Raw genomic sequence first — 72,089 nt, 5'->3', positions numbered from 1 at the left:
GACTGCATTCCTATCAGGCATGAGAAAATAAAGAAATGCCATTCATGTACAGAGAAATGCATAGGAAAATATTACACAAATGAGATATCAGTCCTTTTTTTTTAATTATTATTATTTTATATTTTTTTATCCTGGCATCACTGTTGGGAAAAGTTTTGCATACATTCTGTGACAAAGCAATAAGATGCTCTGTAGTGAAACACCCCCTGCTTTAGAGCTATGTCTACAGCTGTTGCCTGGCAGCATATTCAGAGGGTAAGAGGTTACCACACTTATCCCCTGCTGTATCTAGCCTCCCCTTCCCCTTTGTTTCCTCAAACAACCCTGCAATCATTAAAAACTCCATCTCTGTGACAAGCTTGACAAGGGAATTTTGTCTTGTCTTCTGTCACATGGGGTCAAGGGACAACCTGTTGGCCTTGCTTGTTTCATTGGAAGAATTCATGTCTTTTTAGTGGAAACTCTATTAGGACCGTTCAGTGCTTTGTTAGTCTTTGTTGAATTAGATATTGTCTCGCCTCTTGAGCCTTTTGTTCCCAAGATGGCTGAAGAATTATTGTTTTGTCTAGCTTGTTGCCTGTCACATCCATCACCCATTAATAAAGTCTTTGGCAGGCGAATGTGATAAATAGCCAAGATTCCTTCATCATAGCTCAATGAGGAATGGATGTTGTAAGCAGCAGTTCTTCAAATTAGTTTATAGAAGGCAAACATTTAAATGACCCGTCTGTCTTGATCTTTAACTGGATCATCTGTTTCTCATTCCAATTAAATTCTAATACACGATTATTCTTCCTACAAAGGATGTTTATAGGAAGATTTATGAAAGGGGACAGTCTGGATCTTCTGATAAGTTACAGAGTTGCCAGACCATATCAGTCATTTCCAGGCAAGGCCCACTGACAATACGTACAGACTATTTTGCAGGCAGTCTTGGATCCCTACTTTCAATTTTTATCTTCTTACTGCTTTGCTAAACCCATAAAACACAGCAAAGGCTACTTTAAGTGGAGAAGCAAAGAAGGAGCAGTTTAGTTGGGATATCTGACAGAGAGACTCAGTACAACTGAGGTATCATATGAGCACTAGGGAGAATGGGAAGACAGAGAAGACCACTTCCCAGTAGTGTTTTCTTTAGCATGTTAACTTTTTTCTACTCAGATCACAATATCTCTGGGGAAAAATGTATCTGTATATAGCCTAAAGCACAGTGGTCCTGCCCTGTCCCGTCTCTGCCTCCTCTGCCACAACATAATTAATAAAAGGGGATTATTGTCTTTCCTACAAGTTTCATGAACATATCTCTAAGTACATCTCCTTCAGCACCCAGAAAAGTGAAGGAACTCCGGTCATGTTAAGGGAAACAAGGAGCCAGCCAGGACCCTTCTAGCATGTAGCAGCTACAGCTGTGATGGCACCCTACAAGAACTGAATCCTACAATACCATCACTACTATGAGTGTATCACCAGCTATCTGCTCCAACAACTGCTGCTATCACTCCATGCACTGTCAGAATCAAAAAGGTTTTACTGATAACAAGTAGCTCCCTGAAGAGAAGCAAACCAAAATAGTCAGGATGATTATTTATCCAATTTTGTAGGAGTAGTTTTTACCGCCTGTCTCTGAGTGGTCAGGAAAGAAGTGGGAGAAATCAGATTCCACGTTCTTGCTCATTTGCCAGTGTTAACAGAAAATACACTTGCTGGTAAATATGAATTCTTTCTCCTTGGACAGTTTGATCTTCTGCCTCTACTCACTTCCCACCTACCTACCCTTCCACTGCCCTTTGTAATGCAGCCCTGCCAGTCTGTATTCAGTAAGACACGTTAAAAGGACTGTGGAAAGATTGGGGCTATCACTATTGCCTATCACTTTCAAGCCAAACTTCAAAAAGCATTTCCCCTATACTCATTGTGAACAGTCAAATCCTACACACAGGTACAGGGGCAAAGAGAGTTCATTTAGATTCTCTGAAGAATTTTGAATCAGTTAACACCATCTTCCACAGTAGCTGACCTATGATGTGGGATCTAGATATGAGGGGAAAAATATCACTCTAAAGCAGTGGCTACACAGAAGCTGTAAAAAGACCTGCTGCCAGCCTGTTGGGCACAGACTTCTGGGATATCTAGGTTCAAAAAGCCTGCATGAAGCCCTTTGGCAACTTGTAAAAGTGGACAATTGAGGTAGAAATTGCTTACAGTGGGTTCACATTTGAGATGACTCACCAATAGTACTAAAGAAAGTAAGACAAAAAGAATTAAACCTTTGTCTACTCATGTTCTTAAAGCAACCTGAAGTCTTAGGTAGCTGGGTGAGATTTCAGTCAGATCAGAAAAACCACTGAGATACAGGCACAAGGGTATGTATGATGAAATGGGTTTGCAGCTTAGCAAGTTATTTTCAGTAATCTGCAAAACCAAATGATACCTTCCAGGCTAAGCTACTCTTTAAATTCAAAAACCCTTTGAGTTGTGCTCAAAGGAACATGGAGATTTATACCTGACCTGAAATGAGGCAGAACATGCTTTTGACCCAAGGTGGGCAAAATACAGAGGTGCTAACTATGTTTTTCTCTGAGACCTCCATGTCAGGCCAGAGGGAGCAAAACTAGGTTAACTGAAACAGAAGGAAATATTTATGTGAACTCTGGTTAACTGAAACAGCTGAGTCTTACATGCTTGTAATCTGAGCATCAGGGTAAACTGAACGGGGCTATCAAAATGGAAAGGGTTGAGGTAGCCAACATTCCTCTTGTGATTTTTTTTTTTCTGAAACCATTTTTCAGAAAAAGCATCTCCAGGAAACTCTGGTAGTTACAGAAATGCACAGGCCAAAATAGTAGATCAAATAGCAGCCAAAGCTGGCAGCAAGCAAAGGTCACTGCCTTTCTGAGCCAAAACACAGTTAGCAAGGACTTCATGGAAGACCTTTAACACAATCATTGGAGCTAAGCAGATACAACAGGAACATCCAGATGAATTTGCTGCAGTGGAAATGAACTGCAATCTATCATCCATAATTCTTCTTGCATAAAAAGAAATCAAATTGTCTGAAAACATGAGGCAGCAGACACTGAGTTTATATTTCAATTTAATTCACTTCAATTCACCTTATTGACTTCAACAGTATGCAGAACACTATCTTTTATCACTCAAGTGTCACTGTTCTTCATTTTTTGTGCAGTGAATATAGTTATGGTTATTGATGTGCTTGTGAAATACGCACTTAGATTCCTCCACATTGTGTCTGAATGTGTGCCTCTGGATAACAATAATTGTTCTATGGTGGCTGAAAGGGAGTTTTTTGAGGGGGTTGAGGTGTTGGGGGGGAAAAAGGTAGGTTAATTTTGCAAAAGTAACCTTCACAAGGTCACAGAACTCTTTCTTTACAGAGTTTACTGCTGTTGTGGAGCCTATAACATCATTATATTTTCCAAGAAGTGCTCTGTTCATTCTCTTTCATTGGTATATCCTTGCAGAAGTAATTATAAGCCATTCTAAACCATGTGAAAGAAAAAAGATTGTGAGGGGCTTGACAGGATGATCATAACCTGGAAAATGTTATTCTCCTCACTCTACATGACAGACATTTTTTTCCTGAAAAATGAAATCTGAAAATAAAGGTTACTCTGCAGAGACCAGGCTTTGTTTTATGCCATGCCTGAGGCTGTGTGTCAGGCTCACAGCTCATGCAGTACTCAGACTACTGCCAGAACATCTGCAGAATGTTCTGCCTGGCTTTAAGTAAGAGATAGCACCCACTCCTGAGAACTGTATTCCATTCTTGCCTAAATTAAACTTTTCGTCCCAAGCCTGGGAGATGTTGGGGGTTTCCCGGCTTTTTTTTCAGTCTTTCTCTTCTCCTCAGTCAGTTATGGTTTGGAGAAAGAAGGAGGATGCTAACAAGGATCTCAGACGTTATCATTCCCATGATCTACTCCTTTTGCACCTTCCAATTTTACCGCTAGATGGAAGCCTTGACCTCCAGAGTTACTGCTTTAGATTCCTGACCATACGATTGCACACATGAACTTCTTAGCGAGCTGGTTTTTTACCCACGCTAAGTCACATACTGAGATAACAATCCGCTGGGCTCAGGCATAGCTCATTGATTCGTACACGAAAGGTATAAAATTGTGTAAACCTCTCCGTTGTGGTGGTACACTAGATAAAACTGTAGAGATTGCTACAGTTGTATCTTTACTAGTCATATGAAACCAGATTGGATAAACAAAGTGAAGAGAATGAAGTCACTGCTTCCCAGCAGTCTAAGCGCAGGAGGTAGTCACCGGTGGTACATCGCTAGGCTTGCACTGAGCTCCCCAGTGCAGTACTGAGGTTCCAGGATATAAAATAAACGGGGGCTACGTACATTTCCCACAACGTTTCTGGTTGCGAGCACCACGTGAATGGAGAGTGAGTTTTCAATTTTTGCTATGAGAAATTACTCATCAAATGTTTCTTATGAATGAATATTTTCTATACCTTATTTCTGAACAGCTCAATGTGAATATTTATGTTCGGGATTCAAGGTGTTTAGGATGTATGGTTCTCATGGGATCATTCTCTGACCGAGGAAGTATCTCTCAGTAATGGGATATGAACTGCTGAATACTCACAATTGTGAATTTAGAATTTGCTTTTGAAGAAAACTCATGGCTAACAGCCAACATCAAAGAGATCAATGGGAAATATTTCTGCTTCCAAGTGCCAAGTCAGATGTTGATAACTCCACTGTTTTATAAGACAGCAAATTCATTTCAACACCGGGACAAAACAAACAGAAAACACAGTTTATAGAAATTTGTTTTAAGAGTCAGAAGACTGTTTGTGAAAAGGATTTTTGGTGGTCATGTATTGTTAGTCCTTACTTTTATAAGCCTATAGAAAGCTTCTTGTTTCTTGTTCTTCAATTTATTTTATTTTTTTTAATAAAAGTGCAAATATCTGATGTAATCTTGCTGTTTATCTCTGTAGTTGTTCTCACACACAGTACCACAACTGTTACTCCTGTAATGGTACTAAACTGCAGAACAGTTTAGATTAGGTGGTATGCACGGCCATCAGAGGCATGTGAGGCTAAATTTGTGCAGGTACATCAGATAGTGAAAGATCAGACCTCTGGCTCTGAGGGCAACTCATGGGTAGCACGGATTACATCTACCATAGAATATCTGGCTTTGCCTTAAATGCCAGCTGGAAAGACTGTGCTCTTACCCAACTTGTGATAGGCACTGTTTAGTGGAGCACTAGTTGATACAGGCTAAAACTGCTAAAAAGCACATAGCCAGTGTGGACAATTACAGGCTAGTCATGACTGCATGATGCCATAGACTTGTTCCACCTAACAGTACAGGCATAGCTCTTGGTCCTGAGCCAGTACAGATAAGGTGATTCAAGAAATTTACACACATTCACTGTAGTCGAGGATTTGGTACACACTGGCACAGGTCAGCACAGTTTAGGAAAAAACATCTATGGATTTGTTTCCATCATAAATTTGCACTGCCATTTACAAATAAATCGCATGTAACACAGACTTCAGAACCAACACTCTCATGGGCCTCACAATCAGCTCTTTTCTCTTGGGGTCTGCTTGGGATTAGAATTGTGCTGTCATTACTCTAGATGTTATTAATCCCTTCTGTTAGTTTGATTCAATCTCTATTATAGTCGTGTTTGATTTTATTGGTTGGGTTGAGGCAGAAAGGGGAAAAAGTACCATCTCTGTGAAGCAATTGCATTTTAATAAGCAATACTGTTGCTTATTACAAGAAGGAGAATGCCTAATGTGTATGAGCTAGACCATACCATGTATTTTTATCTCAGTGGGACAAACTACTGAAAGTTTAAAGGTAGTATGTCTAAATTTCAAAAAAAACCTGCAAAAAAAATTACTTTTTCTAGAAAATTGTTTGTTTGATGTAACCACAGATAACACAAGAGATTATTGTAATGGAGAGGGATGAAAAATCTTGGACTTGGGCGTGGTTTCTTTGTATATACATTCCCATTCATGCCTTGTGGAGCATATAACGTGGGTGACAGCATGGCCCTGCACCTGCTGGAATTTCTGGCTAAGTGTGCCTCAACTTGAGCACTACAGGATAATAGCCTGAACTAATAATATTCAACTTGTATAGATTTTTTATATGGGAAAAAGGAAAGGAAGAAGCTATAGCTGAGTGGGAAAAAAAGAAAAGAACCCAAAGCATCAAGTGATAGGAACTGTGAGTAGCTACACTACCAGAAAACACTTTGAATTAGTTTCTGAAACCTGAATTAAAATGAGTGACCAGAGTAAAATGAAGCCAGAGTTAAAATGCTCTTCAGGTGGCCAATGTCTCTACAAGAAGTGTCATTTACTCCAAAAAACATTGGAGGAAAAAAGCAAAAATCTTATGGCAATGGTATCAGTAACAAACGAAGGATAATGGCACTGTATTTCATCACTGCCTTTTATGGCAGGAATTGTGTTTATTGAATGGAAAATTGTAAATAATAAATATGTACTGAGCTTCTATAAATAGCACCTTTTCGTCACACCAATCATTTTCAGTTTTCTGTGACTTGCAGATGCCTCAGATTTTGCAAGTGGAGAATGCACATAGATAGAGTGGAAGCTAGTGCATGAGTAGAGGTGAAAATACCAGTCTGATTACTATAACTTGAATTTATATTTAATTTCAGTTTTATTTTAATCTATAGTTACAACACAGTCATAGGAACATTCATTTGATGGGCCAAATTGCTTAAATTTTTTCTTCTATTTATAAGCCAGCTGCTGCCTAGACCTGCACCAAATTCAGTAGATTCACAATCTGTTCCTTAATCTATTTACTAATAAAGGTGTCTGTGGAAAACTTTTTTGGATTGCTCAGCTTTACAACGTTTAATGTAGTTTTACCAGAGATATAAGTTAAAGGCTTCGCTGGTTCCAATGTCTGATACAATTAGGTTAATGGCATGAAGCCACTGGAGTGTGGGGATGAAGGCAGACTGCTCTGTGCCCAGGAGTCAGAACCATGGTCATATTTACCCTTGCTGTCAAAGAGAAGAGAATGGCAATGACAACAGTCGCTAGAAGGATCTTTCTAGAAATAAAAACTGTCAGGCTCTCCTTGTATACCCATGCCTGTAGGCAGCTGTCCTACAAAGTACTCCCACTTCCTAGAAATTTCAGCAGTTTCTTCTGGCCATGGATAGAGAACTTTTCATTAAAAAATATAATAATAATTTGGTCGAATGAAAGATATGAAATGCTGTGCTCCTCATGTCTGAGTCCTTCCTTATGTACGTAATAGATGAGAACATAAGGAGAGATCAGAATGAGGTCTCTGTGAGTGAGAACTCAAACAACTTTGACAACTCTGGAAAAGTCCCCTAACTTGTTAAACTTCTTCAGCAGCTTTCTAAGTATAGGAGTTTTCTCTCTCATATTTCTTCCTACTCCTTACCTCTATTTTTATGGAGTTTTTTCTTAGTTTCTATCAGCCTTCTTCCAAACCATGTTTTAATTCAGCTGTAACAAAGTCAATACTAGAATGAGAGGGTAACTGTCATCCTCAGCCATAGTTCTGGCTACATAATAGCTTACCACACTAACCCTTCTAGTCTGTGATCAAGATCAAAGATACCAAGTTTGATGTCACATCTGTGCCCTCCTGCCATTACTGTTTCTCCTCTACAAAGATGTAGATACAGGCACTTTACACCTTGAACAATACCCTCTGTCATGTGGACTTGCCTATGTATTATATGGAAATTTTTACTAAGTGTTACTGAGAAAGAACCAAATATATATATATATATACACACACACATGAAGCCTATTTTTATGAGGGCAATCAGATTTCAGCTGTTTACAGACTGGTTATAGATTTTTCTTTTTTCCACAGGGAAAAAAATTACTCTCAGTCATAAACCTGTTCTTGTGTAATATAGAAAAGGAGGTGACAAGGAGGGACTAGAAAACACAGAGCAGAATAGGTGGAACGTCCTCATTAGGGAGATGGATGATCACCATGCAAGGATCAAATGCTTATTTCTCACTGGCACTGAGGGCCAGATTATCCACTCTGTTAGGGATGTGATATGCTGCATAAGCATGAAAAAATTTCAAGCAGAAGCTTAAAAGAGCTAGAGATGCCTAGAGAGAACCTCTTAATGTAAATGTGTCCTGGTTTCAGCTGGAAGAGAGTTAATTTTGCTGGAAGGTGGAAGGAAGAGTATGTGGACATTATATGGCTCGGGTCCCACAGCAGTCTGTGTTTACATGGCACAGCACCCAGTTTCAAAAACCTTGTTTCAGATGCACTGTTACATGACTTCAGTCAGTGTGATTTAGGACTTGAACTGGTAAGTCCACATGGATTGAGACTGTCCTTAGTAGCTGGTGAACATCAGTACTGTGCTCCATTTCCTGGAACAGACACACCTTTCAACATCTTCCTTCCACAGAAACAGATGAAAAGATGTCAGACAAGGACCTCTGTCAGCACCACAAGAGTGGAGGTCACATTAAGGACATTTAATTGTAAAGTGGGAAAGGAAGCACTTAATAGCTTTTTAGCACACAGGCTTAGGATCACATTGACAAAAGCTCAAGTGGATTTCTAATGCTCTACAAGTAGTCCCAGTCTTCTCTTGCCCATGTGTATCTTCAAAGCAGTGGAAAATGAAGTCCATCATTTAAAAAGAGATATTCTTACCACAAAAAAACTCTTGAGCTGCTGTAACTCGAATGCCTCCAGAAGTTCTGGCATGTATGACTCCTTGAGATTTTTGTTGTAAAATGAAATTCAGATAAACACCAGCAGCACTTGATCACACCACAACTGGTTTCTTTGCAGTTGCTTTCTGTTTCCCCTGGTGACCTTGCTGGAACTGACTGGAGACCCATGAAGATCAATAACAGTTCATGCAATAACAGTATACATACAACTCAGCATCTCAACAAACTGCTTCTTTGGTCATTGTCATTTAGATCTGAATCACGTGAATTTTCTGGTTTAGGGCACAAAATCCAGCTTGGAGATACATACACAGGCTATTGATTCTACTACCTCTAAGTGTTGAAATCAGATACCACCTACTTGCAAAAAGCATGCTGCCTAGTACTTGGAAGGGAACAAATTCCTCTAGAGGTGACTCAGAGGACCTATTTCTCGCCCCTGACTTCGAAGGAAGTCCAGAGGGATAAGTTTCCCAGCCTAGGTGCCTAAACTTCAACAGTTGGACCACTTACCCATGAATCTTCTCCAAGAACCTCTGCTACGTGGGAGAGAAGTAGATCTTCCAGCACACAGCCAGTCCTCCAGCATTATGTCTCCAGTGCTCTTCAGGGTAGCAGACAGGCAACCTGCAGCCAAGGGTGTAACTGCAAAAGCCACAGTGATACCCCAGCCCTTGTCCCATAGGCAGGGCGCTCAAAGTCAGGGGAGATCCTTTCTGTTCAAGGGCATTTTGCCAACCTGAGATGCAGAGAAGTGAGGGCTGGCCTCCAGACATTTCATAATTGAATGGAAAAAGAAAAGAAAGCCAAGCTGTAACTGAGAAGCAGTTCTAAAATTAGTTCAAAAAACAATATGATGAATATCATGGAAAGGTTTCTCCTTATAACCATATCTGTGAGAAAAGCAAATAGCAATGTCTCTTGTTGTAGACTAAATAAATATTCTGCTACTGAGGATGCTGTTGAAAGCTGAGCTTTATTTGCAGATAAAGATATCAGATTAGCAGAAGGATTTATAGCCTTTTAGATTTACTAACATATGTGAAAAACAAAGGCAACATTCTTGCAGCAATTTGTATCTTCTTAGCACTGTGTAAATGTTACCCAGCCACATACCTCAATAAACCTCTCAATCTTCTCAATGCCCCAGCAAGATCAAACTTCAACCAGGCAACTGCTCTGTGGGAAGGTTGGCTTCCCTATGTTTCCAGCCTTTTGCCTCCCCTACGAGGATATATATGGCTATGTTCTTCTGTCACTCACAGTAGAAGAGAAACTACAGCAGATAAATAACTATATAGTTATTGGACTGCAAACCACTGCTATTTTTTGTTGGCTGTTGAAATAATCTAGAGCCCATACTCAGTTCCCTGAGCCATGTACTATACTTTCCACAATCATTGCAAAATTAGCCACAAGCTACACTGTAAGCTTCCACCATTATCACCCATTAAAATTCTTCCTGACTTACAGAATGTTTAAACATGTGTTATTATATCATGGCTGATATAATTATGGCTGACGATGTGGGTGAGAAGGTGAATAAGACTTTTGTGGTCCATTTACTTCTTCCCCTGCCCAAAAGCTTTGGCAAAAATACAGGAAAGGAAGTAATCACTCAAACAATCCAATAAACATTTTCTTCATGTGGGTGATCTCATGATACTGCAACCACAGTAACTATAATAGTTACTGAAAGAAACTTTTCTACCTCAGACAAACGATCTTATCCCACAAGAAATGTTTATCTAGCATAAGAAGGCAGTATGCTCAGACAGTTACATTAACTGCAGTTTATAGGGAATATTACAAAGGTCCTTCAAGAATGAGGAATTTGGGTGTATCTGTAGAGAATACTATCATAAGTCTGGACACAGTTTCCCTCCTATTCATGTGTAGGCTTCTTCTTTAATAATGAAGAGAGGCGCCATGCAATGTGAATCAATCACCCTGAAAGTGCCTGTCTTTCTCCATTGACTAAGGAAGGCAGATGACCAGGTCAGCTAAGCTTCTTCACCTAACACTGCAAAATTCATTCTGTCCAATGCCTGCTTGGTAAGGTCACTGTTTCCCTCAAATACAAAATTGAGCTGCATACATGTCTTCACTCGATGAACAGCTCCCTGCTTTCACAGAGAGACAATCTCTCCTCTACTCTTTCAAATCTTCTTTCAGACAAATCATTTCCTTTAAATTTTTTCCCAAGTAGAAGATTTTCTTCTATCCTGTGCTTGTCCTCTGCACTGGTGATTCATGCCTCTGACCTTTTATCTTGAAGTTAACACTATTAAGTTCTCTGGACAAAAAACCCCCTGTTTCTCTCATGTTTCTCACAGACTTGTGTAGATGTAGAATGGAAGAAAAAGGTGACATAGCCCTTGTTTATAGCAGTACAGATTGTCCTGTCCTGTACTGCCTTATACTAAATATTCTCCAAACTTCAACTGACTTTCTGAGGACAATATGCAGATGATAGAACTCATAATAAGAGGCATTTCTGCTGTGACTTCCTGAGAGCACCAAGAAAAAAAGTAGTATTTTGAGGAAGATGAAGAAACAGGGTAGGTACACTGAAAATGAGGTAAATGAGGTCAAGCTGTGGTAGTTAAAAAAATAAAAAAGGATACTTCTAAAAAAGTAATCTCCTTAGGGACATGAGCCATAATAAAGAACAAAAGATGGCAAATTATATGAAAACTGGAGGAAAATAGAGGACTGGTGTAATCTTGGATGCTGTAAGAGCCTTCTCTACTTTTCTATTAACCACTCCATCCCTTTCTTACATGCTCAAGAGCTTCCTTATCCTCTATAACCAACATTTGAACTAATGGCTCATATATAGAGCAATAAAAGAGTTGTAGATTTTGAACAATGCAGGGTATCTGCATTGCCTGTTGACAGTAAGCACTGAAAATCCATTCAGTTTTATGTGGGAACCTAAACACACAAGTAGACACCCAACTTTAAATGAATAGGATTGAAAGTTATTGTCTAAATGTGGAATGGGATTTTATTTGATAAATCCCAGATTAATACAGTTGGCATATTTATCGTTACTCCACAAACAGAACTTCTGAGCAGTAGTTTTGGGAGCAACTTCTGTGCAAGCAGAAATAACCTGTAGAACTTACCTTCATATTATTTGAGCAAAGGCAAGTGCTTAAAATAATGTATTTGACTTTTTCCTTTGACAGACTTAGAATAAAATGTTCATAAGTTTTGAGACTTTGGGGGGGGAGTTCTCTTAAGTTTTTCTTAGGACTTTTTGTGATCTTCATATCTGTAGCATTATCATGGAAAATATCCGAAAAGGAACTGTTTCTGAGATCAGTCCTGCAAACACAGAATGCTGTTCATAGTGCATACTGAAGAACTACTGGACAGATTCAGAACATACTATGCAGTAACAGTTCCCAGAAGTGCCAACATGCACACACACATATACGAGGTGCATATATTCAAAATGAAATTTAATATTTTTACATGGTAGTACCACTTTCTGAACAGATCAAAATAATAAATAGTGTTGCCTTAGGATTAACAGTGCGTTTTCAGACAATGAACATAAGTGTTCCATTGGTTTCATGAATTTCCACTTTGCTCAGAATCCATATCTAGACCATTTCATGTAAGTCACACACCATTTCTTTGAGCATAAACAACATTCCTCAGACAAGAACATGCTGATCAGCTTTCTCAAATAGCTACTTAAAGAGAGATGATGAATTTATTCCCTATTCTCTGTGGAGTGGCATTTTTTTACACATGGACATGCTGTGATGAGCACTTTATGATGCATAGCAGACTGGCTCTAATACCACTTGATCCTTCATAAATTAAGAGGCAAGAGGCTACAGCCTATCGTGTAACTCCATTACTGGGATTTGGATTAAGAGTGTCTTGCACATGTTATTGTCCTTCTTTTAGCTGCTATATATTAGGTGCCTTGAGAATAGCTTTTGGAAACCTTTTCTCAAGTCATCCTTTTACTGCCCATCTGGCTCTCTGAAAGGATCTATTTGCCAGTGAGCTTCATGGGTCTGAGTCTGGGAGAAAAACCAGCAACCAGCAGAGAAAAAAAGTAAGTTTAGAAAAAAACTTTTCTATTTAATTTCCATCTGCATTGCAAAACCTGATCCTGACTACTAGAATAAATGTTTTTATTTTCATCACTATTTCTAAGTTCAGCTTTAAAGATTTTACCTCTTATACTATGGCAGTGACTGTTTTCATAAGAGCTGTATTAAATAGGTATAGCAGTGGGTACAATAATAGACCTTTTTCTTTCATCTTTGAGAGCTGGTGTGGTTTAAAAGTTTGAATACAGCTTGCATTATCCTGGGCTATGGAGGCTTTACGGTCCTGTGCAGGGCTAAGGGTTGGACTCGATACGTCTACACTTGTAGGTCCCTTCCAACTCAGCATATTCTGTGATTCCATGGGTTATGGGTCTTTCTACGTCAGCATAGCCCTCCCACCCTGGATCACACAGCCCCTGTACACCAAACCTATCAGCCATGTGAAATTTTATAGGAATAAGTAAAATAAATGGTGAGGACAGAAATGAGAGTTTAGATCTCCTCCTCCCCACTGCCACAACAGAGGAGCCAGACTGTTGTTGTTATTCCAGCTATGGCCCAAGGGAAACAAGGCAGTGGGCCAGTGGGACTAAGTAGAACCACACAGAGCCAGGCCAAATAATCCTGTAGCATGATGGAGAGAAGACACATTTCAACCTTACTGTGGTGAACAGGAGCTTCTTCCTGAAAGGCAGAATGTTTAAATACAGATGGATTTCCTTGCACTTGTGGGCAGGTTTGTGCATCAAATAGCTTGGAGCTGAGTGGTGCAATTGGTGGCTTTGATAGCTGCGTGTTGCCTCTTGATGTGTCTTCTATGGTGATCTATGTACAGGATGATACGTACAAATCACTGGAGGCCAGCTCCAGGTAGTAGCATTGCCAGTTACTAATGTGGAGGTTTTGGTAGACTCATCAACAAGTTCTGCTACATCACAAAACTCTGACTGAGACATATCAGAGCTGAGGACAACAGCCATTAGATGCTCTGTCACCTACACAGTGCAGAATTGTATGGGGAATACTATCAGAGTGTGACTGTTACCAAGAAACTTTCTTATTTCATTAAGGTTTGTTTCCCCACCACTTGCTATAACGTGATACTAGAATGCTGCTAGAATGTGTAGCAGTCACCAAATCAGCCATATTCTCATAGCCAAACTGTTACCATGATAAGAGGTGGAATAAGTGTACCTATGTTCTGATCCACTTCACGCACTCTTATGATTCCTGGCCTTCTACATATCAAAGTTGCATCTTGAGACAAATCAGTAAAGTATCATTAAAAGCTATGCTTTTCTTAAACATCTGGTTTTGGCTACTGAATGAGATAGATACTGGGCTAGATGGATCTTGGATATGACCTAGTACAACTATTCTAATAGTCGCTAATAAAAGAAGATCGCAGAGCAGCCAGGGAAACCAGGAGGCACTGCAGTTCGAAGGAAAGGCATTCATATGCTTCAGTGATGGGCAGCCATACAAAACACTATGGTAGATGGGAGGCAATAAACTCTGGAAATAAGCATATGGCTCTGAAGCTACACAATGAGTTTACAAAATATACTAATGGAATGGCCTTAAGCTATTTTATGTACTTCTTGCAAAATGCCAGAGCCAGCTATTACATGTCCGAGTTTCTTCAACATCAAAGCTGTTTTTCAAAGTTGATTTATACAAGCCAAAAGAACTTATGTAATTTTCAGTTAAAACTTGCAGACCACAGATACAGCACGCAAATTTCTTTCCTAATAATCCTTTCTGGCTAATGGATTTTTGGGCTGAGTTTCTTCCCTTTATACTTTTAATTTGCCCAGTTACGGTTCTACAAATCTTTCAGTGCAGTTTGAGAACAGCAGCTGAAGTTAAATTGAATTTGGGCTGCTGTGGTCCTGTCCTCTGCCCTGGAGGAGCCATCCACTGCCAGCCATGTTGTTCTGTCCCTCTCTGTTGTCTTGCTGCTGGAATTTGTGCAAGCAGAAGCTGAGTCTGTCCAGGAAAGGATAAACCACTTCTTTTTCTGGCTGGGTTGGTTTTCAGTCAGATCAGCTCTTCAAATTCTCCAGGTAGTGTGGAGATGAGCAAGTAGACATGCATGGTCAGGGATAGGAGAGAAGGGTAGAATTTGCAGCCCTTTAGCTGAGTATTAGTTTCTGAGGAGCTCCGCTACTAGCAGAAGAATGAGACATTCTCTATGGGTCACTGGATGATGCAGCTTTCACGTTTAGTTGAGACCTTTAATTTGATCCATAAACTCTCAGAAAAGACCACCATGGTACAAATGGATGAACCAGAAAACTGGGAAGGTTTACATTCTTTCAATGATTTGCCTGCTCTGATAGGACAAGAAAAATCTGCCTAGTCCGTATTTTGGGGGCAGAGTGTTTCTATTTAAGTCCGAATGATTTTCTTTCTATGGTTCCTGTACAAGACTCTGCCTTCATTCCTTGCTAGTTTTTGGTAGAATCATAGAATCGTTGAATACTTTGGGTTAGAAAGGACCTTAAAGATCACCTAGTTTCAACCCCTCTGCTATGGGCAGGGACGACTTCCACTAGACCAGTTTGCTCAAAGACTCATCCAACATGGCCCTGAACATTTCCAGGGACTGGCCATTCACAAGCACACATTTATATCAAGCATGATTTCTCTCTGGCACCTGCCTCTCGCCATGCTGATCATCAGCAACGATGCCTCTGAAACAAAACACTCATGACTCACAAGTCATCAGCAGTCATTGCCTCCTAATATTCTCAGCAAAGGTAGAGAGATCATATACATACAAGGCTGCTCCCAACACGAGAGAAGGGATATAGTAGTCTCAGCCTCAGTCTCACAAGGAAGGGGAAAGGAGGACTGTACAAAGCCACTGGACACAGGATCTCCTACACCAGCCAGAGCAAATGGGACTTTAACATCTCCCTCTACACTAGTAAATTTACTCTTGCTTACAGATCTCAGAAGTGGAAAGTGAATGAAATATCTTCTAGCAAAAACTGTTTAAATTCTTCTTCTGTGATCTACTTCACTATGTTTACCACTGTTTAGATTATGTATAAAAGAGGCATTCCTGCTGCTCATTTGATAAATAAGTTGTTAAAATTCACAGCTACTGAATGAAGAGTTTTAGTAAAAATATTTAAACCTAATAGGACCATCAGACTGCCAATCTTATGATCAAAAATTTGTATCACAGGTAATTCAAAACTGGATTTTTTTAAAGTGTGGTAGAACTATTAAGAAATAAAATCTCCTTTGGAGATCAAACAGTGTTTTCACTGTAGCTGCTTGCCAGAGTAGAATTTTTTACTCTCATGACCAGCTGAAAAGGAAAAAACCTGAAGATCATTTTCACCTTCAGAAGAGTCTACATGTACAAGCTGCTGTAATATTTACTGCTGCTGCCACAGGGGCTTAATCCTTCCTCTTTGAATACCAATGGGTACAGGATTGGTCCTTGACCATATATGTTTTATCTGCCTTGTAAAGCATACTATTAAATGAAAAACTGCATTTAATAGGAGTTGTGATGGCTACCAATATAGGTGTGAAAATCATAAACATTCACTGAGTATATATGAAGGGTTCAGAATGCTCACCAGAAGCCAGAACTGTCTTATTGATCTCATAAAAGTGACATCAAATCCACTGTTTGCTTTCCTGGTATACTTTCCACATATGTAGCATGCCGTGACACTGGCTAGCGCTCCTTTAAATGTGTCAACTGAAACATTTCCACTGTGCTGTAATGGAAGTGTGCCAATACACTCTTAACATTTCCATCAACAGACAAACCATGCAAACACCTGAGCATCACCAAACTCATATTCTGGCTCAAGGACTGCCTCCTTACCTCAACAAGTCCACAGAAGATGACTACATACTCTGTCCATCAGTCTGCACAGATCATAGTCTCTGGCCAAGCAGGCTAAGAGTACCTGGAAATGTGTGCAAATTTGTAGGCCTATATCCAGCCATTGACATCTTGAAAGCCCCTCTCCAGTCCCAGAGGAGGTATAGACAGCCTTCTTTGGATTGTGCTGGTGCTCTCTCTTATAGGGTACCAAAGAAGAAGTGCAGCATCACCAGCTGGTGACCAGAAAAAGGGGAATTCAACCACATGACCTCCACATCCCTTCAGACAACTGGGGCACGTAGCCCTTGTACATCAGGCTTCCCACCTTCAGGGCTGTCTAAACTGGTGCTAAGCTCTTCTGTGTTCCCTCACACCAGTAAGGGCTGGGTCAAGGTTTAGAGCAAAGGCTCACCTCTTATGCTTTATCTAGGAAGTCAGTACTGATCAGTGCACTCACAGACCTTGGGGACTGATTCAGTATTGCTTGGCACGGAGCTACTGCCCTAAAGTCCAGGCCTGGGTGTTGATCCTGGCACCTACATGCAGCAAACCACTGATTACATCAACTGGAAAGATCTGCCTGAATGGGGTCATTGCAATGTGAGAGCAAGATTAATTCCACGATATGGAGTAATCTTGACTTACTTCCCCTGGAAAGGACTTTCCATCATCCAGCTTGGTCAAGCCTCCAACCAGGAGCTTGCACAGAGATAGGGTACAGCTCTGCTTCCCCTTGTACTCCCATTGAATTCTGGGCTTCAGGATGATATAGAAAAGGATTCCAAACAGTCAAGGTTTTATAGCAGTTGTTACTGAGTGCTAGAAGTTTTCCATAAAAATATTAATATACTAGAATTCAAGTAAAAAAGAGCAATATGCTTATAAAATGCATACTTGCTGTACTGTACCATGAATTTTGGTAGGAGTGTGTGCATGCTATGGTTTTCAAATGAAACTTAAAAGAGTGGGACGTGGGAACCAAGCTCCCTTAAGCTTCACTGAAAACTCTTGTCTCAGTGTTTTGAAGAAACAGCTTTTTATTGCATAGTTGTATTTTACCTCAAAATTGTAGAATTTTAGGAGGTTGGGTGTCTGGCTTGAGACCTACCACAAATGAAACTGACCTCATCATAACCCTTCAAAATCCCAATAACCCAACAGTCTGTGTGAGAAACTGCCACAAATATTTTGGCAGCATTTACCAGTCTGAAAGTCAGGGTTGCTAGGGCTGACCTAGCATGAAGACTGAACCACATGTCAAGCCATAATTCTCTTCCTCCTTCCAAAACTGCAATTGTCTCAGTTTTTTAAACCACAACCCAGTGTCTTAAGTCCAGTAGTGAATGTTAACAAAGCCTTGACCTGCAGAGTGCTAATTTCCACTGGGATCATTAAAGGAAGAAACCTTTTCTATAAATGCCGGATTCTGTAAATTGGGAAATTCATCACTGCAGCATCCAGAATAGGCTAAAAAGTGCCACGAATGGAATCTAGAACCCTTTATCAGAGATGAGATTCTGCCTCCAGAGTCAGGTAACAGAGGGTGGAGACAGTACAGTTTGAAAAGTTTTAGTTGGGAATGAAAAATCCCATCCATAGACTTTGTCTATGGTACTGAATCCTCTGATAAGCTACATTCTTGGTCTGTCTCTCAAAACTAAGAGGAATCTCTAATTTATAGCATGATACCAGAAGGAACTGCAGTGGCATTTATCCCGTCTTTTTGGAATTGCACAGAAAAAGGTAGAGATCCCAAATGCTGCATGAAAAGAACAGAATTCAGTGCTTTTTTTTCCCCAACAGAGTGCCCTTATCACCAGAATTTCAGTTACACAAAAATAGGAATATTTTTCTCCTCTCTCCCTACCTTACTACACTCTTTCTCTCACATTCCATCTTCAGGCTGGTGCAGGAAAGATGATACCCCAGCAGATAGAACTCAGGGAGCAGAAAAGGTATTGAAATTTGAATCCAAGTGTAGATTCATCAGGGAAATGGATGCTTTTGCTTCCTCTTCTGTTTTAGCCCACGTATGATCTGATGCGGTTCATATTTCAGCTTTCCAATCTGCCTTTCTTCGGCTCGAGGCTGCAGCTATCACTCTCCTGCACTGTGTTCTCGGTTACTGAGACCATTATGTGATGGATGAGGAGGAGGTTCTGTTGCCTGTATTTGCTTCTGCAAGGACAGAGATTACAGTAGCTGGAGGTTGCAGTTGGATGATGCTTGACTTTGCTGATACAAATTAAAATGGTTAACCTTGTGCATTTTATACATACAGCACCAGATACATTGGAAGTTTCCTCTGAAAGGTAGATATCTCTTTATCAGGCACTGTGTAGGACTTACCACGTAACAGATTTGAACACAGTCATAAAAATTGTCTTTACATCCTCTTTTAAGTACCTTAAGTCCTATTTTAGATCTGAGTCTAGGTAACTAGGAATAAGAAAGCTGCCTGCAGAACTAGCATTAATTTCATGTCCTCAGCGTTTGGTTTTGGCAACAGAGCGCTTTATTTTTTTGGCATCTTTGAAGATGTCTCCTGATACTTTTCTGTCTGAGTTCCTGTGACCACTGCTGCTAAATAAAAGGCTTGAAATTTGCAGAAATTTAACCTAGAAATGTTTTCATAATTATCTTTGTCTTTAAACTGACATCACAGTTTCATAAGTATAAGAAAGTAATTAAAACTTAACTTTTTTTTCTTTCAAGAAACCCTACAGAGGAACTAATGTGAAGTACAGGTAACAGAGAAAACCTAAATAAGGGCCAGGACTTAACACCTCATTCATTAAAATCTCTGAAATGCTTGGAATTTAATGCAGAGAAGTCTCCTTTTCACCATAATTATGTGAAAGACCAGAATAAAACAGAGTTAAATGGGGCAAATATATAAATAAGAGAACCTACACTTTGTGGTAACTTTACTTACTATCTTAATTATATATTTCCTTTGAATGTTTCTTTTTTCCCTATCTGGGACAGATGGAATAAATTAATCTTAAATGCAGCAAAAAATCTATTCCAGATCCCGTCATATGCCAGTGTTTAAACATAACTAACTAGAATAATAAAAGTCAGAGATGGAAAAGATCTATTAGCTGACCACCTAAAATTTTATATACAGAAATGTATCAATTTAACTAAACCTATTTCTAAATATTTAAGGAAGTATGGTTACATCTTAAATCAGCTCAATGGTGGCTACAGTCAGTTTATTTCACTTTGAAATCACTCGTAAAAGCAAATGGAAGTGACCTGTTCTTAAGCATAGTTGCACTAGCTAAATAAATGCATGTGTGTAGACTAAGGATCAGAGAGACAGCCAGGTCTGCCCAATTCTGGTAACAGAGACTATCACATACCTTCTTGGGGGGGGCTCAGAGTCGTCCATGGCCATTGCAGTGATGGAGAACAAAATGTCTACTCAAAATAGAGGCCCAAGTTGGGAATCAAAATATACTGACTTGTTGTCTCAGTTTTGCCTCTCTCTAGCCTTGGAGAAATCTCTTAATGACACACTAGCTCTGAAAACACATTAATGCCTCCTACCTGAATATGATTATTCAAATACTAGCAAGATGCCGTACCAGACAGGCACGGCATTTTGGCCGCAGTCCTAAAAGAAATTGTATGAATTTAATTCTGTGAGTAAATCGTTCTTGATGGCAGTTTACCATTCACGAAGGATAGAAGAGTTTGTTTCCATATGTTCTGAATTACTGTGTAGGTGCCTGTACAGGACTATACTGCATGAGCTCTATTATAGTCTACTCTCCAAACTAGCATTTAACAACTTGCTGGGGGGAGGATGGAAGAGGAGTTGTAATTAAGGGGTCTTATTCCATACCTAAAGCTTTATATTTATGGGAACGTTAATGTGAAATCCTCCACATAAAATGAGAAATCATTTATCTCCTTTCAAAATGACATGCATGCAAACCTAACCAGACAGTCAAACCAGATCAAATACCAACTTTCCTATGTTATGATTTTTTTTCTAAATCTTCATGAACTTCAGTAGAGGCTGAAAGTTTCCTCTGAAGATCTCTGGAGGCACACAATGGTCTGACCTTCTGTGATGCTGAGAGGCTACAAGACAGCACACGAGTTCAGTGTCTCTCCTAATAAGGCAGTGGGAATTCACTAGTTTTATAAAAAGCATTTTGGAGTTTACTACTCATTTGTTGTTCCTATAATATGCCCACAACACCTTGACTGCTCTTCCCAAGGTGTTTTCTTTTTCTTTGATTTTACAATGGTCCTTCTTATATCTAGATTATTTTAGAGAACTTGGACCATACTCTATTACAGACAACAGTAGCATGAACCACACCCAGGCTGTTAAACAATGCTAGATGTCACTATTTGTGCTACTGCATACAACTTGACAGGTCAATGGCAAGCTTGAAATGAGGGGAGGGATATCAATGCCATGCAATGTAGAGATACATATAAAAGTACCGGTAGCAAACTAAACCAGTTTAGCACTTCTTATGCCAACGAAAGATTGTTTTGTGTGGTATATTTTTATATTCTGATCAATTTTATATCTTAAATGTTGAGATTTTCACTAGTTTTCTTCCTTCTTGTAAGACACAAATAATAAAAAGTAGAAGAAAAATCTTTTTATTCAAAAACTTTTTATTCATTTTTTTAACTTCTGATCACTTTCTGCAAGTGGCCATCTCCTGCAGCTGCTAGAAATTTGGTAGTTGTTAGATATTTTTGAAGAGAAAATTCCAATTCATCACAGCATTTTCCACAACACATTAATGGAAGAGGTTTCCAGTTGTGGGGTAGATTTAATTATCCCACAATATCTAGATTGTAGGGAGCACAGAGCACCCCATGCCAGTTTTGTGCTGGAAGCTGATTCAGAAGAGACAGAGAGCCGGTATCCCAGCTTGGAGAGACAAGGTAACAAATCAGTTCTACCACCTCCTCTTGTAAAATCTGCCACAGTCTGAATGAGCAGATTAAGGGAAGACTGATTTATTTTTTTTTTAGCTGAGCAAGATCTTGGTTCACACTTACATGGGTGGATATTTGTATTTATGCAAGTGATGGAGAAAGAGAGGTGTTCATCTCCAAATACAAAACAAGCAGGCATGTACGACATAAACAGAATATGGGAGCTCAACCACAACTTTTCCCTGCATTCTCATGTTATTGACAATACCAGTCAGCTGTCCTTACATCAGCATTTCTTCACAGGCAGCATTCAAAATGCTCCTTTTGCACCATTACAGAAACTCTGTGATTTGAAAACCATCCCCTGCCCAGTTTTGTGTGTAATTTCAAAATTATTGTATTCAATGTAATGAGCAAGTGCCAGGCAGCACTGAAGGAGGGAGACTGGAGAAAGCTCAGCACAGTGAAAGATTTCAAATTAAAAGGCTGTAACAGCGAAATGTTCCAAAACCGGACGGGTAGTGAGGACGTCGGTACGCCCAACAGACTCTCTGAACTTGCGCTGAATATGGGGCACCGCACCTTTAGCCCACCTTCCAACTGGAAACGCGAAAGTGATAGAGTGGAGGTGCTGAAGTAGTTTCTGAAATACGAGCCCCTAAACCCCGTGTCCACGCGTGGATGAAAGGTCTTCTCTGCGGACCGGGAGTGCTTCGAGGGGAGCGAGCGAGGCGGGCGCTGCCTTCCCCTCGGAGCGGGTGGCGGGAGGGCGGTGGCAGCGGGGCGGGGAAGGGGAGGCCGGGCCGGAGGAGCGGCCCCGAGCCCCGGGCGGGCCGGCCTGTGGCGGCGGCGGGCGCTGCCTTTCACACTCGGCGAGCGGCGGCGGCAGAGGCGGTCGCGGCAGCCGCCGCTCCCAGCGGGAGGGCAGGCTGGAGCCCTCTCCACCGTGCCGCCGCCGCCATGGAGAAACAGCCCGGCGGCGAGGACGACTGCGTGGACTCGGGAGCGGAGACGGGCGGGTGAGTCGCACCTGCCCCCGGCCCGGGGGCGCGGCGGGGCTCCCGCGCAGGCCGCGGGGCTGCACTTGTTGCGGGCGGCCGCCGCTGAACGCGTCCCGGCAGCGGCGGGGCTGGGGCGGCGAATTCCAGTGCCCGGCGCGGCTGCCCCCCTACAGCGGGGGCCTGCGCCCCTGCACCATCTCCTCGCCTCCCTTCCCCTCCCTTCCCCTCCCGGGGCTGGGGGTCGGCTGTGACCCCGCGGGGAGCGCGCCTGCCGCGGGGCATCACGCTGCTGGGGCAGCCCCGGGGAGTTCGCATACCCTTTCGGTGGAGGTCCCCACCGCCCTCTTGCTACACATGGGGAGGAAGACGCAAAGAGATCGTGGCCGTGGGCTTTAAGCTTGAGCTCCAAAGCACGTTGTGCTGCCTCAGTTGTGAGGCCCAGCGGGCTGTAGACACACTGGTTAGGGCTTGATGCCCCACCATCCCTGTATCCTAGGGATAGTGCGGCTGGAAGCATGCCCAGGTACCTGTACTGTTCTTCAGGCGGTGACACCCAGACAGCATCAGGCAAAGAGAGCTGACTCCTTAGAAGGACCATTAGAGAGCCACCTGAAAAGCAAGTTAGATTTGTAGGCTTCCTGAAATTGAGTTGCTTCTGTCATGATACTCATCATGATACTTGTCATGATACTCATAATTTTGAGTAAACTTTGCTTATAGTGTCATATCAGAATCAAGGAGAAAGACTTTTTTTCTGACTTCATGACCCTACTGCCAGAGGTGTGCTATGTTTGTTAGTTGGATTGCTTCTCCTAAGTTCATGGAGCTGCAAGTGTGATCCGTGGCGTCTGCTATTCAGCTTGCACCTTCAGCCCATCTCTGCTGGAGAGAGAGGAAAGTGCTTTCCAGCCCGTCCTACATGCTGCTGCCATGGCATCTTGTCAGGAATGGCAACAAGCCTTTGCTCCTTCTCTGTCTCCAGATGAGCAAAAGAAGGTTGCATGCTCCTGTTAAGGTTGTTCTTTCCCGAGTCTTCATTCTCCTCCCTTCTTGCTCTCCCAGTTGTTATTCTCCAACTTCTTGTCTCATGTATCTCCCTTGGCCTCTAATCTAACTGTTGCAAAACTGTAAAGCTAATTCTCTATACAGTGGTATCAGGAGCACAGTACTAAAACCGAAGTAGCAATATTACAAATAAAAAACAAAAAGGTGAAAATTGAATGTGGTAATTTTTTTCATATATCCAGTTATTACTTCAAATTCTTTTTTAATCTCTTATGTAGTCTAAGGACTTTTTCCATAACTTTGTATTGTGGGCACACCTAATGATGAAAGTCATGTGACATGAACTTAAAGGAAAAAATCCAGGCCAATTTTCCAAATATTGATTAGTCTCCTTTGGGGAACCTGGTTAAAAGGAAGACAAAGTAATCAGTGAACTCTCGGCCAGTTCAAAGCTCAAAAAACCCTTATGGGTCAAGTCACTCTTAATTTGCTGTGTTTACCTTTAATAGAAAAACCTCGGTTTCCTTGGGACAGGCACTTGGAAGGATTTGACCCAGCTGGTAACATTAGCCTTTAGACCTCAGTGGCCAGCATGACAGCTGCTTGTGCCTGGCGTTGATGAGATGCTAAAGCTGATGATTTTATGAAGCATCTCTCTCCCATGCTTGACATTGGAAACTGGAGGTTGGTGTTAGAGTCTGTCTGAGGAATTTGAACAGGGACATATGGCAATTAATAATTGCAGTGTTTTGCGCTGATGTTTATTTTGAAAAGCAGTGGGTCTCTGCATTTCAATTATTATTTTTAGTTCTGTTTAGCAGCTATTTAACTCTGATAAACACATTGCGTATGTCTCTTTCACAATGTTTATATTTCAGCTTTCTCACCAAACCAACTGTTCACAACACTTGCTTTTCCCTCTTACCAGAAGATCTGCTATTTGCTTTGTCTCAGTCCCCTCACAGCTATTGCTAAATTGAGGTCTTTTCCTTTTTCTCCAGTTACTCAATGGTTAAAAAAAAAGTAACTGTTTTGAAGTTCAGCTATCATGCTCTGAAAGTATAAGGAGAAACAACTGTCAGAGTAATTCAGTAACAGTTTTATGTCGAGTGGTCCCTTTCTGTCACTCGGGGAACAATAGTGGATAGTGACTCTAGTAAATCCAGGCACTGCAAGCCCTTGTCATCTCAATGGTTGTGTGTAATGATGTGTGAGCTCTAATATAGAGCCTGTGCTGCTGAAGCTGCTTACAGCAGCTACCAAATTGAACATATCAAGTACTCCACAGGGCATATGTTGCTTGAGGTTTTGTTGTGGCTGCCAGCCACAAAAGCAGGCAAAACTCTGTGCTAAAGGCAAGATTAATTACAATTTGAAGACTTCATTTTCCTCATCCGTTGGAAAATACGTTCCTCCTACTGCATTTGCCTTGGTAAATAGGGTTGGCAAAGAGTCTAATGAACAAAAATAGCATAATTTCAGTTCCTGAATCCAATAAGAATGGATTGAGCTGGTGTTGTCAAGTACCTAAATAAAGGGTGTAGAACATATAAGCCAATTAGTTTATATTGGCTATTTATTAATGAGATTTGAAATTGTTTGTCCATCCTTGGCCTGAGAGACTCTGCATGTACAAATTGTATCTTCTTGGGAAATGTATTTTTGAGGGGATTTAGTATAAAAACCTAATTTCATCTGCTACTGAAAACTTGTAGCCCCAAAGTATGGGGGATAGAGCTTTCTCTGGTAATAATTTTAGTAGTGGATTTGTATTATAAAACATGACATTTTAGGAATATTAGAATAGTCTTTCTTTGGACTTGTATTAGAAAGTGAACAGGGAAGAAAAACAAGTGGAAGAAAGACGTTAAAGAGAAATATGTAAGTTTACAGAATTGTAGTTAACTGGGAAAGAAAACCAAACAAACGAGGAAAAAAATACTGAGTTACTTAAAATTAATTGTAGAAATCTGAATTTTAAAATTTTCTTCATTTTACAAGCCATGCAAATGCAGTCATTTCACTCTTTAGAAAAGAGCAAAGGGGTTTGAGGGCTAAAACACCCAAGACAACAAACTAAGACAATTTTTGAAGTTGTTAGGTGTGGCTAATTTTGAAGCAGATTCTTGCTACCACTAATATCGAGCGCAAAGCATCTGCTGAATTCACTGTATTCAGGACTGATATCCCAAGTGATGCATAATGAATATAGAAAATGGGTATTTTCTCAGTTCTAAAGTTCTTAATTTTTTATTCCTGAACTTTTATTGGCTTGTGTTAATTGTGTTCAAGGATTGCTTCTATAGGAATGCTCTCTCCTGTTTATCAAGCATACATGCATTAACTGAGCATAACACTTCAGTAAGATAGCTGACATTAATGAAGATTTCAGCATATGTGACAATTCCCAGCAGAAATTTACTTGTTCACTTAAACAGCTGTAAGAGCCTAGGCCTTAAAAGGTTCACACTTTAATCATTAGCTTACTTATTGTCTCAAATTTTGCCTAAATACATAGGTTTTTTTCTTCACTTTAAAGTCATTTAAATTTTTCAGAAGTTGTAACTTTTAATTTATTTGAATTTGCAATTTTCCACTTATATTTCCATTACTCTTTGGTTACAGCTAATACTCATGGTGCTTGTTCCCTCCTTTAGGTTTTCTTCTGTGTTTCTATTCCTCAAATTAATTTTGCAGAGATTATGTTAATTTTTTGACTGTGCTATATTTGTTTGTTGGTTTTCCTTATGGCTCTCACTAGCTGTATGTGTGATCCTGGCCAAATTGCAAATTATTTGAACCTCTGTTAGCTTATCTCTTAAGCAGATTTTAAAAATCCTTTATTTGTTGCAGCTCTCTAAAATGTGTGAGATTCTAAAGCAGAAAATACAATTGTTAATAGAAGATAAGGAAGCCTATTAAAAAAAAAGGTGTTCCTTACTTAAAGGTAAAATACTAAGAATACTGTATTGTGTGTCCTCAGTCAGAATGGGTTGATAAATTATCAAATGAATAGTGGAATGGTTGGGATGAGAGGTTGTTTTCATGTCTCGTGTTTCTAGCTTAAGGGGATTCAACATTATGACTTTGTCATGTGTATAGTGGTCCTTCAAAATGACATGTCAGTCTCTTGTCACATATTTCATCCATCTATGAGAAACTCTCAGGAACACAAACCAAGGCCCCTTTTTTTTCAAGGCCTATTTTTACCTTGGGGCTTCTTTTGTTTTTTGCTGAGACTTTCACTTTATGTAGACACATCAGTCTAGATATGTCATGGTACTGAACTTGTCTCTGATTTGACATTGGAATAATGTAAAGTTGAGCTGCTTGTCACAAATTGTGTTTGAAGCACCATTTCTAACCAGATTTACTCACTGGAGTGAGGCTGTTTGGTTGAACCTCAGGGCAGGCATACCTGCTAGTGCCTGGCACTGGGGCTAGACTCTGAAAGCAAGGTTGAAACAGACTTTAAATCACATTCTGGTGGCCATGGGCTCTGTGCTGACACCCCTGATGGCTAGGTCCCAGCAAGCAGTGAGGTTCACTGCAGCGGTGTGTATGTTTGATGTTTGGTATAAATTAGGCTTCTTCTGTTGCTAATTAAGAGAACAAGGACTTCGGGAAGATGACCGAGCCTGGCTTTGCATATGTAGATACATGACACCTGATCTGTCCCTCTGAGAATACTCTGTGAATGGGTGGTGAGCAGAGTGTGTAGGCAGGTGTGTTCACTAAAGCACAGAGTGGTCCTGCCTCATCAGATGCTTTTTGGAAGATTACAAACAACCTTTCATTCTTATATGATAATGATGGTGATGTCTCTCTTGTGGAGTCACAAACATTACTGCTGGTAATAAGCTCCTGAGTGTAATGGTTAGACCTGCATGATGGGAATCCGTCATCTGACTTTATCATTCTACTAGAATTCTAGAGCAAGGATTTTGAGACAAGTGGTTCTGAGTTATTCCATTTCAGTCATCTTGATTACACGAGTAGAAGTACAATGAAGGTAAGAGATTTGCATTGGACTGGTATTAGTGAAGCAGATTGTAATCCAACCTACAGGAATTTGGTGAGAAGAAACCCAAGGCAGAGCTACAACGTCAAATCTTCTAACTTGTGCACAGGGCTTTAACTGCTATTAAATACTCCCATATACCCTCTGGAGTACTTTGTGAGGAGGGAAGGCAAAGAAGCTGTTAAATATAGCTCTTAATATGTAACAGTGAAATCTGCAACAACTCTATGTAGAGAAGACATGGGAAACGTGAATCCAGCAGATGCCGTTCCATCAGTCCTAGGCAAGTGAAGGATGCAGACAGCAGAAGAGTTGTAAACTTTCCACTATTTTATTTTGGAGGGGTAGGATTAGGAGCCCTGCTAATGGAGACCATGGGCATATTGGGGTGTAGTATTATGTTAGAATTACTTGAGATCTGTTTGTTTTACACAGCAAACTGCCTTGTGGAAATGCTGCATGGTTCAGAAACCTTAGTTCCAGCCAGTGCATTAAACAGCATGTAGGGATGTCCCTGAGCACCAGGACAGAATTGTCCATATTGTTGAATACTTAAAAGGGTTGATGGCATCAGTTTGGATGGGCCCATCTAGCTCTCTCCCATATCATTCCTGGGTGTGTTTTACCATGGGCCAGGGACTTGTTTTGCCACGTTACCGTGGTTCAGGGATCGTTCCCAGCAGGCCACTCACCAGTATGTTTTGGGAGGCAAGAGGTTTTAATGGTACAGGTGCAGACTGTTTCGTGGCAGTTGGCCTTGGTCCCAGACAGTTCTCTTGGGAATATTTGTTTATTAACATAGCTGTCAGTGCTGTATGTCTTAACGTGATGCTGTGCCACAGCTGATCAGTGTGCCAAAGAAACACAAGCACAGAGCAATGCTGACGTAGCTACATTGCTTGTGTGATTCAGAGCTGTAATATAGCCATGTTTCTTACCCAAAGAAACAGTGTTACTGTACTCAATAACTGCAAGCTGCACTAGCAGCTACTTACTGGTATTCCCTGAGATGTTTCCCTCTCTTGGGTATTTTCTCTGTATCACAAATCAGCAATGAGCAGTGCACGTACATCTCAGAGGATTGCTGGGGATCTTTTGTGCTCCTGATGCTATTACCCTCTCTGATAGCACATAGTTGTCATCTTTCAATGGCACTAATGGGAATCGAGGTCCCACCTTTATCTCAAGCTTCTACATTCCTATTTTAGTGTCTTTTGACATCTTCACAGCTCCTCTTTGCTGGTGGACTGCTCATTGAGGACAAATTCTTTGCTGACTGGTGTGTTTTTTGACTGATCAATGAGCCTTCCTTTTCACTACCTCACACTGTTTCAATACCCTTTTTGATAATTTTTATTTTTCTCATTATGTGCCTATAAAAGGAATAGTCCTCTGTTTGTTCAGTTTCTGTCCTGAATGTCTCTTTCCTTTTATTTATAATCTAACATCTCTCAGAGGAAATAGCTTGCTGCAAGACCATATAATTAGCCTGGAACCTCTGAGCCCCAGTATGGCCCCCATCTGTCACCATTAAAGACCATGAGTGTTTTACTCTTTAAGTTATCCTAATGGGAAATTCCTCTTCCAAGGGAACTGATAGAAGCTGATACTTGGGATGTTTAAGCAGGAATGCAAAGAACAGGAAGGAACATAGTTTGATGTCCAGAGAGCCTATATGCCCCAGGTTTTAGACATGTGATAAAGGGTCCTACATTAGGAATGCTGGTTTTGTCGCCTTCTTCACTAGACACAGCTAGGGAGACACACTTCAGACCTCTCCTTTTATTGACAATAGAGGTAGCTTAGTGAGGGTGCAGTCCTCATTTCAGTGTCTGAGGCTGACGTGTGCCTTTGAGCTTAATTATCCTTTTTTTTTTAATTATGTGTATGTCAGTTATGCAACAAGCATGAATTAAATATTAGGTTGAACAATATTAGAATTACAAAAAAAAAAATTCTAAAGCCTATTAAAATGTGTCTGTGCAATTAGTCTCCAAGCACACTATTGTCTCCTCCTTTCTCACTCCCCATCTTTTTATTTTTCCTCTTGTCTCATTTTTCAAGACCTTCATGTAAGGACTGCTTCTCCCTCAGTTCAGGACTCATTAGTTCTCCATGTCCTATAATGTGCCTGCAGCACTTTGGGATAATAAAATAACAGTGTGAAGTAATAGAATGCTGCTACTACTTGCAATAAGCAAAAGGCAAAATGTTGTCTCGCTTCTATCTGAAATACAAGCAGTGCAGGCTCATTTTGAATTAGCTGCCAACTGCTGAACACAGATACATTGAAGGACAGCCCCAGGCTGTTTTGAAACAGAAGTGCAGAGTAAATGAATCCTTGCTTGGGATGCTTGGAGGCAGCTGGATGCATATTGCTTGCCTCTAGGCTTATGAGGAGTGACATGTTACACAGTTTTCACACCCTTCCAAATATACATGGTGCCAAATGACACTGACGTGACTTGCTGCTGAAAATACTATGCAGTTTTATGGCCTGCATAGCACCTTAGCCAGCTCCTGGGATCACTTCCCCTTGGCCCCTGCCCAGCGCTGGACCAGTGATGTGTGTACGTTGCCCAGCAGTAGGAAGAAGCAGGTCTCCTCTGCTCATGTTGATGTGTTAAAAAGATAAATTACTTGTTAGTAGAATTGGCTTGTTAAGCATTGAGACTTGACATGCTTCAGTGATATCCAACCTAGGGGAAGGTTAGCAAAGCTTGGGGAGAGGGATTTACTGCTGATAGTGGGCACAAAGAATGCAGAATTTGTGGGCCACAAGGACATTTAGCAGAACTCCCAAGATAAGGAAGAAACTAACAAAGCCAACTCAGCAACTGTGAAGAAATGAGGAGATTGTGAGCAGCAACTCACAGCCCACTGAGTCAAGAAACCCACCTGAGCATGTGGACTAATTAGCATGAGATGTGAGAGAATCATTAACCAATAGAAGGTAGAATACTAATCAATAAGAGAACTCTGTGACTTGTAGCCAATGAACAGTGATTTCTTTGTTTACTACTATGTATAAACGGTGTAAAGTTTTGATGATTGGGAAGCCAGCCCATTGCGGGTTACCACCAGCTGCTACTTTGTGCAAATGAGAAGAAATGGAAATACCTTGTCTTCGTGTGTAAATTGGTGCTGTGCACCAGGCAGCGAGCCTACATTTGGGACAACAATGTTATTACTGCCTCTGCCTTTCTCAGCTACACCGGAGGCTATTGGTTGAGGGATGGCACTTTATTCATGGAGGAGGTGCTGTGTAACAGGTATTCATGGGTGACTGATAGTGGCTACTAATGGCCTAATCCTGTGGTCTCTGCCAGTGTGGCAAAGATGTTTGCTTGCTCCCTGGCATTATCACAGTGGCTGGGGGTACAGGATTAGCAAAGGAGAGTGAGTGAGGGAGAGCTGCAAGCCCCCATCAGCAACTCTCTCCCCAGCATTGCCCATATCTTTTCTGAAAGTTAGGATAACCTCATGGTACTTGATGTTATTAGTGGATCTTTTTTCTTGAGTATTGTGGAAAATTCAGATTGTGTCATCTTTCACTGATCCAGCAGGCTTGGCAAAAAGATTTGGTCTTGTGATCTTTCTCACTCAAACCACCAGTCTTGGCATCTGATCTGCAGAATACTGAGTGCTAAGCACAGAGCTGTGAAATATGGGGATGACTGTAAATTGCTTTGTTTCTTCTGCAGAGATGTGTCCATATTAAAATCAAAAACAGATACTATAGCTATGTGGGATTGATTGTCCTTTATTCTCTTGGATGCCTGAGAGCCTAGAGCATGAAGGTATCCTGAGAATATGCTTAGATGGTATCCACTTCCGCAGAAATATCTTAGGAGTCAAGGCTCATATGATTTCGTTAACTTAAAGAAATGTTGCAAACTTGATGCAACTATTATATAAAAACAAGCATTTAGGTTTGAATCCAAGAACTGTGTTACAGCTCCCCGAGCACTTTAACTGTTGTTTTCAGGGCACCACAGGGCATAAGTGTGAAATGTTAATTGTGGCAGAGTGCTCTGGAGAGTGGGGTCTGTTTTGAGGACACAGCAACTGGGAGGGTGGAGGCTGTGTGACTGTGAACTCCAAGCCGAAACACCCAGAAGTCGTAGGTAGGGTCTCAGAAGTGGAGTTTTTTTATTAATTTTTTTAGTATTCAGTGATGGTGTATTTTATTTACCTTTAGTGTTTCTGAATCTTCAGGACATAAATGGGCTATGCCTTAATCAGCCCAGAATGGGGTTTTCAGGAGATTGGGGTTATTGCAGCTGAAAAATTAATTACACTATTGCTCAAAATACTTAACTGCTCTAACTTTATCATAGGTAATCCAGTATGCACTGAACTAGAACCAATGGTTGCATAGTTTTATTGAGAGATGTCTTGAGGAGGAAAATGGTTTCCTAAAGCAAAAAGCTTTGTCATCTAAATGTTTGTATTTTAGCACTTCTTTTTTTTCTCTTCCCTACCATTTGGGACCAAAGAACTATAAAATTCTGCTCTTCAAATTGAGTTCTCTTAAAAAAAAATGAAAAAAAAAGTCTACAAAGGAGCATTTAGAGATCGTAAAGCAAGAAAGGTGAGGAGCTGAGTCAAAGTCTAGTAAGATTTCTAGTCCTGACCTGTGTCTGAATCAGACTATTTTTTCCTTGTAGAGAGCCTTCTGAGCTTTAATTTTAACACCTAAAGTTAGGTAGCATGAATGCCCTAGATAAAACCCTAGTTGCTCTCCTCACTTTGCTTACATGTCAAAATTCATGTGAGATGCCAGTTTTTCTGAGTCAGTGTTCATAACTTGTTCCAGTTATTCTCTCAGCACAAAAATAATGCTAAATGGGCATTAAACTGTTTTAATATACAGTGTCTGTTACGTTTGGTAATTTTTTGATGATCTCTTTTCAGAGTAATAAATTCTAACTAAAATCACTGTCTTGCAGGTCTGAGTACAGCCGTATGTCCTCTACCAGCAGTGAGTATAACTTTGATTATTTTTTTTTAAACAGATTCTTGTATTTTCTATGTTTCTGCTTGCTTCATATTTATTAACATCAACCTGATGTTATTGATGGAGTTCATTTTGACGCAGTAAAGCCCCCATTCCTCCTCTTCTTGGATATATGTCTAGAAACAGCATAGAAAATTAAATTGATTAAATATTTATGACCAAAATATAAGCTGTGGGCAAAGTCATAAATATTGAACCTCACAAGTATACAAGACAAAATGAGAATAAAACCTGTAGACACTGTTGCCAGTATGAATGGGCCCTTCATCCAAAGGAGTTTGCAGTGATGAATGTCATTAGAGCTGGGGAATGCAGGAATAATTGAATTATTGTAAGCTTAATGCCAGTGAAACACTTCAGAGCAAGTTTTTCTTTGATTTCAAAGATGGTAGATGCTCCAATAAGTGTCCCAGTCTTTCTAGGTATTTACAATAGCCAGTTGAATTTCAAGTTACCTAACTGATAAAAGACGAATTCTGGTGTCTGGATTATTTTTTATTTATTTTTCACCAATGCAAAATGACAATTTTATTTTTTTTTTGGAAGAACAAGGAGCACTTTTTCAGTTCTCTTTCTAGTCACTCCAACCACTTCTTTAGTTGCAGGAACATACTGCATCCTCAGCACTTTGAAACGCAATAATTCTTATTCATGTATGGCTACTAGTATCTCTCTCTTGTCAAAGTGCAAAGTGATGCCTGTCTCCCTGGTTCACACATAGACATGAGCTTTATTTATGCCAAGCAAGCACATCAAAAATTCATAGATGACAAATTGTGTTTTGTAATCTGGACCTTTAGGAACCATGAAAATCGGAGGGCAAGAAAGCTGTCAGTTTTTTCTCATTCACACATTCTGACTGAAGCGTGGAGAGGGTTATTTTCTATCTCCCATGGTCTTCAGTGAGGGAGTTTTATTGATTGCAACAGGAGCTGGATCAGACAGTTTTTGTACTGTCTGGCTCATGAGCCCATGTGACTAGCAGGGAACTTGCTGTATTTCCTCCATCTGCTCAGTGTGTGTGTGTGTGTGTGAGAAAAATAGAATTTAGTGCAGCTTTTTCCTAAATTCTGTTATTTAAATAGATTTCTGGATTCCCACTGTCAGACATAATTTTTGAAATGACTGGGAGGCAAAATCCAGGCAAGCAACTTCTCATGATAGTAAAAACATGTTGGATTTGACTGGTTACACCAGATGTGTGCCCTAGCACTTCCTCAGCTCACAATTCCGGGTATTGGGTTGGGGAATATGCTGCCAACTTCCTCATCTTTTTGGATGGTGACTCAATTATTTGCCTAGTAGAGACAGGTAAATTCAGAAGACAGCTTGTAAGTAGAGTGTTTCTCATCTAAAAATTTGGTTTGGATCCCTTACCAACTTTGCATGACTGCTGCACGTTTACAAATAAAGGTAACAAATTAGATTTGTAAGTCTTTGTTTTTATTAAATAAGCTGTTCTAAGGGGAATTTTTTTGTTGTGTGGCAGCTACCATTTGTCATGTTAACTGTGGGCACCTTAGTGTCTTGCTGGCCATGCTGTCCAGTGTATGTGAGGATTGCAGATGTATTTCAACACGAGTAATTTGTCAGTACAAGAAGATATCATTCCAGCAAAGACAAACAAGTTCAGGAGACAGGACAGTCTCCTTCTTTCTCTTTTCTGCTTCCAATGCAAATTATACTGATACAACTTCACAAGTAGTATTATTTAACTCAGCTTTTGGAGGGGTTTTTGGGGTTAGTTTGTTCAGACAGTGCAAGAGTAACAGAAACAGTTATATAAAAGAATTTCAGTAAAATAGAAATACTTTAATGTCAGAGGCTGGTAGTCAATGGGTACATACTGTATTTGAAGAAGAGATTATTGGGGAAGAGAGGTTGGGAATGAAAGGTGATTTGGACCTTTTAATTTCTTTGGGGAAAAGATTAAACAAGTGATATAATTCTCACTACAGAAAGCAGTTTAATCAATGATGATGTTAGGTCCTAATCATAACACAGACTGTTGAAAATTAAGAAGCAAAGAATCTCAATTATCTATAGCTCCTTCATCTGAAGCTCCTGTTCCAACGAAGTGGAGTTTATCTAAACCAGAAGGATTATAATTTGGTTTTGCGGGGGTCTTTCTAGATGAACTCCACTGGACAACAGTTTTCCACAGACATGCCAAGAAAAGGTTAAGAGATTTAGCAGGTGAATTAACTACAGCTGCCTATGTCACCGCAGCTGAGCAAACTGCAGGACTTTGCACCAATGCAAAGGTGTACAGTAACCCTACACCCCTCTAAATCAGAAGTAGAATCTCATAGACTGCTATACAGCAGTGGAGGAGTCATTCTGTATATGTGTTTATTTTTAGTACTTTTTTTCCCTAAGCATATGGCAGCAGTTATCAAGTATTACTTCAGCAGTTCAAAGCCCTGCCTGGTGGGTTAGTTGGACCTTGGGTCTATGCAACATCTCACTTTTTTTTTTTGCCTTTGTGTCCCAGCTCCAAATAATCAAAAAATCCTTTTTTACTGTCAGCATTCATCTAGCATTTGTGGTTTTGTACAGCGCATAATTTGGGAAAGAGTATCAAAGTTTCTAGAATGTGGGTATTTCTGCAAGAAAATGCAGCAGCTGTCTGGTGTGCGAACTCTGGCTGTTGTCAGGGTGACTGTGCCACTTTGCCTTTTCTTATTGAGTAGAGCAAAAAAGGCCGGGCAAACCTGTCCACTGGATGCTGCATTTTGAAATATTACAGCTTTCAAAGGTTCAGCAGTATGATTTCAGTGAAGAAAAATGCTGATTATTTTATTCTGAATTCTGATGTGTATAGTCATTTTTCCCTTTGTTCTTTAAGGGGAAGTGTGCTTTGTCTTGTTAAGATGTTTTGCATATTGGTGTGCTCTTCATTAATCTAGGAAATGTATTAACCTTCTTTTTGCTCATATTTTTAATTACCTTTTCAATTATGGTTTTCAATTACCATTAGGGATCCCTAATTTTGTATGAGAGAGAATTGTGCTAGGCACTTTACACCCACAGAAGAGACCTTTACCTGAAGTACTTAATACCAATATATAAAGACCATAGGTGGCATATGGATACAGACAGTTGGAATCACAAAGAAATAATTAATTAGTGTTGGCTGGCACAATAAGCAACAGTCTCTGTACATCATCATTTTAATTATCTTCTGATTGCTTTGAGATATGTGTTTCAGGGATGATTTTCGACCAGGGAGGAGGAGTTTTGATGGGGGCTGCTTATTACCTCCTCTTCATAATCTTTGCCTTTATGATAATAGCTCTTCAGAAAGACCCAAACCAGAAGTGGGCATTTTGAAGAAAGACTTTTGTGATTTGTAACATTCACAAAGGATGAGAGGAAATGGCCTCAAATTGCACCAGGGGAAGTTTTATGTTAGATATTAGGAAAAATTTCTTCACTGAATTGTGGTCAGGCATTGGAACAGGCTGTCCAGGGAAGTGGTGGGGTCACCATCCCTGGAAATATTCAAAAGACATGTGGATGTGGCACTTAGGGATATGATTTAGTGATGAACATGGCAGTGCTGGGTTAATGATTGGACACGATGATCTTAGAGATATTTTCCAATCTTAATGATTCTATGATTTTAAATATGGAATTTTACCCACTTTCTGGTTCTAAAAATTAAGCACAAGAAAGTTTGTTTTGGCAGATTTAAGATATGTGGGTTACTGAGCGTATTTCTTTTTAATAAATTTTCTGTTTGATATTCCGTTTCTATGCTAGTATAAATTCAGATCTCTGGTTTTGGATTTGGTCAATGTTTGGTCAGCAGTGTGTCAGTGTCATCTGCATCAGCTCCCTGGGCTGTGACCCTATGGGAAGTCCACACTATAGCAGGCTCCTGCCAGAACCTGCAGACTTTTGGAGAGAGGAACCCACACTGGGGCAGGTTTACTGACCACACTGCAGTAGTGGGTTCCTGAAGGATTGCACCCCATGAAAAGGGACCCATGTTGGAGCAGTTCATGAAGAACTGCAGCCTGTGGGAAGGACTCATGTTGGAGAAGTTCATGGAGGACTGTCTCCTGTGGGAGGGACCCCACACTGGAGCAGGGGAAGGACTCCTCTCCCTGAGGAGGAAGCAGTGGCAGAAAAAACGTGTTGAACTGACCGTAACCTTGAACTGACCATAACCGCCATTCCCCGTCTCTCTGTGCCACTGGAGGAGGCAGAGAATGGGGAATAAAGTTAAGCCCAGGAAGGAGGGAGGACTCAGGGAAAGGTGTTTCTAAGATTTTTTTTATTTCTCATTATCCTACTTTGATTTAGATTGGTAATAAATTCAGCTAATTTCCCAAAATCAAGACTGTTTTGCTCATGACAGTAATTGGTGACTGATCTCTCCCTATCCTTAACTCATAAAACTTTCATTATAATTTCTCTCCTCTGCCCAACTGAGGAGGGGAGTGACAGAGTGGCTTTTGTGGGTACCCAGTGTCCAGCCAGGGTCAAACCACCACAAGATGCCTTGTAACAACAGCATACAGAGAAATGGCTTCCTGTTACTTCTGTATAATTTCAAAATCTGTCTGTCTTCAATGAACTGTTAAAGATGATGAAAACTAACCAGAAGCAGGAAGAGGAGTGGGTTTGATTTGGGCTTTGAAAAGTCTGTCACAAATCTTAAATATCATAATATAGTTGCCTACTTTAATTTAGGTTTGTTCTAACTGATTCTGACCCAGGCACTGGTGGACTGGGTATTTTCTAAGTCTGTTTCTTCAAACAATGTAATTTAATGAGTGTGAGGATGTAATTATGTTCTTTTATTGCTATGCAAAGATATACTGTAGTCTGTATTGTTTCTTATTTCCATAGAGAACTGAGATGCTTTTACAATGGCTGGCAATGAGCTGTATTAAATACAATTGTAAAAACAATTTACAGTGGGCTTGGCAGCATTAATCTGTATTTCCAGAAGGTGTTATTATAAAAGAAAGACTAATTAAAGTATGAGGAGAAATGCAAGAGGAAATTGGACCCAAATCATGTAGAGTCAGCCTCCAGCATCTATCAATGTTGCAAATTCAGGTGTTCTATATAGTAGTGAAATCTGAAGTGTCAGCTCCTGTGGAAAATACATATGTAAAATAAAATACATCTGCATATCTTGCCTGGCCTGTGTTATAGTGCTAGGTGTAAAGAGCAATGGTGCTTCCCACCATGTCTGGATGAAGAAGGAAAATGTAATTGTTACATGCCACTTAGCAGTCTTTGGCTGTGCAAAACGTATTTATGTAGCTTTTTGTCATCAAGTTCCACCATGATGAAGGACCAAATGCTTGCATACAGGATAGAAAAGTATGGTACTGAATCACAGAAGGGTAAGGTTGGAAGGCTGCTTTGGAGGTCAGGCACAATCATGTGTAAGGACATGCAAAAAAGAATGTGTAACTTGGAATCAAACCTGGATTTGACTTTTATATGCCAAGTGTGTGGCAATGACCACAACATGCCATTCCCCTTGAAAAGACTGAAGTTCCTGTTCAAATCTGTACAGCTTGGAGTAACGCATCTATCTCTGTTTTTTATAATTCAGAGTTTCCCTCTTTGGGATCATGTAGCATGCACCAAGCTATGTGTCCCATGGTTAAATTATTTCCTACTGGCTTAGTGCTAACTTGGGATTTCTGTAGCGGGGGTGTAAGCGTACCCTAAACAGTTACTGGACCAGAGCTATCAAAACATTGTTTTCAGTTGTTTCGTATAGTCTTTTCTGTCCGTATACAGTCGGGGTTTTTTTTCCTGTCATATAGATACAGCAGATGAAAATTGGACTAGTTATGCAAAAGAATAATGTGTATGAATGACAATCTGAATGTTTTTCTAGCTCCTTTTTTAAGCACACAGTCATAATCAAAACCATATAACCAAACACATCCTCTTTTTTTTTATTACCAAATATAATTCAGAAGCATAGGAAGTCTTTGATTGACTGAGCCATACAGTTCTAGTAAAAACTTAGAGGAAATATTTCAGAGAAAGTTAAATTGGATTATTTAGTGATGTGGGTTAAATTTCCCTCTGTGGAAGTGTTACTGCTGCTGTTGCAGAAAACCACAAGGAGCTAGGCAGCCATTTAGTGAGTGTTTTACCCTGAGAAATGGGTTGCAGGAAATCCAGGTTCAGCTGGTACAGTGATGAGAATAATCTGGAAATCATTGTGATATCTGTCTGAATTGTTAAAGCCCAAAGAGGGAAGCTAAAAAAATAAGTCTGTCCCATGGCAGCTTCTGACTCAGAGGCACTAGTTGGGGTAGAACAGGAAAAGCCATCTGAGTCACTGAGTCAAATAACACTTGTGAAGGCTGAAGCTATTAAGACAGTTTCTGTTAAATGTGCACTGTTTTGACAATGCCAACAATTAGTTTCCTCATTGGTCATAGTGCATTATCATGGTGTATTTCCTTTAATGTGAACTTTTAAAAATAAATAAATAAATAATGTTTATTTCAGCAAGCTCACTGGGGAGCAGAGACATTTGGTAATTGGTGCATGCCGTGTTCTAGAGCAGTAGATGTCTTCTGCCTGCCTCATTTTTGTTGGTACAACGTATTCGTTAATTAGTAGTTTAGAAAAAAAATTGTATCTGTGATTTCTGAAAGGTTCATGAAATATTTACCAGGTGACTCCTGGCTTCCATCATATGGGACCAGGATGAAGCACCAAAAAAAAGTATGCTTTCTGTTCCTGCTTCCCTTATCCATCAGATGGTACAGGGTAGATCTTTTGAGCCACAGACTGCTGTCAGCTGAAAAGATTGAGATTCAAGCTAATTTTCCACTACTGTCAAGCCCAAATGAGTCCTTAGCTGTAGTGCTAATACTGTTTGTTGTCTACAGAGGCACAAACATGGCAATGCTTGACCATGTCTCAGGGTTTGATCTCGTATTTTCTTTGGACATGTCTAGGGTGTAGATGTTTTGCTGTGGCTTCTGCCTGCTCTCTGGCTTTTCTCTGTCACCTCTTTCTGATACCAGGAACATTTGTGCAAAAGTGCAAATTCATTAAAAGAAGAGGTCTGCCTGAAAATTAACACTTATAGCCAAAACAGTTTTCTGACTGCCACCAGAAGACACAATCCTTAATACTTCTTGTCTGAGGGCTTCTTTTCAGTATGTTCAGCAAGCTCTTTCAACTTGCATCTAGACCTGACATGTGGGAAGCACTGGAAACACTTAGCTGGGAATAGTAGGGGGAAGAGTGCCAGCAGTAAAGTCTTAAATTGTTTTAAACCCATCATAAAATCACACTCTCAGTTAACTAGAGTACATTGTGTGCGGTATGGAGCTCATTGTTCAACCAAATTTGTTAGCTGCTCAAGCATACAGTGTTTCTTGGGATTTTTTTTAAGGCAATGTTCTTTGTACCCTTTTATAAAAAACATATTTTTGAGAATCTCAGCTTTACATAGGAGTCAAATTTTAAGAGAACACAATGCCCGTAATGACAAGACTTTTAAAAGTATGGTGTTGGATGCAGTTTGTACAACTTTTGATTTACTGGTGGTTACTGATGGGAGTTTTACTGAATTACTACACATTGCAACACTATACAGAATTTGGTATTTATACCGAAGATCAGTATCTGGGTTCTTGCCAAATACAATCTTTCCATATCTTCCTTTAGGAAGATTTATGATTGGGAAGGACGTATTTCTATGCAAAACTTTACTCTTCTAAAATGGAAATCTGCAGCCATTTGGAATACTGCTTTCTCTGTTTCAATTTCATACCCTCTTCCCTTCCCTCCCCACTCCTAAAAAGTGAGATTATTTTTTTTGGTTGAATTCTACATACAGTATTAAATAACAATAAAACAAATTAATGTCATAGTTGAGCATTTATAATTAATGCTCCTTCCCTATATCTCTCCACTGGACTGAATTTAGCAGCAATATAGGCTGTTACATGAAGTCCCACATCTTACCCTGATGGCCCAGGTGCATTCATGCCAGCATCACCAAACTCACTGGGTCAAATCCTCTGAGCAGCAGCTCACCATTGTGCTTCAGTTCCCCACTCAGGGCTTTCTGATTACTGACAGGCACAGAATGGCAATCGCCAGCTGTTTTCCGTAGAGCAGGAATACTCTTCAGGATATCAAAATAAATTTACCGTGCTGTTTCTGTTGTGGGTACTGGGTCTCCTGTGAGAATTAATCTGTGTGATGAAGACGTTTAGGCCCTAGATAGGCAAATGGATGTAGATTGTGGCTTTTGAGTGAAGACAGCTGAAACAGTCAAGACAGTTTTAGAATGCCAAATCATGTGAATCTGTTTTGCAGCACGTGCAGACTGAGACACCAAGACAACTCTCAAATTGTGGCAAACTGTGTGGAAGGGAGGAGAGAAAATTACAGCAACTTACATCCAGGAATATATCTGTAAAGGTGTATGAGTGCACCAGCATTTTGGGGTTCTTGCTTTTCACTGAGTTAGCAGCTTAATCTGTGGTTGAGGAGAGTATTGAAGGGTTCAAGTGCCCTCCAGAGGATAAGTAGATGATAAGGTTGTTGGCTTTTTAAATTGGAATTCTGATTATTTCTAACACTGCTGTTGCCAGTGTAGCATAAGGTGCCAGCAGCATATTTTGAGAGAGGAGAACAGCAGGCAGTAAGAATAAAGGAGCTCACAGAGAAGCTCGTAGCACTGGCAGAAAAATCTTTCTCTCTGGTGGTGTTTGTGAGGAATTGCCAAGCAGTTTATTCCTTGTAACCATGGTGTGAAAGCACCCACTGTAGGTTCCTGAGGTTGTGTGCATGAAGATCCAATACACTGTCTTCTCAGAGCTGGAAGTCTTTTTTTTACTGGGTGCTTAATATACAATAAGCACAGCCTCTGCTTTGATATGCCTACAGGCTCTATAAAGCCTAGGTAAACTACACGGATGCGCCACCAAGGAGAAGGCTGAGGGCCAGGGACATGGGATTATGCAGCCAGAAACACAGTATGACATTCTCATCCCTTTCCTTTTACCCTGTTTCTCTGAAGGGAAACGTGATGTGAACATGTGTCATCTTTCTTCACAGAGACACTAAATTTCGATAGGTTTCATTGGAACTAAATGAAAGGCAGTGGGACAAATTTTTGTCTCCATGGAGAAAAAAGACTCTAATATGAGTTTGAGTTACCTCTTTTCCTAACTTCCAGCTGGACAATCAGCCCACAGGCAACACACACATCTTTATACCAAGCATGAACTGTTTCTTGGCTGCCAGGTAGTTTGGAGATAAGTGAGAAAGCTGTGAATCAAGAGATGTGGGAAATGGGGACTGAGGACATATCTGTGACCTAAAGAGTGTCTCTGACTCTTTGCCTTACTATGAACAGTAAGCTGCCTGACTAAAGGAGCCAAAGAAGTTGGTTTTGGAGGACGTGATGGAAGATATGATAATCATATAGTTCAAGAGTTTTTTTCCGTAACACTTATCACAGAAATACTTCTCATTTGACAAAGAGTACAGCAAGATAAGATACTAGAACAAGAATGATTTTCAAAATATGCACGTAGGCACAATTTACCCTCCATTTTAGTTGGACATGAGGTATCCAAGATAGAAGGGTGTACAGTAGAGAGTGATGGGCCTTATCTGAAGGTTTGATTCTGTCTCTCACCTTGGGCTACAAAGGGAACCAAGTACAGCCAGCCTCCTTCTGGAGGGACATCCTTCAGGCACCTAACTCTCCCTGGGATGACTCTGTACCACAGTAATTGTGATTCCTATAAAGAAGATGGGGCCCATATGGCTCTGAAAAGGGCCAAGACAGTGATCCTGGCACCATAGACTGTATGACTGCAAATGGGAGAGTGAGCATCAGAGTGCTGTTGTATGATCCATGTAGGACATGTAGCTACACAAGTGCCCAGGCCAACAGAAGGGAGTGAGCAGGAATTCATGGAGAGATGAAGAATGTGAGATGAAGTGAGATAACCCCTTTCAACAGCAGCTTAGGTTGATCATGCATTACCCTTAGGCAGGTCAGGGGAAGGTAATATGTGGAGGAGGGATGATACTTCACTGGATCTGTAGCATACTGAGGAGTTTCAGCAATAACTGCACCATCTACATTGCCTTTGCTTGATCTGTGGACATTAAGTATCAGTTTTTGATAAGATTCATTCCCTCAAGGTTGGTTGCATGCTGTACACTAAGGGCAATGATGCCTCTTAAGACTATTCATATTAGTATACCAGAGAAGGCTTTTTGTCTCCATCACACAGATAATGGGCTTAATTTTTGAGCTTTATTTTTGCAATGTTGTTGTTGTTGTAGTTGTAGTACAGCAACTGGAGGAGCAGATTGACCATTTTGCTATGCCTATTTGTATGCTGGGCTGTTATGCACTGTCTATACTACCTTAGTACAGATGGAGGAGTGACCATCCTGACACCATCGTAGAACGCTCAACTGCAGCTCCTCAGGAAAATGCTGCTCTGAAGGGAGTGTGAAAGAGGTTCCTCCTCTTGACTCTTTGCTGTGCAGAATATCCCCTTTCTTCTTGCTTCTGAACATCCTTCATGAGTTAGAGGTGGTGTGCAAAGCAGGGCATGCTGAGAAGCACATTATCCAGCAACCCTGCATTTGTCAGATGCTATTAAACAGCAGGGAAAGAGAATGGAAGAGCTGGTGAATCTGTCACATCCTGCTTGTTCAAAAGATTATTGATGCTGCATAATTCATCAAAGCATGATCTAACAGTGGGTTCTGGTGCCAGAGGTGTCCAGTACTGCTTCTGTTGCAGCTGCCCATAAAGTGACGCTCCTTGTTTATGAAAATAGTCTCTGCCGTTGTGTCCGCCCATGAGCCTTTCAATTAGTACACCAAAAATGGTCAATCTTGCCTTGGACTCAAATAAAGTGTGAAGATCCTGTTTACTGGGAAATTCTACCACTTTGACATTTCTTTGCGTTTTGGAATGTGATTGAAATAAGGAAATATGGACATTTTCTGTGCAACAGAAATCCTGGGAAATTTCAATTGGAAATATTATAGTGCTTTTTTTCTGACATTATTTATACAGTGTTTGGCGCTATTTTACGTTCCCACAGATGAAATATTTTGATTGATTAACAATGAAAAAAAATATGCTGATCTGCAATGTTCGATTCTGAATTATTTCATTACTTCCTGATAGCAGTTACATCTTGATAATGAAGTACTGCTTGACGGGATTTGCAGTCCAGAAGCTTGGCACATTTGCTCTTACCCTCTCCCATCGCCCGATTTACATCTCTGGTACTGCATCATGCAATTTAGTCAAATGAAATTTGAAATCTTACTGCTTGATGTAGCGATAAATTAATGTGATCTGTACAGTGTAAGATATGTTCAGGTGTTGGTTCCCATGAAGCAGCATGCTGCAGTGGAAAAATGGATGTTAGCATTCCAATGTTCAGGTTCTCAGTGCAATAATGCAGGTCAGCAAAAAAAAAAAAAAAGGTCAAGTATTTTTAGGTTGGGTATTTCCTCTGTGTTTCCTGAATAAAAGATTGAAAATGTAGGTGACTAGAATATTGAAAATATCTGCCAAAGTTTGGAAATGCTTTTTCCCACGCACAAACTGGGGCCAGGAACCAGTCTGCCTGGACAATCTTTCTTTGTTACAAATTCAGTCCTAGCTCACATACTTTCCAGGTTTGCCTAACCCTGTAGGTAAGTCCTCATTAAATACCTCCTGGCGAGACAGAGAGGTCTAGGTTCATACCTTGTTTCACCAAAAGGAGAGATATTTCAGAGAGACAGATACTTAAATCCTTCCTAAACTTCACTACAGGCTGAGTTTAGTCCACTGGAGAAGCCTGAAAAATCAGATCTCATTTAGACTGCTGATGGTGACTTCTCCTGCAATAAAAAAGGGGTTGGAACACTGCCCGGAGAAGGACAGGACTGATTTTTGTTCAAGAGGGAATGCAACCTGGGTCTGTCACAGTGTAAAAGACGGACCAGACTGCCCAGTCATGGCCATAGTTTTGCTGGAGCAAGCTATGCAAGAGAGCCAGGGCCAAAAAACAAATGAAAGAGGGAGAATTCTCTAATCTAGGATTATACAGGTGACATGGAAGAAAACTCTAGGGACATTTTGCCTCTTGTGTTGTTTAATGTTAAATGCATACATACTCCAGGAAGAAGGAGTGTTAGCTCCAGTTCCCCATGTTTGCAGATGAGTCTAGCTGCTTCCCAGCTGCTGGGGTTGCTGACTTGATGTTGCACCCACTTGAGCCTGCTTTGGGCCAGGAGCCCTGCCTTCCTGGCCAGCTGCTGCAAAAATGGTGTTACCAGATACCTGAATTGTCTTGGCATCTCTCAGGGATGGTGGCTGCCCCCTCAAACACCACCCTAAGGGAGCAGAGGACTTCCCACTTCACCCATGGGCATTTGTGTCACCAGATCATAGAATCATATAATAATTTAGGTTGGAAAAGACCTCTAAAATCATCAAGTTTGACTGTTAACCAAGCACTGCCAAGTCTGCCACTAAACCATGTCCCTAAAGGCCACATCTACACATCTTTTAAATACCTCCAGGGATGGTGACTCTACCACTTCCTTTGGCAGCCTGTTCCAATGCTTGATAATGCTTTTGGTGAAGAAATTATTCCTATTATCCAGTCTAAGCCTCCACTGGTGCAACTTGAAGCCATTTCCTCTTGTCTTATTGCTTGTTACTTGGGAGAAGAGACCAACCCCCACCTCACTACAACCTCATTTTAGGCAGTTGTAGAGAGCAATAAGGTCCTCCCTGAGCCTCCTTTTCCCCAGGCTAAACAGACCCTCAGCCCTCCCTCAGCTGCTGCTCCTAAGACTTGTTCTTTATACCCTTCACCAGCCCTTGTCATAGCCATCCAGCTGGGCACCTCTGGCCAGGGAAGGGTTGGGCAGCTCTGGATGCTGAGAAGGTTGGCCTCTGCAGGCGCTACTGTTCCCTTCAGAGTGAGGGAAGAGGAAAGGAATGAGGAAGGCAAGATCATCCTCCACAGGTTTTTCAGAGGTGACTGCCTCTCTCCATACACTCAACAGGGGATATAGGCAACCTCAACCTGTCCTGTCTGTTCTCTAGCCAAGGCAGCTTTAACTTCAGAGCAGTCAAACCGAAATGAGATAGCTGGCACAGACAGACTTGACAGGACCCGCTGATTCCTGTCATATTGTCTTTCTGATGAGAAGATGGTGGTTTCTGGGCAGGAAGAGGAGGGAAGGAAGAACCACAGGGCAAGACTGCCCTTCTGCTTTGCAGGACTTTCTTTTATTTCTGCTCAGCAATATCACATCAGCAACAAAATAAAAATAATATATAGAGAAGGAACCATACAAAGCTCAATCATAAAATATCAGGTCTGACGGTCCCACAGCATTTGGGCTGATGCTTTAACCTCTCACAGGTGGTTAATAATACCTAACAGAAGAGTAAAAAGTTTAGAATTGTAAAATACTCTCTCAATCCTGGTAGTAATTACCTCTTAGCAAAGTTAGTGCTTGCCAACTCAAAAAGAACTAATCCCCTTCTGTCATAGAAAGGGGGAAAATGTAACAGCTATGAGAACTGTGAAGCTTATTTTCAAATAGATGCCTCAGCATTTTGATATTTTCTGTGGGATTAACTAGTAATACAGGAAGGCTAATACATATGCAGAGCTTTCATTTGCTTCTGTAACAATTTGCCGGGGGCAAATTGAACTGTGTCATGAGAAATGGTGTTGTTTCCCCTCCTTCTTTGTCAGCTGGAGCAAAAGACTTGTTAGTAACATAGAAACAATTTGCAACTTAATGTCAGTTCAGAGAAAGTTTCCTCTTGCCTCATATTTCTACTTTTCTTGAGTTTCTCTTTTCCTTACCCAGATAGAAAGGGCTGCCATTTTAGAAGCACAGAAACCACATAATGAAAGGTGTAAAAGCGTTACAGGAAAAGCATAACATAAAATAGAACTGAAGCTCTTTCCCTACTGATCTGTTACACTTTTCCCCCCTCAACTGAGTTGCTTCTAGCTCAAAAAAAGATGATTTGCCCTGCTCTGTGTATAACCCCAGCTCCTAATGATGGCTTTGTGCTGTGTCTCTGAGGCTGGTTCTGTGAGCATCTGGTGCCGATGGGTACAGGCAGTGATGGCTGCAGAATACTAATGCTGGCACTGGCTCCCACAAGGCTCTACTTGTGAAAAATGCTTTAGCCATTCAGTGTCCATGCACCATGCTGAGCAACAGGAGGACAGAAAAGCCATGCTCAGGGACTTTTTTTCAATGCAGAGCAAGAAGGCGTCAGCAACGATGGCTCTCTGCTTCACATTGTTATGCCCAGCCTTCTTTCAGAGCTCCAGTGATTTATATGCATAAATATCAAGCCTGTCACTTGTTGCAGGCTTTGATAGCATTTGTGTAACAAAGGAATCAGAGGGAGAAAAGAGCTGAACATCTTCTATTCCAGTCTTAGAGAATGAATAACTGCGTAGCTATGGTGACTACTTTCTTTCTGGTTTTATTAGATCACTGTCCTCTGTAATTTGTTTTCCTTCCTGTCCTGCTGCCCCATGTAAAGGACCATGAGAGGACCTCCCCCCACACACCCCTTTGTTTTTCTCCCACACTGTGACTACCCCACATGGGGATATCTCCAAGAATTACCTACCAGTAATGATTGCCACAGCAAAACCTCTAGCCACATACTGACACAGTTTTTCTTTTTGCTTCATTTTTTTTCCCATTAGCTATCTGACAAAGTCACTCCACATCACCCATTTCACACAGAGATACAAGAATTCTCCTGTAATTGTATTTTTGATTACTTATTTGATTTTTCTCTATCTTCCTTAGGCAAGATGCATGCTTGCTATTTGCTGTGCATACCATATCTTTCTGCAGCTTCAAATTGAGGCTGATGGTATGTTTACCAGCCATCTCTGTCTGGACAGCTATGAGTTGCATCTAGATTTCCTCTGGGTCTTACAGCTATTCTGTATTGAAAGACAACTAAAATACACTACTCATATAAAGCTGCTTTTCCATTAAAGCAATTGGTGAAGTATCACAAGAATGTTATTCTGATGCCAGGAAGGAGGAGGGAGAGGTTTGTACTGATTGCTAATAGGAGGGGAAATAGCCTTTGAGACAATCCCCCTGTTAAATGTAATCTGCACAATTAAAAGCCTGGGAAATCTTTCTGAGGTTTCGCACATTTGGGCTTTGTGCCTAGGTTCAGGGTCTCAAACATGGAGGTGGTTTCAGAACACCACACAAGGGGAACCATTTCAGCAAAAATATCAATTACATGACTAATTTATTAAACTGTCTTGGATCACCATGCACATGCATCTTTATTGGCATGTAACTCCAGCAGAACAGAAGTAACAATTTCTACTCAACCCTCCAACCACACATTGCTTCACTTCTGAGCTATCGAAGAGGTTTCAGGGACAAACAACAGATAGAGCCCCTGTGAACATTGCCAAGGCTAACTAGAGGTTTCTTTCTTCCCCCAAGTAAGTGTAATTTTTTTTGTGCTTCCTGCTTTTATGAGTCTTCCCTAATCTTATAAAGACCTTGAAACAGTAGTATTATAGTCTTGCTAGTCTGAAGATATAAACAGTGGAGGATTTGTTGGGACAAGTAATATATTTTCCTGAAGAAAGACTTATGTGCCTGAAGGTTTCTCTGCTTTTTTTTTTCCCACAACTGTATCGGTTGGTGTAATAAAAGATATTACCTCTCCCTACAAACTTCACCTTACTTATTAGAACAATTTCCTCCAGGACACAAAATATTCTTAACTGAGTGTTAAGAAAACTCCAACGTCAGGGTAATAGAGTGGAGTTCAGTGGTGTGATTTCCATGACCGAAGCCAGTTGGCACAAATTAAAACAAGGTGGAATGAACATTGTCCACCATGATTATTCTGCACATCACTAATATCCCTTTCACCCCCACTCTACATCAGTATTTTTATCTTTCCTACCTCTCAGCTATATGGAGCAGCTCTTTTCGAACACATGAATACACATTCAGTAATGTCTTCTGGATGCTACTTCAGTAGAAACAGTAACTCTTATGGTATGCATGATGAAATTTCTCTGCCTTCTGATTGTTTTCTTTGTTGCTGTATCTCTGTACATTTTTTTTTGTTTAATACAGGTGAGCTTGAGAGAGATGAAAAAAAAAAAGCCCACTGTGACTGAGCGGACAGTGTCTTCTTTAAGGATCACCTAAATGTTGTCAACTTGGTTACAAATTACAAAATTAAAGGATATTTTTTTTTTTTAAATATTTCAGGTGAACTTTCTGTGGAAGGCATACAAGACCCTTTCCTTGTTAGTGTACATATTATCACAGACCCAGGTGAATCCAAGACTCTACAGCAAGCTATCGATAGGCTTCTAGCCTGGATCCATCCAGACCTCCAGCTGTTCCGAGTCTCAGAAAGACGAGTGCCCAAGAAGCGCAGGAAGCCAGTTAAGGCTGTTGTTTCTCAGCCAGCCCTTGCCATCATTCTGTTTCTGCAGGAGGAGTATGGAGAAGAACCAATCTTGCAGCTCCATGAAACCTTTCAGCGGCCACCTTGGCATTACCACCACACAGAGCTAATGCATGGGAAATTCCTCCCTTACATGCCTTGCAGCCAAGACTTTTACACTTTGGCTCCAGAGACTCCTCTGTGGGCCATTCGCCCAGTGCACTATGGGAAAGAAATGATCCGCTTCACCATATACTGCAGGAATGAAAACTTTGGGGACATTTTGAAATTGTATGAGTTAATATTGAAAAGACCTGTATGTCAGAAAAAAGCAGACTTTTGTGTTTTTCCTGTCTATTCTAACATGGAAATAGACATTCAGTTTTCTTTAAAGAAACTTCCAAAGGGCCAGGTGCCAATGACGACAGAGTCAGCAGTGCTGGAGTTCAGAGTAAAAGATGTGGGGCAGCTTGTGCCTCTCTTGCCCAACCCATGCAGCCCCATCAGTGAAGGCAGATGGCAGACAGAAGACCATGATGGAAATAGGATCCTTTTGCAGGTAAGTTCAGTACAACAGGAAACAGAAGCACATTTCTTGGATTTGTGCAGGAAAGCTTAACCTGAAAAGACAGAAAAATAGCCTTTTTTTTTTTTTTTCTAGGAGAAAGAGCCAGGACAGTACTGCTAAACAAAGAATCTGAAACCCCTTGCTGTGTGTGTAACTAATCAGAAAAGAGTGACTGATATTATCCAGATATCAGTTAACCTCAGTTTATGCTGAGTGATGTGAGGTAGCTGTTTAAAAAGTGCAGAGAGAAGGAATAATGAGCCTGACTGAAGAAATTATGGCTGTTGAGTTTTGTTTTATAAGAAATATGGGCACAGAACTGATAGGGAGTTCTAAAATAGCCCTCAGTATGAGATTTTTATGGAAGACAAGCAGAATTCCTGATGGTACTCATTTTATTCTAGCACCACTGGGTGACATACTGCATCTCTCTTTTGCGCAGTGATTATCAGGATGAAGAGAGAGGTGATGAAGGAAAAGAAATGCACCCTGAAGAGCAGCCTAAGAGAGACATTCCCACAGACTCTCCTTTTGAACTAATCTCAAGTGCTTGTAACCAAATCCTGAAAGAGAGTTTATTTGTTAGGACATCTATAGGCACCATATCTGGGCAATGTATCAGCATGCTCTGCTTCACTACACCACATCCAAGGGAGATAAAAAGATAACAAGTACCAAGCTTTTAATAGCTGCCTGCCCTGCAGAGAGTGTGTCTGGCAATCCTGAGCCAGGTTAATATGCATTCTTGCACTGCAGAGGTATTTATTACCACTTACATTTGTATCAAGGAGCACAGGCCCTCACCTTTGAAAGACAGTTGTTCAGATTTCAAAGGGTGTTTTTTTGGACTGAATTTCATTCATGTGGCTTGTCCGGTTGTCTGACCTTGTTTCTATGGAAGAAGTGTTGGGGATGCCATCCTTCCACCATACAGACCTCCCAGCATGCAGAGAAGTGTGTACACTGTGTGTAGCACAGTGCCTCAGGATTTGTAGCTCCTGGGATTGAAAATCCAGGTATACAGGGCATCTGTGCTCTGGTGAGTCACACCCAAGTGTTAGTGAAACCTTTCAATGCTGCTTTGCAGATACCACCCTCAGAGAAACCCCATGCCAGAGCTGAAAAACACTCATATAGGGCTGAGAAGGGCAGCCTCCTTGCCCATCTGGCAAGACAGTCACCAATTTGTCAGAGTTACTGATTGTACTGTAGGCATATCCATGTCTGGTATAACTTGTAAACTGAAGCTGACAAGAGTCATCATGAAAATTATACACAGCAACCACACTCACAAGTATCCCCTTTTCCCTGTTCTTTCTCAGGAGGTTTCTGCTATGTGGTTTAACTTTTTGGGATCTTGCACCAGTTTCAAGTAAATTGAAGGGAAGGGTAAAAAAAAATAGGGCTTCTAAATAAGGCTTTTGATTTAAAGCCGAATTTCAGAAATAAAACATGCCAGGCAGTACAGAGGTGAAGCAAGACTTGCTGAGCAGCAGACTGAGGTAAAACTTGCAAAGAAAATCAAAATAAGATTTTAGCCGTATGTATCAAAAAAGCAAAAGCCTGCTAAGTGTGGCCTTCAAGTGAAATTAATTTTCATTTCTATTTTTGGTGAGGATGATGATTCTGAACAGGAGGGCAAAATGACAAATGGGAGTGAAGTTACAGAAATGGAATTCATCACATTTGAAGTGTGCTGAAGCAAAAGAAGTTTAATATATGCAAAGTGGAAGGAAAACAGAGACTTTGGATCTAACTTATGCAATTATGAAATCCTGAAAACTAGGTCCCGGTATACAAGTTTTAAGCAAGTCTGTACAATTAGAAGTGGAGCTCTACAACTAAATCAAAGGGAAAATGTCCTGTTTGTACTCAGGTACCTACAAGCCACAAGTGCAACATGACCATGGAAAGAAAAGTGCGTGCAGTCTCTGGTGTGTACTGGTGTTACTATTCCCTAAGAAACGTGCAACGTATTTGTGCCCATGCACTGGGTCTCAAAGGCCTCCCCTGTCTTCAGCTCTGGATTCCAGAAAGGTGACTTCTGAAAGGTGCAGGTACAGGGAAAGGGTCTCCCCCCGTGCAGAGAAATGGTATGACTGTCTTACAAAGAGAAACTGGAAGACTAGGGTCATCTGAGCCCAGCCAAAGTAAGTTTAAAGGGAGCTCTGACTGTGCTTGGAAAATAGACAGGAAGGTAAACAGCAGGAACAGGAAAAGGCTGTTTCATTAAATGGTTGTTCTGACACAGGAACAAAAAAATTGTCAGTAAATAGATTTTAGTTGGCAGTGTTCAGATTGATGGCTAACTACATAACAGCCACACAGCAGGTGCCAGCAGGTTAATACCTTAATTCAAGGCAGGGTGGTTGGTTAAGGAGAAGGAAATGATGGAGCATGGGTTGTAGGATACACTGGATTTTGTGATCCATGGACTTCGTATATTCTTTTAATTCATTCTAAATCCAAAGAAATTATAGTATCTACCTTTGAAAGTGGCAGGCCTACATTTTGACTTTTCACAGGGAGCTGCTATTATTTATATTATCCATGCCACAGCATTGGTAAAACCCTTCTCTTCTTTCCAGTTATATGAACTCAAACAATGACTTTCCAGTATTTTTCAGTCTGCATATCTGTTGGTACTTCATAATCATGCACCTCTTTAAGGATTAAAATTACAATTATACCAAAAATTATAGATTTGCATCCCTGTTAAATTGCAGGCAATGTTTAAAGTTTCAAGTTTGAATATACCTCCATGATTAGGCTAACAAGATGTGACCTCCGTGTTTTTCTTGGTGTCCTCACAGGGACTTGGATACTTGCCAGCCAGATTGATCCATGTTCTTAATCCATTTTGCAAATGCAATTATCAAGGGGCTTAGATAAAGTCAGTGCAAGAGAAAACAAAGTTATTCATGGTTAAGATAAATCTGCTTAATACCACAGAAACTATTCCTTCATTTGCAAGGAAGCCCTTCAGAACTATTTTGTCACAGTAGCTTTTCCACATTGGCAAATTAGCTCCAAGGGTGCAGCTCTATATCAGCTGAGGCGCAAAGGGTAAGCTTCAGTTGGCTGTAGCAGGAGCAAGGCTTAAGAACATGATTGCATCCCGTGGGAAGACACCCACACTGCTTCACCAATGCTAAGCCCAGAAATAGGAGCTCTCAGGAGCTCTTGTCAGAGCAGTGGGAAGAATATGTAAATAGTGTAGCTAAGAATCTACCATATACTGGTATACTGAGTATACAGGTTTGCAGGTCTTGTCCAGATTCCTGGCTGCCTGTGGGCATAATCCACACAGAGACAGCTGAAGTTCTAATCAACTTGTTACTCCTGGCAGTGCTACATGGGAAGCAGGAAAGGTTCATAAGAGGTTGGACTGGCTTGGCCAAGCATGTTTGAAAAGCGGGGGTAGTGAGCGGAGAGAAGAAAGTGCACAGATGGCTTCTTTCAATCATGAGAAGGATAGGAAAAGTAAAATAATATTTTGACAGAATTTCCTAGCTGCTCTGTGTGAGGTGGAACATACAGACATATTCAGGAGGAAGGTGGACATCACCAAATGAGTATTTCATCTAGGCAGTGGCTCAGCACTTAAGCATAAGACCTATTGCTGTTTTATGTGCCAAAGGGTACCTGAGCCACCAAGAAAAGATGTCTGGACAGATTAGACTACAGGAAGGCTGTGCCTTCCTAGAATGCCAGACAGGCACCCTAGAAAATACCAGCATGTACCAAACATGTATGTTGAGGCATCTGAGTCACCATGTAATAACTAGTTTCTTGCTGAAATCTGCCCTCCTTGATCCTCCTCAGCACCAAAAACAAGACAAGTAAAAATCAAAGAAATAAATGGTTTGCTACCAGTCTGTGGTAGTCCTACATGAAATAAAATAATCAGATCAGCCCCGACTGAGACTAAAAGAAACATTTTACTCTCCTCTGCAGTGTAAGGAATGGTTTGCCCCCCAGGCTTATCTTTGCTAAGGAGAGGCAAATCTTGGAGGCTCGGAATCCACTTATTTTTACGTTTAGATTTAGGACTCAGATCAGTGTGGTCATGGTTGCATTTACTTCAGCTGACCAACCAGACCCTTCCAGACCTCAGCTGGCTCTGCCTTTCCTCTCCAACAAAAAGGAGTATTCCTTCTCCTTCCCCTAGTTTCCAGTTTGGGTGCCTTGATGGTCATCCAGCATTCATATGACCTTAAAACATGTAAATATTCTAAGAGCATTAGTCAATCTCCTGCCATTTTAGATATGGGCCTTGTGGCACCTCTGCCGTGTCCCTGATGGAAGCATACAGCTATTTAGTATCCTGAAAACTGAAATCCTTTCATCTGCCTGCAGTGTCAGCAGGCTTTGTAAAGAAATGGCATAATAATTTGTGAAGTGGTTAACAAAAAGTCAGGCTGGATGATAAAATATATGCCTGTAGTCTTAAATGCAGTTAAATCATGTCATCCCTGTTACTCAAAGCATTACCAAGAGCAGATTCTGGGAGATAAAGGAAAGAAAACACACTCACTACTATAGTCTGGAGTCACTACAGTTAAGTACAAGTAGAAAAAAGAAAGAAGAGCATCTAAACCAGAATCAGAGGAGGCAAAAAGACAAAAACAGGCAAAAAAAGGGCAATTTTGCAGAGAACAGTTTAGTCTGCAGGAAGGGAAATGGAGGTGAGAGAAGAGCTTCAAGCTTGCTTGAATTAATAGTGCAGATAGAGCCAAACTGAACACAAAGAGGAGGAAAGACAAGAAAAGCATCCACTGGAGCAGGTTGCCCAGAGAAGTTGTGGATGCCCCAACCCTGGAAGTGTTCAAGGTCAGTTGGGATGGGGCTTTGAGCTGCCAGGTCTAGTGGAAGGTGTCCCAGCCCATGGTGTGGGAGATTGGAACTAGACAATCTTTAAGGTATGTCCAACCCAAACCATTCTATGACTGTTATGACAAGCAAGGATGTGCCCAGGGCATCTTTACAAAAATTACTTTTAGTTTGTTTAGAAACCAGTGAAAAGGACAGTGTTTGGAGCAAAAATTGACTCAGTCAAGGGAGGTGCCTTAAGCTGATCTAATTAGTCTGTAAGTTTAATACTAGTATCCTGTTGTTTAAAGTCTTTAACTCTATTTTTCCTTTCCTTTTTGTGACACAGGTGTTTGGTTCTCCTTAATACTAATGACTGGGTTTTTTGGGGGGGGGCATAGTGAATCAGTCAGTAATTCAAATAGGAGGAGATTTTTTAGTTGTTTTTTTCTTCAACCTAAGGTACTTGATTTTTTTTGTTAGTGCAGTTATGTTTCATGGCATACTAGGATCTTTTATGACTCTATACACCCAGCAAAAACTCTTGAGAGTGAATATATTTTGTGTTACAAAGCACCCACCTTTTCTAGTTTTGTAAACACACTCTAAGCCACCTTTGAAATACATTCAACTTTAAATCAAATTTGTGCATTTTGCCTTTTGATATCTTGCGCTTCTGAATACATTTTTTCAAGTCTTACTTTCAAATAAGACGTATTATGGTGATACTGAGGACTAACCTCTGCCATTTTTTCTTGTGTTGATTTTTTTCCTGGATCAATCCCACTGGTTTAAATACAATTAAACGAACACCGTCGCACTCCTGTTGAGCAAGGCAGGCAAAATCTGGGCTTGAATGGTGATGTCATTGCTGTGCTGGCTGGGTCCTGACCTCAGCAGAGCCTTGCTGGCAGTTCTTAATACAGATAATACTTAAGGAGATCTCTATCTGCTTTCTTTAAAAGCAGATAACTTAAAATAGACTGCAAGAGCACCCATGGATTTTTTTTCTGTTAGGTCCAGGCAGCCCAAGGCAAAAGTGCATTTCTGCAAGCTTCGCCACAAGTTGTTTATGGCATTCCCAGATATTCATCATGAAATTCTTCTGCAGCCCATTGTAAAACACAAAGACTCTAAATCCCTCCAAGCTTCACAAAGATTTGTGCAGAGATTATAAATGAGCACCAGATTAGCGCCAGATGAAAAAATCTGTTCTGTTAGAGAGCTAATCTGTTCAGTCAATGACCGGGTTTGTTGCGCATCTCTGTGGCAAGGTCTGACAAATCTATGTCCCTGTATTTGGAATTTCAAATCAGAGTGTCATTTTGGATCATCTCTTTGTCCTTTCAGATGACTGCCCCCCTCTCTGGCATCTCTGTGGTGCTTGTGCCTGTTGCAGGCAGCATGGCTGTGCTAGGCAGGGCTCTGCCAGGCTGCAGGGAGGTAACAGGCAATGCTGAGAGCAAGCCATGAGAAGGCTGAAGATGAGGACTTGAAAAAAAAATAATTCAGAAAATTAAAGAAGATGCAACTGTTTCCAAAGCCAATGGCAGGCTTAAGGAGGTGGGAGAAGCCTCCTCAAAAAACTAAAGAGAAGTGATCACATAATGCAAAGGCTGGATGCAACACTCCATGTGCCATGCCAGGGTGGCACAAGGGAGCACAGTCAATGGGCTTGGCACAGGACTGGGAGCTAATTTTGCTTGAGTTTTAATCCTGACTAAATCATTGAATCCTCTCTGTGATCTCTGACAAGTTAGAGAATGTAGATATAGAAAAGTCTTATTAGCCCACATAATCCAGTTCTCTGCAATATAGGATTAGCCTGTAAGCTTCATTCACTAGTATTTCGTGAGATGGAGCTTCTGACGCACTACCTGTTCTGCAGTTGTGCAGTCTGGTATTCTCATAGCTAGGAAAGTCTTCATTTATATTGCTTTAAGATGAAAGTATTAAAATAATATCTCCCTATTATTTCCCTTTTCTGCCCATGTAATGAAGCATCGGAAAATAGGTCTTCTAAATCTGAATTTATCTAAAAAAAATTATTGAGATAAGCAATTCCTCCTGTAAACAGAGCTGTTCGGAAATAAGCTGTGTTAGTGATGTCACTTGGCCTACCCTGCAGGCAGCCATCCTAAGGCAGGCTGTACTTGTCCCCTTCTCCTCACTGATCCACTGTTACCTCCTGCCAGGCCAACTGAGCTTGACCAGAAGCTGTGACTCAGTATCAGGATTAACAGCAAATACCTTGTACAAAATGAAATGCCTCTGTCTGACCACAGGAACATTAAAAGAGCTAGGGAAAAAAAGTTTAAAATAACAAAACTCTAAAACTAGTATCTTACCTAAAGTAAATTGTTGTTAATTTTAGCCCAGATACTTAAAGTTATTTGGCTGTTTGGGGCAGGTTGCCCCTTCCAAGTACTTCCACTTCGAAGTGCATTTCCCCTTTCCTTTGATTTTTTACTTTTTATCTGCATTTTGGATAGAAAGTTCCTACATGAGAGCAGGGGTTTTAGCAGGAGTGTTTCATCTCACCTCATCCATTTATTCTGGTATTGCCCTTGGGTTCACATCCTCTTTGGTGATGCCTTGGGCGAGCATCCTTTTGAGTCCTGAAAATTTGGTTGCACCTGTAGTCATTGTGTTGCATATCTACAATCCCAAACTAACACAATCTGATTTAAACTAGAGGGTTTCAAAATAATAGAAGGAGCTCAAAACAGCTGTTCTTATGTCTGTGCTTTACTCCCAAAATGCTTAAGATTTTCCCTGTATTAATAAATTACACATACCCGGCAGCATTCCCAGTCACTGAAATCCCTGTTACAGAGTGACCTGTGTGTGTGCTTGTGAGCTAGCCAGGATACAGCAAATACGTACAGTTACACAACTGAATTGGACCAACTATCTCTTAATAGTGGTGACCTGAGAGACCAAATTAAATTACTTTTTCTTTGGAACAGATGTCAGAAGTTATGTCAATAAATAAGAAATTATTACCATCATCTAAATACATGAGATTTTTATTAGTGTGCAAAATGCCTCTTGTATACACCAAAGCCAAATAAATACATGGGAGTCATCTCTGCAGGATTTGGTTCAGCTCCAAATCACAGACACCTAAAACCGATGTTTACTCTCAGGTATTTTTGTGTCAGCTACAGTCTGTGTTCTTACTGTAGTTGGTGGGTATGTTCTCAGTGCAGCCTAAGGACGTAGAAAGCAATTCAGCTAAACAGACACAAGAATTTCTTCAGGGAAAGCTGAATTGCTCGCCAGACTCCATTGGCTGTATTAAGTAGACAACTAAACCCTACCCAGGATGCCTGTGTGTATGTATATACACATATATTTGTGTGTATATATACATATATGTGTATATATATACATATATACATGTGGACAGGTGGTATAGTCTGTGCAAGGTAAAGGCAAGGCTTTTGTACTGCTCACAGAACTCTCTGCGGTGCAAGTACAGATCTGTTCCCAAAAGCCATATGTTTTCAGGTACAGTTTCCTCTGAGTTGTTACCAGTGGTCCCATCCTTACCTTTTCACAAAGAGGAAGACAAGACTTGCTTGAATCCTTGATTTCTCTGGATGCTTGACCTACCAAATTATCAACTAAGTCTACAAAAATACAAGAATAGCGTGAAAACAAGCCATGGTGGGGCAATCCATGATTTTCTCTCTTAGAGGTAGAAGTGTTCTGGAGGTGCTTCTGTTGATTCACCAAACATGATGGTTGAGTTCATGTAACATATCTGATAACAGAGCTACTGCAGAAAAAAAAATAGTACTTTTGGTAAATGCAAACAAAATATAATGAGAAGTGTTTTCTTAGACAAACCCATCAAAAGAGTGAAGTGATCTGGTTGTGTACTTTCAGCGTGTCATATTCTTATTTCTGGGTTATCCAAAACCTGTCTTCATTTAAGAAGGAGCTGGTATTTTCTTCATGGGCACAAGCCTTTTATCTTACTGAGTATTTTTTAAGCAAATTGGTTTATGTGTTGCATAAATAAAATAATGTGTGTAGAAGTCTAAAGTGATTTCTGGCTAATGTTTTATTGACAATTGACTTGTTCTATTTGACTCATTCATTTAATTCTTTATGGCACTAAGGAAAACAGTTTACTGTATTACACAGAAATAGGTTATGAATTAACGTATTTAATTACAGATATATATGTGTATATGTATTAATCTACAACATCTAAGTGAACTTCTGTGGCTTGGCTGTCCTATAAATCTCTACCTAACTGATTATGAATGAGCAAAACATTTTTTGCAGATGTGGAAATCCTTTTTTGCCTCTAAAATCACTTCAATAGAAAACAGAAGTGGTTATGACAGATATAGGTCACTAAGACAATGTGATGTGCACTAGCAAGATGTTAAAAGCAGCGATGTATGGAGTTCTTTTAGAGACAGGGGATACAAAAGACCTCCTTTGTTGCCAGGTCTCAGCCCTTTCTGTCATGTCATATAATCTCTTTGCTAAAATGAATAAGCTCTGTCTTTATCCATTACTTGCCCCATAAGACTCTTTTCCTGCTGTTGTTCTTAGAAACCTTTTATTAGTTTGTGGTTCAGTTTTTTAATAGATAGTTGGTCTTTTTTTTTTCCTGTGGCTCCATTTTTTATCAGTTCAAATTTATTCTTTTTCATATATGCATGATTTGAGTCATGTGCAGCATTCTGGATGAGGCCTTAGCAGTGTTGTCCATAGTGCGTTAAGACTTTTTTAACTCACTTGAAACTGCCTCATATCATGTTGTCACAGCCTTGTCACTTTAATAGCACATAGTGATCAGGAATCCCAGTTCTTTCTTTCTCCTCTGTTGTTTCCAACTGACAAGTCCCATAGCTGAGATTATTGTTTATCTTCAAGAATATATATCTTGCACTTTGTCCCATTAGTTTCTGTCCCTTTTGGGAGAGAGATCAAGCATTTTTTATTATGCAAGAAATTCCAGTAACAAGAATTGAAATTAAACTTTTTGAAAGGCAAACTTCTAGAAGCTTGCCTTGGGATGATGAAAAACCTTCTGATTGCTCGAACACAGTGCAGTTACCCACGCATCAGTGTCTAATCCCATAGGAAAGTCACCTGGCATCCAGCCACTTGAGAAAGATATTGGCTCCCCCTTTGTCACAGCTGCTTTCCCTGTTCAAATGCTTGAGTATCTGACAGGCAGACAACTGAATCCTGCCATAGGACTGAGATTCAGGTCCAAATTCAGATCACAGCCATCAGTTTCAGTCTTCAGTCAACATGTGTACAAGCAAATTATATGTCTGTGCATAATGTCACTATGAGCTAGGTAACAGAACAAGTGGGTTCTAGGGTGCACTGCTCAGCTAACCAGATATGAAAGAGAAAATGTGAAAGAGTTGAAAGAAGTAGTAAATTTCTGTTGGGAAGACAGAGAATGAGCTTGCTTGCTGAAGGCTTTCTGATGTTTCAGAGGGGAAAACAAAAAAAAACCACAGCAAGGAAGAAATGAGAAATTATCATTTTGGTAACATATATCTTCCATTTATTCATTTTTGTTCTTCAGCTGTCCACTAAGGCAGTAAAGTAGGAAGAGAGAATATGAATGAATCTGAACAAGTCAATAGGAAGTGAGAATTTAAAGCTAGCGTAATTCAGCCCCCAAGGCAGGGCTTCTCTACCATTTATTCTTGTTGTCTTTGAGGCTCCTTATGTAAATATTTGGGATTTTGGCAGGGTGGTTTCTCTTTGTTACTGAAGTGAAACATTTGCTGCAAGCATACTGACTGAAGTCTGCTTCGTAATTATTTGCAGTAACAACTCAGCAGCGGAGACTTTATGGTTGTAAAACTGCCAATTCTGTATTAATGTGATCTTCTTTTTTCCCTCTCCTGGCTGCAGCAAGCACGCAGTTGGTGTAGGAAGGCTGCAAAGCAGAACAAGCAACTGTATCCATCTCTGTCAACAGATTCCCACTTCACTGCTCTGCCAGCCTTTCTTCCTCAGAGCCACCTATCTATCTCTGAACAACCACAAGAAATGGGTCAAAAAAAGGTACATCCCAAGAACGGCCTTGGTCATTATCTTGGTTTCTCCCAGGAGGACTTGAGACACAGTGATGGGGGAGACTTCACGCACAGATCCAGCAGTGCCTCCAGCATTTCATGGTCATTTCAACGAAGCAGGTCTCTGTTCTGCTTGCCCACAGTGAATTCCTCTTCAGCGTCAGAGACATTTCATTTCAGTGAACCATTTCATTTTTTTAATGCTGGGTCAACTGCAAGCAGGTTAAAAACATGGAAATGCAGTCCCAAGCTTAACATTGATGACTTGGAAGGTGCCCAAGAGACTGATGTGGATACAGGGATGAAGCTGTCCTTCTCAGACCTGTCTGTGGTTTCTGCATACTCTTCCCTTAATGGATTTTGCAGTGAGTTGGCAGACTCTCTTCCCCTACAGAAACAAACTGTCAGTAAGGCTAAACAGGCGCCCACCAGTGGAAGGCCTATTGCAGCCATGTGCAATACTTTTGAGTCAGTTGATGATTCGTTGTGTTCTCTTTCTGAATGGTCTTCCAGCTCTTTCACATCAGCATCTCCCACCAAGCATCACAAACAGTCCTTGAGAGCAGCTCCATGTTCTCTGGACAATCATGCTTGCCCAACTTCACCAGTTAATGAAGAAGAATTTTACATCTGAGGTTTCTCTGTCTTATACCTTCCAGGGCAAACGTGTTCTACTTGTGAATGGCAGCAGTGGGTCCACCTTGAGCATACAGAAGGTTCCTTGCTGAGGAGAAGGTGATGTGTTAAATATTTGAAGAAAATACTCAGAACCCTCTGAGATGAGTATTCCCAAACTAGGTACAGTAAAGCAGTCTGAGCTTGTGCCTTTACCTTTGTTCTGGAGGAGGTGATCAGCACAGAGGCTTTTCCACAGCACTGCAAGGTGGATGTTTTCTGTGACTGACCCTTTGGTGGTGAAAGAAATGCCAGAAGAGATGTATAGTATTCTATTTTAATTTGGCAGAAAATGAAGATTAATTTGTGATACCAAACTGCTTTAACTTTCTGAGAAATTCCTTTAACTCAAGAATGATGGGAGAAGAAAGGGGTCTTATTTCCCTTTCACAAGTTCCAAAGGCACAAGTTCTAAGCACAGCGGGTCCCAGCAGTACCTCTCAAGTAGAGTCAGGCAAGAAGTTTCCTGTGAGGAGACACACTATTACTTCTAACCTCTGAGACCTGGCAGTGGTGAGGAGGGGGAGAGCAACAGAATCATCAAAGTTGTAAGAGACCTTCAAGACTGTCTAGTCCAAGTGTCAACCTACCGCTACCATAATCACCCCTAAACTATATTCCCATGTGCCATATCCAGCTGCCTCTTGAACACTTCCAGAGACTGACTCCACCACCTCCCTGGACAACTTATTCCAAGGCCTAACCACTCTTCCAGTGAATAATTTTTTTCTAATATCTAATCTGAAACTCCCCTGGTGGGGGAGGTTAATTTCTGCTCATCCTTGCACTTGTGACATGGCAGAAGAGACCGACCACCACGTCACTACAACCTTCCTTCAGGTAGTTGTAGAGAGCAGTGAAGTCTCCCCTGAGCTTTCTTTTCTCCAGGCTAAACAGCCCCAGTTCCCTCAGTTGTTCCTCATAAGATTTTGCTGCAGACCCTGCCCCACCTCCATTGCCCTTCTCTGCACTCGCTCCAGCACCTCAATGTCTTTCCTGCAGTGAGGGGCCCAAAACTGAACACTGGATTTGAGGTGTGGCCTCACCAGTGCCAAGTAAAGTGGGACAATTGCTGCCCTGGTCCTACTGGCCACACTGTTGCTGACAAAGGCCAGGATGCCATTGGCCTTCTTGGCCACTTGGGCACACTGCTGGCTCATATCCAGCTGGCTGTGAATCAGCACCCCCCAGTCCCTTTCCACTAAGCAGCTCTCAAGGCACTCTTTCCCCAGTCTGTAGCTCTGCCTGGGGTTGTTGTCACCCAAGTGCAGGACCCAGCACTTGGTTCATGTTATTGAGCCTCATACCGTTGTCCTCAGCCCATTGACCCAGTCTGTCAAGATCTCTCTGTGGAGCCTTACAACCCTCCAGCAGATCAACACTCCTGCCCAACTTTATGTCTTCTGTGAACTGATTTGGGATACACTCAATCCCCTCATCCAAATCATCAATGAAGATGTGAAAAAGGACTGACCCCAATACTGAGTCCTGGGTAACACCACTAGTCACCAGCCACCAAATGGATTTAGTTCCATTCACCACCACTCTCTGGCCTTGGCCATCCAGGCAGTTTTTCACCCAGCAAAGAGTACACCTGTCCACGTACAACCAATTACTTCAGGCGAATGCTGTGGGAGATGGTGTCAAAGGCTTTACTGAAGTCTAGATCGACAACATCCACCATCTTTCCCTCACCTCCTAAGTGGGTCACTTTGTCATAGAAGGTGATCAGGTTGGTCAAGCAGGACCTACTTTTTGTAAATCCTGGGGGCCTGATGCTCTGGTTGTCCTGTACATGCCATTTGATGGTCCTCAGGATGAGCTACTCCATGACCTTCCCTGGTACCAAGGTCAGGCTGATAGGCCTGTAGTTTCCCAGATCTTCCTTCCAACCCTTGTAGATGGGCATTATATTTGCTAATTTACAGTCAACTGGGACTTCTCCATTTAACCAGGACTGCTGGTAAATGATTGACAGTGGTTTGGCAAGCTCTTTTGCCACTTCCCTCATTACTCTCAGGTGCATCCTATCTAGGCACATAGGTGTCTGACTGGAACCCTTTCCTCCTGGATTATAGGGGCTTCATTCTGCTCCCTGTCTCTAACTTCCAGCTCTGGTAGCTGGATATCCTGGGGGAAACTGGTTTTGGTATTAAAGACTAAGGCAAAGAAGGCATTAAGTACCTCAGCCTTTTCCTCATCCCCTGACACTTTCTTACCCTCTGCATGCAGCAAAGGATGGAGACTCTCATTAGTCCTCCTTTTGCTGCCAATGTATTTATAGAAAATTTTTGAAGAAGCTTCATTCCTTCCCTAGGGAAGAGGAAGCTCCACTATATCTCTGACAGACCAGATGCAGCAAGTGCCAAGAGGGAAACATTAGAGAACATTTTGAACCCCTCCCATCCAAAAAGCCTTTCATTTCCAGTTGGAAGGGAGCTATCTGGGCTGTTGTCTGAACCACTTGTGTGGACAGGGGTAACCCGAGTAAACCATGTTTGCTACTTCTAACTCAGGCAATACACAGCTTACTGAAAGATAACCCAGCATTTTTATATAGGCCCAAATGTATGACAGTGCCACGTTTTTTTAAAGGATTGTTATTTTTCTGTTAAAAAATAATTAATGCGGAAACTTATTCTTTGTATTTCCAGTGCAAGCATACTTCTTTCTGGGTAAAACACATTTCTTCTCAAATACTTCTCTCCAAAGGGAAAACAAGTCAAATTTTACTGGCTTTCAAAAGATGTTTTTAAAATGCATATTCTTGATAACCTGTTTTGCTCTGGTTAATTTGGTATTTTAAAAAAAAATGTAAGTAAAAAGCTAAGTACCTTCTCCAGGATTTAGGTCAAATAAACAGATTTCATCATGCACATTCTGAAAAGTATCCCTGATTGCAGCTCTGGTCTAGCCAGTGAGAAAATAACTATGTAAAAATGTGTATGTATAATGATGGATGTAGCCTATGTACAGGTGTAGATGCTGAAGGCCTACCATGATGGCATTGTGGTGTATGGAATAAAAACTCATTTTTGGAGAAATTACTAGATAATTTTAATCAAAGGAATTGCTGCTTTGCAGAAAAAGGGGGGAAAAAAGGAAAAAAAAAAGCAGAAAAGCACACATACTCTAAATAATAGTTAGGAAACGTGGAACAGCTTCCCTAGCCCATTTAAGGAAGTGCACAGTTTTTACAAACAATTCTGGAAGGAAGCCTGGGGGAAACTGAGTACATGTTTATAGGGGAGGCAGAGGAATTCCAATTAACCTGCGCCCCCAGTCCACAAGAGGCCAGAGGGATACTCAAGAGTCAGAATGCCTCAAGGCTTTTTCCTTTTGCAGTTCTGTTCTCCACACAGGGAAAAAGGCATCAAGCTGAAGTCTAAGTCTCCCGTCTGTGAGATAGTATCGTAGCATGTACCAGGGGAAGACTTTGGCTTTTGTGCTAAACACAATGAATAAACAGGGAAGTCTATTCAAGCTCTAAGAGCACAGAAGATTATCAGCCTTCTCCTACCCTCTAAAACTGTGTAAGCTTACTGCATTTTGGGGTAAACTGTTCTCTTTCTGGGACCAAAAATAGCACTAATGAAGGATTTGTCATGATGTGGATGTGTTTACCTTCTCTATGCTCCTTCAGAGCCCACAAAGTCTTTCCTCTGACTTTCATGACCTTTAGATCAAATCCCCTCCTGGAACATGGTGAGCCCAATTTATATAAAGTCCTCTTCCATGTTATTGTTTGTACCCTGCCAAAATACACTGTGAAGTCAGACTAGCCCCTTTTTCCATCAGCCTGCAATTCGCCATACAAGGAATGATGCCTAGGACAGTCAGGCTCCACAGGTTTAAATTTATGCTTCATTATTTTGTGTCATGTTCATGGTCGTACAAAAATAAATTATGAAATAGCATTGTATATTTATTGGACAGACATTTTATCAACACTAGCTACTTTCAGATGTGACAAACAACAGGATAAATTTGATTCAAATCTGTTAAAAATTTAAGTATTCCTTATTTGGAATAAGAAAAAAAAAAAGAGCCTTTTACAATATTTTAATAATACAGATAAGATTTGATCTGAACATGAAATAAAAAACTCATTTGACCTGATGTAGCTGTCTGATCCTTGCACCATGCCAACACCCAAACTCCTGACAGAAGCTGAGTGGGGTTTTTAATGAAGAGGAGGCTTTGAAACATCTTTCCACCTAGGGCATGCCTCTAGAAGAAGGCACATCTGGGGGCTGTCACCTGATGCAGCAGGAAGCACCAGTACTGGAGATCTACAAAGAAGTACAGGATACTTCAAGTGTCAGTCCTGAGGTTCATGTGTGATATTAATAAGCAGCTCTGGAAGCATCTCAGCTCCAGATTTCAGCACATTCCTAATGGGAAGAAAACCAAATGAGTCCCCACAGACTCTGAATTTATGCTGTCTCACTGGTTCTGTCTCCAAGTATTTCTGTTCTGTGTACTGATACCTAACTAAAAATGAAAGTTTTAATTGTTTACATTGATGGTACTTGTAACCAAATTTTGTAAAAAACTGAGTGTCCTACTGTCAGGAAAAACAGAGATGATAGTGTACAGAAAACATTTTGTCTATTAAAAAAAAAGCCAGATTATGAAGTGAGTTTCACTGGAGGTAGGCTTCATTCATTCTCTTCCCATTATTTAAGAAGGGGCTCATCTCTTCGGTTAGTTGAATATGCACATGTTTCATGGCATTTACTTATTGTTTTGATTAAATTATGAACAATGTCCTTTAAGAACTGCAAGCTTCCCCTGAACTTTCTCCTCACCCCAGAATGCATTTCTTCTGTGAAATAAAATAGAGATAAAAAGTCAATTGTACTTATTCTTCTGCGTGTTCATTTATGAAGTATTGCAGACTCACACAGTATTTTAACTAGGCTTCAAAAATGGCTGCAGTGCCACAAGCTCTACAGCTTTTGGCAGTGTGTGTCAGTGGGATAATTACAAAATAAACATAGCAAAACCACTTTTATGTTGGACTCAGCTTTGCCTCTGCAGACTGGGTCTTTTGATTGTCAGTGAGGTGTTTTAAATAATTTGTTCCAGTAAAGCTGAATGATAAAATAGGAGCTATTACACATATTGGTAATATTGCATGCTTAAATCCCATCTTGGTTTGTTTGATATAAGTTGGTCTTCATAATAGTCCTTCCGTCTTATTTCCATCAATGTATGGTGTTATCTATTATACATTTCTTTATTCCCCCCATGGGACATGTCTGCATGTCAACGTTACATTGTATATGCAAAGTTGTGTATGTTTGGCTTTGTTTAGTTTTTATGGGTTTATGGTTTAACATTTATATATATTTGTACGTCACTTATAGAGTTTTAGAAACATTGGGAGTTGGAAGAGGCCTCTGGAGGTTGTCTAGTCCAAAGTGCCTGCTGAAAGCAGGCACAAAGCTGCTCAAGCCTCAAAGTTTTGAAATAAAATCGAGTTGTTCAGAACCTTGTCTGGTCAGGTTTGAAAATATCCAAAGGTAGTAATTTCACAGTGTCTCTGGGCAATGTGTGCCAGTGCTTAACCACCGTAATGGTGAAGAATTACTTCCTAGTCTGCAGTCAGAATTTGCCATCTTCAAACCTCTGATCTTTCCCTTTTGTTTCACTCTACCTCTGAGATATTCTGTCTCTATCTTCTCTATAATACCCCATTAGGTGCTGGAAAACTGCAGTTTCTCTTTCAGCCTCTTCTTCCACATCATTTGCTGTCACTCCCTGACCGTCTGAACTCTCTGCAGTTTGTCAATGTCTGTCTTGTACTGAGGAGCCCAAAACTGTACACAGCCTTATGGATGTGGTTTGAGGAGTACTCGGTACGCAGGAAGAATAATTTCTGCCAACTTGATGGCAACTTCCTTGCTCATACCACCCAATATGCCGTTGACCTTATCACTGCAAGGGTGCCCCACTTAATCATGTTCAACTTGCTGTTCACCAGGATCCCGACATTTCTTTTTGCAAAGCTGCTGCCTACCTAGTAGGTCCTTTAGCTTATGCTGTCATACCAAGTTAGTCCATGCCAGGTGCAGGGCTTGTATTTGCTTTTATTGAGCTTGGTGTGATTCTCATTGGTACCTTTCTCCAGCTGGTAAAGGTCTCTGTGAGTGGTAGCCCTGCCTTTCAGTGTATCAGTCATGGCCCCCAGTTGGGGGTCATATGGTAACTTGCTGAGGGTGCATTTCATCCCCTTGTGTGAGACATAGATGAAAATATTGAGCAGCACTGTAACTGAAAGAAAAACAGTGTTGACCTCAGAAGAATGCCATTTGCAGTTGGCTACCAGTTAGAATTTAAGCTGTTGTCCAATGCCCTTTAAGTCTGACAATCCAGTCAGTTATTCACCCATGTTGTAGTCCACCCATCTAGTCTGTTTCCTTGATTTGGTGACTAGGATACCGTGAAGACTATGTTGAAAGCCCTGCTAAAGTCAAGGAAAGTTAGTGTGTTAACTACTGAAGAAATCACAATATTGGAACACATTGGTGTTTCCCTCTGTTCCATTTTCTCTTTTCGAGCTGAGAAGTCTTAATCCAGTTATTCATTCTTCATGGGAAAACCATTCCATGCTGTTGTTCGTTCTTGTTATCCTTTTGTATAATTTTCTTTTCTGCTGCGTGCGTTTTGAGCCAGAGGGTCCATAGACAGGCGTAGTTTTTGGAGATGTAGCTGCACTGTAGATGTACAGAGTGGCTTGAAGGTGTTTTCCATTTTATTCTCTGTTCCTCTTGTAGTAGTGGAACTTGCTGCTTTGGCTGCTGCTGAGCACTGAGCTACCCTTTTCTTAGACACTTAGGTAGCTCCAAGGTCCAACTCCCAAGCAGAAAATGTCAGTTGAGACCCTAGTATCATGTATGTATAAATAGATTATTTTTTAATAATTAATTTTAGAATTAGCTACATTGAATTTCATCTGCCTTTTTATTGCCCAGTTGGTGTCTATTGTGTCTATTGGTGTCTATTTTCTGCAGTTTCCCCAGTTGTTCATCATCTTTACTATCTTGGATGCTTAATAACCTCAACAACCTTCCATCTTGTGACACACTCCCTTTTTCCAGGTTTAAGCCATGCTGAGCAATGGAAGCTTGAGTACAAATCCCTGCATTGGACTCCACTGCCAAACCTCCTTCCACTATCAGAAGTGGCTATTTATTTCTGCCTTCTGTTTCCTGCCTTTTAATCAGCTCTTTATTCACATAACCTTACCTCTTAAACCATCACAGCATGGTTTCTTTAAGAGGCTTTGATGAAGGACTTTGGAAAACCATTCTTAGCTGTATATCTGTTTGTTGATGCCTTCTGAAGCCCCTAAGAGATTTATGAGGTGTGATTTACTTTTATAAAACCATATTGACTCTTTCCAAAAAAATCCTGAAAATTATATCTGTTCAGATAATGACTTGTCTCTCATCTGAGCCTAAGTGTCATTTGAATAGAGAGCAATCCTCCCTGTGGCATTCTTTCCCAGCTTCCAGGATTCAGCCTAATGCAAATTGATAAATTTACACAGAGTCCAGACTTCCTGAGCCAAAAACTACTCAGATCACTGTGTGACCAACTGCTACATTGTGCTACCAATGGATTTATCCTCCCTCAGTTTGTCAGATTTCCTGTTGAATTCCTTTTAATTCCTCAGCAGTTCAGGGGAATGAACAGCATTGAATTCATTCCCTGCATGAGAAGATAGACACATTTGTTTGAAGCCTTCACCTAGATAATTTCACTAAGCACTTCCAGAAGTCAATACAGAGTGCTGGGCAGTGTTGCCTCAGTAGCTGGGAAGGCTTGTGTCCCCCTGAGCTCAGGAACCAACAGGTTGTGGGGTAACTGTGGACGAGTTGAACTGCTTGTTGTAGACAGCTTTGCAGCCTTCCAAGGCATAAATGCTGTGGTGGGATATGTCTACAATGGTAAATGGAAGTGGGACAGGGGATAGGGAAGAGGTTCAGACGCTGGATCATTTGGTTGCTTCTTGTCTCTGTTTTGGACCACTTCAAGCAGCTTTTGCCAAGACACTACCTGGTGGTGCCCTTCACCCCAAGGACTGTTCCCACTATGGAAGAGGCTACATCAAGCCTGGACCCCTCTGTCTCCAATGTTGTCCCACCAGACTTGGCATCTTTCTGCCCTCGCATGTGCCCTTGGGCATCCCACAGGGCACGAAACTCAGCCTCTCAGGCTCGTGCTGTAAAAAACACCTCTCAGCTGGGCTGCAGTGCAGTTTTCACTTCATTTCAGATAACAACCTCCTGTGTAAAATGGGATAATTTTGTCCTAGATCTGAAAGGATCCTGCAGCATTCCAGGAGGGAAGCCAGGCCAGCTGCTGTGTGGTATGTCTAGTGACCAATGGGACATTTCTGAAGGGTGTCAAACAGTGCTAGGCTGGCCTTGGAGCTGGAGAACAGTATTCAGACTGCTTTCTTTTGAGCAATTTACAGATAGTGTTGCATGAATTTGGCTGCCAAAAGGGCATCTACAGTCTTAGAGAGCTTCACAGGTGCACCCTGGCCCTGCTGTGGCCCAGCCTCTTGCATTAGCATGGTTGATGTTTGAATCAGTTATCCTTTTTAATCACTTTTCTTCTGAATATATGATGCATAAAATGCAAAACAGCTTGCTAGGTGGAGGCCATTAATCAAATCTGCCTGTCATAAATGAAAGCTACTGACTTAATGAAACATAATGAAATGGCAATGGAAATGGATTTAGCCAAAGCTGACCAGCTGGTAAGAGAAATACCCCATTCCCACCTTCGTGACTGTGGAATGCCTATATCCTGTGAGAGAATCACAGTAATGCAGTATCTTGGGGTTTTGTGCCACCAGCCTGCAAAAGTTGCTAGTGCCATCTCGTGGTTCTCACGCACACAAGAGTGTCAGCACAAAGAGCTGTCAGCCCAAGTGGGTGACACCTGCAGGGGACCTGGCGGGGGAACCTCAGGCTCAGTGCTCTCCTGCCCTTGTACCCTCCCGTGCCCTGTATTTCAGCCTAAGCTGCTGACAGTGCCCGAGCTGTGCTCCCACCCTGCTGCTGTTCTTTATCACCTTCCTTCCATCACGAAGCTGGGGAGCAGAATAACCAATGGCATGATGACCCAAAAGGCTCTGACATGTTCTTTTGCTGCTCTGTAGCCAGAGGCGAGGAAGCATTCAAAGCCCACGGGGAGATCACTCAGGGCTGCATTTGGGTTGAAGCCGAGCATCTGCTGTGAACAAGCCCCTCAGCACAGCATGGTAAGCTGGCTGGCTGTCACAAATTCCTCTATTTGCTTTGATGAAAATTTTAGCCCTCCTGGTACGGAGATAATCTGCTAAGTATGACCCAACTCCTGCCAAGACAATGCTTCTTGTGAGGTTAGCAGTACTATTGGAGAGCTCCTGCTCCTTAGGTATAATGAACTCGGAGACAGGGCTGCCCGGAACAGATACAGTTTAAGAATGCAACACATAATACCAATTTTATAATTCCTTCTACTTCCATGAATTAACAGCCATCTTTTTGCAGTTCATATGTACTATTGCATGGACAGATTATTTTTTAAACTGGGCTGTAATTAGGAGCAGGAGGGGTTTTTTCACATGGTTTGCCATGACATAGTTATGAGTCCCACTTTTTCCTACTTTTTGGGGGGTTTTTTGGTCACAAGAAAGCAAAGCTTTAACTAATTACTCTGTGGCTCTGCTTATGGAATTTGACTAAGTGCCAGTGTTCCCCTGTTGTGCCATGTAAAGCCACAGAAATGCACCCTCTGCCCTTAAGTTTCTCTCCTCAGCACTTTGGTGCCTTACTTGATTTCAAGAGCTGACTGCCCTGTGGTTTTCCCACGGTCGGGGCAAGGACGCTCATTCCCACCCAGCCACGTGTGTAAGGACTGCAGAAGTTTTGAAGAAAGGACTTTTGGGGCTGCCTAAGGCAGCAACAGAAACAACCACTGCCAGGGCTGCCACTGCACCTGGCTAGGAGATAGTGAGGTAAGAGCTGGCAATGAGGTCAGGGTAGTGCTTGGACAAGACAAAGGGCAGGAGACGAGCAGAAAGATAGGATCCACTGTGACCTTCCTCCTGTTTTCTAACCCCAGATGGTGCACCAGCTCCAGGTATGTGGGGCTATGCAATACCCTGCTCTTCGAGCGATTGGGGTGAGATATGTGAATGTGGAGGGAAGCCATCAGCCCTAGGGGTTATGGATGCTGGAGCTGTCATGTTGCCAACCATCCTGAGTGCACAGTGTTTTACAGGTTTCCAGGACAATTTTTGCTTTGAAACAACGGGCTGGTTTGCTGTTTCAACTGCTTCCTTTGCCCTGCAAAAGACATCCCCAAGAGTCACACCATGTGCCTGAGAGGATTGTCCAAATGCTTCTCAAACTCTGTCAGGCTTGGTGCTGTGACCACTTCTCTGGTGGTCACCTGTTCCAGTGACCAAACACCCTGAAAAAAGGTGGAAAATCTTTTCCTAATATCTAACCTAAACCTCCCCTGACACAACTTCAGGCCGTTACCTCAGATCCTGTCACTGGTCAGCACAGAGAAGAGAAGAGATCACTCTTCCCCTCACAAGGAAGTTGTAGACTGCGATGAGGTCTCCCCTCAGTCTCCTCTTCTCCAGGCTGAACAGACCAAGTGACCTTAGCTGCTCCTCATACAGCTTCCCCTCTAGGCCCTTCACCATCTTTGATGCTGTTCTTTGGATGCTCTCTAAGAGCTGAATATCTTATATTGTGGCACCCAAAACTGCACATAATATTCAAGGTAAGGCTGCCCCAGTGCAGAGCAGAGCAGGACAATCCCCTCCCTGG

General features: G+C 41.1%; 1 protein-coding gene across 6 annotated transcripts; it reads left to right on the top strand.

The window, feature by feature from the left end:
- Positions 1–22,479: 22,479 nt before the first annotated feature.
- On the top strand, positions 22,480–66,250 carry FAM124A (family with sequence similarity 124 member A). 6 transcript variants are annotated; one of them, XR_003528460.1, is made up of 5 exons: positions 22,480–22,608; positions 32,569–32,600; positions 48,939–49,678; positions 60,404–62,974; positions 65,464–65,530. XR_003528460.1 is itself a non-coding variant. In XM_027648255.1 (5 exons), exons 1-5 carry the CDS (start codon positions 22,550–22,552, stop codon positions 65,584–65,586), a joined length of 1,107 nt encoding a protein of 368 aa, XP_027504056.1. In that variant the 5' UTR covers positions 22,480–22,549; the 3' UTR covers positions 65,587–66,250. The 6 variants fall into 6 exon arrangements, 4 of the variants coding, with proteins under 4 accessions (XP_027504056.1, XP_027504065.1, XP_027504042.1 ...); XR_003528463.1 differs by lacking the exon at positions 65,464–65,530 and adding an exon at positions 51,564–51,837 and having other exon boundaries at positions 60,404–60,464; XM_027648255.1 differs by having other exon boundaries at positions 60,404–60,556; positions 65,464–66,250.
- The last annotated feature ends 5,839 nt before the right edge of the window (positions 66,251–72,089 follow it).

Source organism: Corapipo altera, unplaced genomic scaffold (assembly GCF_003945725.1).
Source record: "Corapipo altera isolate COAL_440 unplaced genomic scaffold, ASM394572v1 0, whole genome shotgun sequence".
Taxonomy (NCBI): Eukaryota; Metazoa; Chordata; class Aves; order Passeriformes; family Pipridae; genus Corapipo; species Corapipo altera.
Note: the sequence above shows the minus strand (reverse complement) of the source record. Positions and strands in the feature narration are given on the sequence as shown.

Coding starts and splice junctions, on each gene's coding strand:
- FAM124A (XM_027648241.1), top strand. CDS start 22,550: ATGGAGAAACAGCCCGGCGGCGAGGACGACTGCGTGGACTCGGGAGCG. Junction 22,609..32,568: donor TCGGGAGCGGAGACGGGCGG/GTGAGTCGCACC, acceptor ACTGTCTTGCAG/GTCTGAGTACAGCCGTATGT. Junction 32,601..48,938: donor CCGTATGTCCTCTACCAGCA/GTGAGTATAACT, acceptor TAAATATTTCAG/GTGAACTTTCTGTGGAAGGC.